General features: G+C 36.3%; 1 long non-coding RNA gene across 2 annotated transcripts; it reads right to left on the reverse strand.

The window, feature by feature from the left end:
• Positions 1-18,924: 18,924 nt before the first annotated feature.
• LOC143689664 (uncharacterized) lies at positions 18,925-60,200 on the reverse strand. 2 transcript variants are annotated; one of them, XR_013178871.1, is made up of 5 exons: positions 59,847-60,200; positions 51,703-51,738; positions 48,095-48,253; positions 46,165-46,319; positions 18,925-19,272 (listed from the first exon to the last, which is right to left on the reverse strand). It is a non-coding gene; the product is annotated as an uncharacterized LOC143689664 (long non-coding RNA). The 2 variants fall into 2 exon arrangements; XR_013178870.1 differs by lacking the exon at positions 18,925-19,272 and having other exon boundaries at positions 45,821-46,319.
• Between the last annotated feature and the right edge of the window lie 9,845 nt (positions 60,201-70,045).

Below are 70,045 nucleotides of genomic sequence, written 5' to 3' on the forward strand. Positions count from 1 at the left end.
TCCTGGGCACTAAGATGCAGATGTATGAGTGTGTAGGGACGGAGCACAGGTAATGGGGTTTGTAGGATGTGGGTCCTGGGTAGGTGATACTGAGTGCTCAGGTGTGGAAGAAGGGGTTGGGGCAGGGTTGCATACATGTGGAAGGTGGGGGCTATGTAGCACTGATGTGTACATGAATGCCTGATGGGTGTGGGACTAGGGTGCTTGATCCAGGGATGAGCAAGTGTGTGTATGTGGGTTGGGTAGGGGGTTGGTGTTCAGGAGTCAAGAGTTCAGAGCACAGATGCGTGAGCATGGGGTTGGGAGGATATGGCTGTGCCTGTGTGTGGGTCTGGGGGGGTGGAGCCCTTGTGCATTCAGGTTTGAGGGCAGGGCTTTAGTGTGCACAAATGCACCACTTAGGGGCAGCAGACTGCGGTGGTGCCTGCATGGGCTTGGGGTAGGTGTGGGCCAGATATGCATGCCAGTGTTTGCCCAGAGCTGGGGAGCATGGAGGGGCTGTGGGCTTGCACTGATCTTGGGTTTCCCTGAATGCTGATGTACATGTGCTCAGAACTCAGGAGTGCCTGGCAGGGTTATGCGACTGTACAGACTTGTGCGGGTGTGGTCCGAGCATGAAAGTGAACACCCACAGCCCTGATGCACATGCGTCAGCCTGCAGGGGTCAAAGAGGGTGAGATGAGGGTTGAGGGGCTGGGCATGGGTGCACAGGTCTTCAGAGGGGCAGGGCAATACTGTGCGATTGGGTGGGAGAGGTGAGTCGGGCTGGGGTAGATGTGTGTTCAGGTCCATGGGGTGGGGGTGTGGGACAGGGACTTGAGGTGTTGGGGATAGTGGTTGGTCAAGGTGGGGCACTTGAGTACAGTGGTGGGGAAGGGTGATCGAGTTCAGGTGCATGGAGTGTGGGGGGAGTCACGGGGTAGGGGGTGGTGCAAGTGAAGGTAGCACATTCGGGGAACCTGGGTTGGCTTACTTCCTTGTCCTCTCCTTGTCTGTGCATTCTTTCTTTTTTGTCTGTGTGTTCTTGACTCCAGACTTCTGTTTTGAAAGGGGATGTTAGGCTGTTTGTGCAAGCTGAATCCAGTACTCTGCATCTGAATTCTTCAGCTTTTGCAACCAAGTCTTCCCCATGTGGTGAAGGAGGCCCTCCCATGTCTCTTACACCCTGGAATCACTGTTCCAGTTGCCTTCCTGTCACTTGTCTTAGCTGTTCTTAGGAGCAGGGGTGAACTCCACCTATCCTAGTCCCCCATCTTCCTAGACTATGTCTAGGTGGTTTTGTGTGTGTGTGTGTGTGTGTGTGTGCTGTATGTCTGGGGTCACAGTCCATTCTTTTTCTATGTGAATATCCCATTGTTGCAGCATCATTTGTTATATTTTTTATGTGTTTGCTTGTTTGTATTAATTTTATAACAGAGTTTTGTGCATGTCTGTTCACGTCCACAGTCACTTATCCTCCACCAAATTATACTGTCAAAACTCCCCATGGTGTTCCTGTGAGTGTTTAAGGAATTATGCAACCACTAGTACACACTTACTGGAGAAAAGTTTGTCAAAATATGTCAAAATTGAAAAAAGCAATTATGACTTTATCTTGCAATTCTGTAGTTAGAAATGTGAACTGTCTCCATTAATGTATAAAGATATTAATTGCAACAACACTGTTAAAAGTAGCATAACAATTCTAAACAGTAAATTCCTTATTATATAAATCATGATATAAACTACAGTGGAATTGTATTACATTAATGGTCCACTGTATTTCTCTTAAAATGAAAGAGGTACATATATCTGACATGAAAATACCTCATATATATATATATAGATAGATGCATGTTTTTATTCGCATACTATTCTCTATCTTCCTATACTTTATATGTGTATGTTTGTGTGCAGAGGAGGACATGAGATGGGGAAAGAGGCTCTCACTTTTTTGTTTTCACTTTTGTTTTCCTAACTTTCTATTAGGTTTGCATTTTCTAATCTCATACACAAATTGCACGCACATAAACATGTATTTAATGACAACAAGGCTTATCTGGACAGTAATGCAATGCAGTATTTTTCTGTTACTCCTTTCTGAAAACTCATAACTGCTGTTTCTAAAAATTTATGTCAATTACAAGTTTACAATATCCACAAAGATTGTATTCCACAGTTGATTTAAAGTTGTTTGGAAGCCAGATCTCAACATTTTCCACATAAAAATGTTACAGTGCTAAGTTCCCAGCATATGGAAAAACATACTTTTACCACAATTAGTTGAATTAGTGCACTGCTTCCCTTCTGAGATGACCATTCATAAGTAATATATGTTATAGCCACATGAGAGCTGTCTCTTGTGTTTCTTCCAGTTCCCTCCATTTTTCTTGTTAAATAGGTGATTTTAAGGGTTTTGTAGAGCAAGTTGCTACACTATGCATTGTAGGAAAACAGACTCAGACACAACAGAAACTGTCAGCAAGTCATTACTCACATGGCACAAAGGGTCCAATGAACAGGAGAAGAGACACCACTGAGGTAATTCTCAGGGGAGGCCAAACTGCCCAGGTCAGGGTCAATGGATGGCCAACTGACAGGCCCAAATAGTGCCTGAGGGCTGAGTATTTATACAACCCCAAGGGGCAAGAGTCCTTGCCACTGACAATACCGGCCCTCATAAATTTGTTTCTGGTTTCAGGTTTAAGGTATGCTCAGGTCATTCTGTTAGACCTAAGGTCTCCCCTCTGGCTCAGAATGGAAACACATTGAAACAGCTGCACACAGTAGAAAAGAGAAGGGGGATGCAGAGGGTAGGGGTTGGTGCAAAGGCAAAAACTGGGAGATGGTCCCGCTAAACATGTCCTCGACTTCCCCAGGAAGCTTGTCTGGAAATTTTAATGTTTTAATCCTGGCAACTTTCATAATGAGGCACTATGGAATCTGAGCAATCCATACTGATGGGGAAAGTGCTAGAAACTAAATGTGGGAAGGGAAGTCAAGACCAGGCAGTTAGTCTATGGGGAAAATGAAGTTAGTGGAGAAGCCACCTAAATGCACTTCATGCAAAGGCACTAGTACGATAAATGAGATGTGAGCTAGCATATTATTTAAGAAGCTCAGTAAAGTGAGAGATTTGATGGCAGGAGTTTGGAAAGGAGACCATTTTCAAATCAATGTGGTCTCAGCATTGTGGAGAGCAGACAAGGTTCTGTGAATATATTTAATCTGGGCTTGCTGAGCAAAGATTATTGACAACTTTGGTTAAAGGGTAATTGATTAACATGGTAACTTGAAAGTTAGAGTTAGTGAATTGTTCCAGAAGGATGTAAAGGCTAATCTCTTCTAGTAAAATCCTAGACGTCTCCCTTCAGAAGGGAGAAAGGCAGCTGTGCCAGGGCCCTAGATACATTCTGAGGCTCCTCCTCATTCTTGTCCTGTGGCGCAGGGTCATCTAACCCTTATTGTGTCATCCCGTGGGGAATTGGAGTGTGGGAAACCAGTGTTGCTAAAATGCTCTGAAATTATACAAAAGATTTTTCCTCTGATCCAAAGATCTGGCGTTTCTTGTTAGAATAAATACGTAAATAAATGCAAAACTCAGAATTATAAAGACAATAAATATCAATTTCTCAGATGCCATCAAAATTGGCAATACACATCAAAGTTTTTTTCTGAGATTATTTTGTTGTCAAATGATCCTACCCTGACAATATCATGAGGCAAAGCATCAGAATGTCTTAAAATTTCAGACTTAGTCAAATTACATCTGCCAGAACCTCTTTTCCTCGAATAAAGACCCCAAAGTCCTAGTAAGAATGACAAGAAGCAAGTTAGGGTTCAGAGGAGGCTTAAGATCTGGTGAGAGATTTGAGTTCCAAGCAGATGAGCTAAGGCTCCAGCCCAGTGAAATGGTATGGGCTGGAGGAGTAAAGAGAGTTTGAAAGGCTGCAAAGTGGAAGTGACATTCAGTACACTATAGACCGGGGCTCACCGCATGCTCACAAAACTGACTTCAAGATCAGTTAACTGGAGAAGGTTAAACAGTTAGCTCATCTTTCACAGGTTAGGATTGACTTGGACACTTCAAAAGGGGAAACTACAGCTGGATGAAATCATGGCTTCCACTTGGGAACAGCTGATAAAATCAAACACTCTATTTCATTATGTTATATTATTTTAATTCATTTCATTTTTTGTGCATGCTACAAATCATATCCTTTAGCACAGAGTGAAAAAACAGTGAAAAAAAGGATATGAAAAATCATATCCTTTGCGCTCCTGTATGCTTAGCCCTGGCAATAATTATCTGAGTTTAGAAAAAATTAACTGAATAGGCTTAACAGCAACTCAGGGTAATAAAAAAAAAAACCTAGAAAACTTAAGCATGCAAGAAAAAATGTCTGAAAATGAAAAGCATACCAGTAAATTGTGGTACAACATTAAAGTATTCTAAAATGAAAGCAATGGATACTCTAGAGAAAGGTATGAGGTGATTTCCATAGATAACTTTATTTGAAGAAATATAAGGTAAACATTTTCCAAATTAATTTTTTAAAAAGCATAGAAACTCACATATAATATTTCAATAAACCCTGAGAAAAATAAATGCAAAGAAAATGGCACATAGGCTCTTCATAATCAAATTGCTGAAGTCAAGAATAGCATATAATGGAATACAAGAGAACAATGATAAAAGTTACTTACATCGCCTCATCAGAAATAATGTAAGTAAAGTGACAGTGGATTGGCATCTATAAAATGCTACAAGAAAAAGAAATTTCTTCGTCTAGAAGATGATTTTGTAAATTAAGACAAAATAAAAACATTTTAAATAAAACCAAAGTGTAGAGAAGTAATGTCTAGTAGATTTCACTAACAGAAATAACAAAGGAAATTTCTCATGCTGACCAAATGTAAAACCAGAATGCTAATTGTTTTTACATGAAGGTCTAAAGAGGTCTAGAAATAATAAATATTAAAAACTTGTTCTCATTTATTAATATCTTTAAATGATAATTGGCTATTCAAAACAAAAACAATAGCAATAAACCATGGAGTGTATAATATATATGAAACTAAAATTTATGGCAGCAGTAACAAAAAAAGACAAAGGAAACAAGTGAAAGTATACTTTCTACTGTCTAAGTTTCTCAAATTATACTGCAATGGTATAATATTTGAAAATGGAGTGTGACAAGTCAAGGATTCATATAATATACCCTGGAGCAAACAATGAAAAATAGAAGACTAGAGGAAAAAAGCCAAAAAGGAAATAAAATGGATATACCAATAAATACCCAGAAAGGTATTTTTTCCTCTTCAAGAAGAATGGAAAAAGAAAGAAAACAATTGGAAAAGTAGAAAAAGAATAATAAAATGGCAAATTAAAATACTTCATTAATGATAATATTAAATGGAAATAAACTAAGGTTCCAATTAAAAGGAAGAGTTTGTCATATTGACTAAACAAGCAAGACTCAACTCTGATGTTTACAAGAGTTGTGCTTTATATGTAATGATGTAGATATGTTACCGGTTTAATAATAGAGAAAGAGATATCATATAAGCCATAAAAAGGAACTGAAGTGCTTCTGTCATTATCTGAAACAACTAAGAGATATGAAGTATCACTATAAAAGAGATATTTAATAATGATAGAAGAGCATATCCATCAAGAAGTCACAACAATGCTAAATTTGTATGCACTTAATCACAGACCTTTAAAATACATGAAGGAAAATTTGACAGAATGAAAGCGTGACATAATATTTCAGGAAAGTTTTCTTTATTGAGCTATAGTTTAAATATTTGTTCTATTCCATTGGAGGGAGAGGTAGTGGTAGATTGAATTATATACCCCAATGAAATACATGTTCTGAATCTTAATCTGTGTTCCTGTGAATGTAGACCCCTTACTAAATAGGACCCTTTGAAGATGTGCTATCAGTTAAGGTGTAGACTTATTGTGAAAAGGATCTTCTAAGATCCTATTTAGGTTTGGCCTAAATGAACTGGGATGGGCCTTAATCCTTGTTCCTGGAGACCTTATGAAGAGGAATCAGAAGCTGAAAGTCATCAGATAACTGGATGAGAAAGACACAGGAGAAGATCAAGAACATTGCCATGTGTTGGAGGCAGAGATGCAAGCCTGACCCCAAGGACCGTGGCAAGCCACCACCAGAATGCTTTCAAGGAGAAAGTATGGACTGTCGAGAACTTGATTTTGGACATCTCATCTCTGAAACAACGAAGCAAAAAATTGCTATTAAATCAATCCGCCATGTGGTATTTACCCTAGTAGCTCTGAAAAACCAAGATGGGTTTTTATAATTTCGCTTTGGGTGTTTGTTTACCAGATCAGTTCTTTTTCAGTCCTTTCTTTTCATTTCTTTTATTTTGTTCTTTTCCTTTACTTTCTGTACAAACCCATGTGTCCATTCTACTCTGTGATCTATATCAGGTTTGCCTATTGTTTAAGTCACTTTACTATTTCTAGATCTCCTTTCTTTCTTCCTCCTGTTTTTAATCATCTCTTCCTTTTGTTCTTTATGTACATATTTGATTGCATTATTAAACTTTTTCTTTGATTTCATTTGAAATTTGGGGTCGCAATTTACATCTGTTTTGGGTCTACAAATTGAGGGGGGTGTGAATTTTACTTTATGTATGGAAACTTTGCATCTCAGGTTCACTTTTTTTCTTTTAGCATAAACTTTAATTGCTCTGTGATTATTCCTGTTTTCTTGCTCATTTCCAAATGAGTACAATTTTCCAGAAAATTTATAGCAGATATTTCCTTTAGAGGAGGGAGAAAGGCCGGGATAATCTCTCTGGTGTCATAACTCAAGGACACCACACTTTCTTGCAACAACAAAATGCTTCCTCATAATATAGCTTCCTTTTTTCTGAATCATGCACACAATCTGATTCAGGAGAACTTCAATAGCTCTGCAGCTCTGTCTCTTTTGTAGAGGCTGCCACAAGGGAGACAATCCCTGCCTACCTCAATGACTTCCTTACTTTTAGAACGTTTATTTTCTGCTGCTACATTCGGAGAGATACCAACTCTAGGTCCCCCTAGGCACTTTCTGTGCCTCTTCTCTCCACCCAGTCTATTGATTTTGCCCTACGCCCTCCCCTTCAGGGACAATATTCATTATCAATTTCTGTGATTCTCATTGACTCACTATACCTCATTTTTTGTCCATCTGTATATGTCGGTAATAACAGCACCTCACAGTGTTGGTATGAGGTTTAAAAGAATTAATATTGGTATCACTAATATATACTTGGGACATAAGCATGAATTAAGTACTTGTTATGTTGAAACAGACAAACCAACAAGTCTGGCTCCTCCCTCACACTTCTTCCTAGCAGGTCCCACTTGGAGTTTCCTGGTCTCGGATGTTTTTGGCAGCACTTATATATTATTTAGAATTTGCAGTTTTCTTACTTTCAGTTTTGCGAAAAATGTGCTTTCTAGGTTTTTATTGTTCTTGTCCCCACCCTTATTTTTTTGTTTAGCTTTCTGCAGAGGGTAGGGGGGAGGGCAACAGTGTGGGAATTCTGAGCATGCTGCCACATTCCTACAGAAAAGTCATTGGTGATTTACCACTGTGGACTTATCATTTCCTTCATTTAGGACAGAACTGCCTCTAAATTTGTCTAATGTGGGAACAGAACCAACCCCTTTGGTGGTCTGCCTCATCTAAGCCATGCATGATGAGGCATACACTGAGGGACTGGCTAAATCGAGCTTGTATAATTATTAAAAGGGGTAAATTTGAGAAAGAACAAAACATATCGTCAAGATTTGAGTAAATAAATCTGTTCTCCTATGGAAATCTGCTCGTCACAGTCTTGGCATTTCCATCCTCATACCTTTACCCCATTTCCTATCCCCTGTAGCATCATTTGAATCACAGATTTGCTATTCCTGTGGGCGTATAGATGCTAACTCAGAGGTCTAAACTCAAATAATATAATGCAAGACATTGTATAGTTATTTATTTACTTTTTTGGTGAAATGTGCCTATTTCCCTACAAAAGAATAAAAAAAATAAAAATGTCACCCAATACTCAGGTGACTGTAATGACATTTTTTTTTTTTTATTTCAAGTTGATTTTCACAGCTTGGCAGGAACACAGCAGAAGACAGTGTGAAAATTAACAGACGCACATTAGGCTCATTTGCACACACCCACACACTGAAAGTGCAAAAATTATAAATTTGTAAAATTACAGGAGAAAAGAAAGGGTGAGACCACATTTTTAAAAATCAAAGCATTTGGAAAAGAAACAAAATAAATAACAGAACTTATTCCACAAAATCGAAATTTCTTAGGATCCTAACTGTGGCTCATAATTTTCAGGGTGCTTTGTTCTGTGAAGCAGGGAAGGATGACGTCTCCTTTTTCTCAGATGTCAGAAAATAGATATTCATCAAATAATCAGGGTAACCTGATGTCACTGCTTAGGAGGGTCTCAAATTTTTTCCGACATCTAAACAGAAGACTAGGTAGGTGGAAGTCAAATTTTAACACTACCTGATGATAAAGCTAAATTGAAAGACGTAGCTTGGAGTAGCCAGATGGGATTGAGAACTCATTATCTTCCAGCTAATGCTTTCTAAGACCTTGCATCAAGGAAACTTTGAGTTTGTAGAACAGATATATTTACCCTGGGCACCACCTCCTTGATTCAGTGTGTAGATAGAAGTCTCAAACCACCATACTTCAGCCTTTTGATAGATTAAGCTCATTTAAATAAGAAACTGGATCTAATCCCTATAGTTCACCAAACAAGTTTCTTTCTTCTCTACCACACTGTGGAGAAGAGAGAGGTCAAATGTGTAGGGAAGAATCCTTTCCTGCAAAAACCAGTGGCATTGCAGAGGTGCACTCCACCTAAAGGAAGTGATTTAAAAAGTAACTTAAAGGGTTTTTAATGGGAGGGGAATAAATGAAGACTACCCACCTGAAAACAAATAGAAGCTAATTATTCAGAACTTGCTGTAGCAAAGGAGTCAGTCACCAACACTTGTCACTTGCACTTGGCAGAAACTCAAAGGCAGGCAGGGGAGTGGGAAAGCATTCTAGTGGAGAAAAGGAAGGCTCCAGATATGCTCTAATCAGAGGTTGTTGGTATGGGAAGACTGGAGGTGGGCTGACTAGAAGCAAGGCAGTTTAGTGATTGTTTGGGGGAGCATATTTGGCTTTTTCCTTGTTTATCCTAATTTGGAAGCAAGGGTAAAAATTGGAAATTGGTAGTTGTTGACCAAGACTTGACTGTCCTGACTGATTTCAGCAGACATTGGATGTGATTTGGCTTCATGGACTTCTTATGCAGGTCAGAGTTCTCTCTTCCTCTGTGGCCTGGTTATTGTCCACTTGTACATTCAGTCTTTTGAATTGAAATATTTTGAACTCAGCTCAAGGAGTACTGAGAATGTAGTGCTTGCTTCTGTTTCATTCTAAAGAAAAGAATAGATAGTTGAGGCCCATCTCTATATACAGAAAATAAAATCAAAGTAGTTGAAATGTGACATTGACAACCCAAAGGAAAGCTTGTATAATGAATATGCTGACCTACAAAGTTCAAATATGTAGAGGTAAATAAATGATCTACATTTTCTCTAAAAGTAAAATCATACAGTGGCATCATAAGGATATTTTAGCACAGAAGTATCTAAAAGCAGCAGTGTCGAGAAATTGTTACCTCTGATCCAAATATCCTTATCTTTATATTCATATTAATTATATGTATATGATATTAATTAATATATTGGATCTTCTCTTAGATCTTTATGATATTCCATTTATAGTCTTATTCCAGTCTTAATAAAGATGAACTACTAATGATCAACAGATGCAGATGACTTTTTATTTCCAGAAATCTGTCTCTCCATCCTGCTAAAGTAATTATTTCTGTTTTTCCTAATTCTTCATAGAAAAGTATTTAAACTTTCTTCTTTCTATTTTAATCCTGGAAGCCATATGAATGCTATTTTCAATTTGTTATTTGCTCACATATTTTGTAATAAAGTATTTTTTATCATTTTGTTTGCATTTTAAGGCTGTATGCTTATTTTTTGATGGACAAAATTTCAATACCTTTTAAATTCACTAAATGAGGCTTCTAGACGCACCAAATACACTGCAATTAGTTTGGCAAAGCTTTTCAATAATTTGCTGTCTGCAAAATGCAGCATATATTTTCTTCTTGATTTATTTAATCTCTGTGCCATTGTTCACATCTTTTTTTTTAATTATGAAAGCTTAAGGTTTACAGAAAAACTATGCGGAAAATACAGGGTTCCCATACAAGCCCCCTCTCAGTTTTCCCTGCTAACAATTTTCATTAGTGTAGTACCTTGTTACAAGTCATAGGACAATGTTATTATAACTATACTATTAATTATAGTCCATAGTTTGCAATAGGGTTCACTGCTTGGGTTATATAGTCCTATTTTTAAAATATTTATTCTGGTAATCTGTATATGCCTTAAAATTTCCCCTATTAATGGCATTCAAATATTAATTTCTTTGGTGTTTTATTATGTTCACAATGTTGTGCTACTATCACTGCTATCCATTACCAAAACATTTCCATTACCTTGAACAGAAATGCTGTAATAATTAAGCATTAATTGCACATTTCTTACCACTACCCTGGCTCCTGGTAACCCTGACTCTATAAATTTGCTTATTCTAATTGCTTCATACTAGTGAGATCATACAATATTTGTCCTTTTGTATCTGGCTTATTTCACTCAAACTGATCTCTTCAAGTTGGTCCATGTTGTCTCATGTGTCAGAACTTCATTCGTTTTTGTGACTGACTACTATTCCTTGCGCTGCATGGACACTTGAGTTGCTTCCACTCTTTGGCAATTATGAATGCCACAATGAATGTTGGTATGCAATTACCTCTTTGAGTCACTGCTTTCAGTCCTTTTCAGTACATATGTAGAAGTTGAATTGTTGGATTGTATGGTAATTCTATATTTCACTTTCTGAGGCACTACCAAAGGGTATTCCATAGCCTACGCACCATTTTACATTACAACCACAATGTGAGATGCTTCCTATTTCTCTACACTCTCACCAACATCTGTTATTTCATTCTTTTAAAAGCAGCCCTTCTACTTGGTTGCACCATCATATGGTTACCTTTACCAGAAGACTTTATTTCTTTATGTGGTTTAAAACCATTAGCTAGCATTCTTCATTTCAGTCAGAAGAATTTCTTTTATCATTGCTTATAGGACAGAGCTAGTGATGATAAACTCCCTCAGCTTTTGATTATCTGGGAATGTCTTAATTTTCCTCATTTTTGAGATTAAGTCTCACTGAAGATTTATTCTTGGCTGGCAGTTGTTTTCTTTTAGCACTTTAATTATTTTAACCTACTATCTTGCCTCCATGGTTTCTAATAAGAAATACACATTTACTGTTACTGGAATTCCTTGTACATAACATGTTGATTTTCTTTTGCAGGTCTGATAATTCTCTCTTTGTCCTTGACATTCAACATTTTAAGCACTATGTCCTGAGCACGGTTCTCTTTGAACGTACCCTGTTTGGGGTTCGTTGGGATTCTTGAATATGCATACTCATATATTTTATTAAATTTGGGAAGTTTTCTGCCATTATTTCTTTGAATATTCCTTTTGCCCCTTTCTGTTTCTTCTCCTTTTGGGACGCCCGTCAAGTGTATGTTGGTATGCTTGATAGTGTCTCACAAGTCTCTCAGGCACCTTTCACTTTTTCTTTTTCTACTCCTAAGACTGAATCATTTCAATCTTTTTGTCTTTGAGTTCACTGACTCTTTCTTCTGCCAGCTCCAATCCTCTGCTGAAACCCTCCTGGGAATTTTTCATTTCTGTTACTGTGTTCTTCAATTCCAGTATCTGGCTGGTTCCTTTTAAAAATTTCTATCTTTTTATAGGGAATTTCTCATATTGTTCATTCGTTGTTTTCCTGATATCCTTTGGTTCTTTTTTTGTGTTCTCCTTTATTTTCTTGAGCATATTCAGATCATTTTTTAAAGGATTTGCCCATAAACCTAAAATTTCTTCTTCACTGATTTCTAGATTATCTTGTTTCTTTGCATGAGCCATCATTTTCTGTTTCTTTGTTGCATACTGTAAATTTTAATGTTTCTAAGTATCAGCTGTGGAATTTAGTCCCCTATATGTGTATACCACAAGTTTGTATCCAGCTAGTGATAAAACAGAGATTTTCTTTTTTTTTTAATTTTTAAAATTTTATTTTTATTTTTATTAATTAAAAAAAATTAACTAATACAACATTTAGAAATAATTCCATTCTACATATGCAATCAGTAATTCTTAATATCATCACATAGATGTATGATCATCATTTCTTAGTACATTTGCATCGATTTAGAAAAAGAAATAGCAAGACAACAGAAAAAGAAATAAAATGATAATATAGAGAAAAAAATAAAGATAAAAAATACAAAAAATATATATAAAAAAACCAAACAAACAAAAAAACCCTATAGCTCAGATGCAGCTTCATTCAGTGTTTTAACATAATTACCTTACAATTAGGTAGTATTGTGCTGTCCATTTTTGAGTTTTTGTATCCAGTCCTGTTGCACAGTCTGTATCCCTTCAGCTCCAATTACTCATTATCTTACCCTATTTCTAACTCCTGATGGTCTCTGTTACCAATGACATATTCCAAGTTTATTCTCTAATGTCAGTTCACATCAGTGGGACCATACAGTATTTGTCCTTTAGTTTTTGGCTAGTCTCACTCAGAATAATGTTCTCTAGGTCCATCCATGTTATTACATGCTTCATAAGTTTATTCTGTCTTAAAGCTGCATAATATTTCATCGTATGTATATACCACAGTTTGTTTAGCCACTCGTCTGTTGATGGACATTTTGGCTGTTTCCATCTCTTTGCAATTGTAAATAACGCTGCTATAAACATTGGTGTGCAAATGTCCATTTGTGTCTTTGCCCTTAAGTCCTTTGAGTAGATACCTAGCAATGGTATTGCTGGTTCGTATGGCAATTCTATATTCAGTTTTGAGGAACCGTCAAACTGCCTTCCACAGTGGTTGCACCATTTGACATTCCCACCAACAGTGGACAAGTGTGCCTCTTTCTCCGCATCCTCTCCAGCACTTGTCATTTTCTGTTTTGTTGATAATGGCCATTCTGGTGGGTGTGAGATGATATCTCATTGTGGTTTTGATTTGCATTTCTCTAATGGCCAGGGACATTGAGCATCTCTTCATGTGCCTTTTGGCCATTTGTATTTCCTCTTCTGGTAGGTGTCTGTTCAAGTCTTTTTCCCATTTTGTAATTAGGTTGGCTGTCTTTTTGTTGTTGAGTTGAACAATCTCTTTATAAATTCTGTATACTAGACCTTTATCTGATATTTCATTTCCAAATATTGTCTCCCATTGTGTAGGCTGTCTTTCTACTTTCTTGATGAAGTTCTTTGATGCACAAAAGTGTTTAATTTTGAGGAGCTTCCATTTATTTATTTATTTCTTCAGTGCTCTTGCTTTAGGTGTAAGGTCCATAAAACCGCCTCCAGTTGTAAGATCCATAAGATATCTTCCTACATTTTCCTCTAACTGTTTTATGGTCTTAGACCTAATGTTTAGATCTTTGATCCATTTTGAGTTAACTTTTGTATAGGGTGTGAGATACGGGTCCTCTTTCATTCTTTTGCATATGGATATCCAGTTCTCTAGGCACCATTTATTGAAGAGACTGTTCTGTCCCAGGTGAGTTGGCTTGACTGCCTTATCAAAGATCAAATGTCCATAGATGAGAGGGTCTATATCTGAGCACTCTATTCGATTCCATTGGTCGATATATCTATCTTTATGCCAATACCATGCTGTTTTGACCACTGTGGCTTCATAATATGCCTTAAAGTCCGGCAGCGTGAGACCTCCAGCTTCGTTTTTTTTCCTCAAGATACTTTTAGCAATTCGGGGCACCCTGCCCTTCCAGATAAATTTTCTTATTGGCTTTTCTATTTCCGAAAAATAAGTTGTTGGGATTTTGATTGGTATTGCATTGAATCTGTAAATCAATTTAGGTAGAATTGACATCTTAACTATATTTAGTCTTCCAATCCATGAACACGGTATGCCCTTCCATCTATTTAGGTCTTCTGTGATTTCTTTTAACAGTTTTTTGTAGTTTTCTTTGTATAGGTCTTTTGTCACTTTAGTTAAATTTATTCCTAAGTATTTTATTTTTTAGTTGCAATTGTAAATGGAATTTGTTTCTTGATTTCCCCCTCAGCTTGTTCATTGCTAGTGTATAGAAACACTACAGATTTTTGAATGTTGATCTTGTAACCTGCTACTTTGCCTTACTCATTTATTAGCTCTAGTAGTTTTGTTGTGGATTTTTCTGGGTTTTCGACGTATAGTATCATATCGTCTGCAAACAGTGATAGTTTTACTTCTTCCTTTCCAATTTTGATGCCTTGTATTTCTTTTTCTTGCCTAATTGCTCTGGCTAGAACTTCCAACACAATGTTGAATAATAGTGGTGATAGTGGACATCCTTGTCTTGTTCCTGATCTTAGGGGGAAAGTTTTCAATTTTTCCCCATTGAGGATGATATTAGCTGTGGGTTTTTCATATATTCCCTCTATCATTTTAAGGAAGTTTCCTTGTATTCCTATCCTTTGAAGTGTTTTCAACAGGAAAGGATGTTGAATCTTGTCAAATGCCTTCTCTGCATCAATTGAGATGATCATGTGATTTTTCTGCTTTGATTTGTTGATGTGGTGTATTACATTAATTGATTTTCTTATGTTGAACCATCCTTGCATACCTGGGATGAATCCTACTTGGTCATGATGTATAATTCTTTTAATGTGTTGCTGGATTCAATTTGCTAGAATTTTGTTGAGGATTTTTGCATCTATATTCATGAGAGAGATTGGTCTGTAGTTTTCTTTTTTTGTAATATCTTTGCCTGGTTTTGGTATGAGGGTGATGTTGGCTTCATAGAATGAATTAAGTAGCTTTCCCTCCACTTGGAGTTTTTTGAAGAGTTTGAGGAGAGTTGGTACTAATTCTTTCTGGAATGTTTGAACAGAGATTTTCTTGAGTGCCAGGGGCTAACAAAAACAAACAATCCAAAGCAAAATAATATCTTTCAAATCTTTGCAAGTTGGTTATGTATTGGATGGTGCTCTCTTATAGAGTTTAGCTATCCTATCAATATCAGCCCAAGATGAATGTGAAGTGCAGTGTCCTCTCTGTCTTTTCTGAGCCTGCATCCTGCCCTGAGATTGTGCTTCTTCACAGATTTAGGAATTCCTCCCATTTACAGGAATTTTAATTTCTAATTTTACTTTTACTCTCTATGAAATTGGCTTTCTCCCCCTCCCAAGTGCTTTATTGCATGACAAAAAATGCAATCCTTTGCCACAGCCTGCTTTGACTTAATTGTTTCTTGTTTTATTTTTTAATTTTAATTTTAATTTTATTTTTTACTTTCTCTGAGTTGCTTTTGCCTGCAGTGTAAGTTCTTGGAGGGGCAAACCAAAGATGAATTTCTTGGTTCAGTAGTTCAAGTGATACCATATAGATTGGCCCTTACATACAGGCGCCCCAATATGCACACTCTCTAGAGAGTGCAATTTGCCCCCACATTTTCAAGAAGGGGGTGCAAGAGGTGACAAGAGTAACCTGAGCTTTCCTTACCATGTATAAGATGTGCTTTTATTCGACTCTTGCCAACTATTGCAACCATTTAGCTATTTTCCAGAATTTTGAGTAGGATGGTTCTGCCAATTTTTCCTACTTGTTCAAAGATTTTATAGGAAGATAGAACACTGGAGTGTTTTATGCTGACATCTTGGTCGACACTTGCATTTTTCTGGGTGGAATTAATACCATCCTTCAGTTCTGTGTATGAGATTTATACTAACCTATTCTAGTCTAGGGATATGAACTTTGTAGCAAGAGGGTTAGGCTTAGTGATTAGAATTCTACTGAAATAATTTAGGTTTGGTTTATTTACTGTTCACCCCCAAAGAGCCAGAAACTGGAAAATGACTCTAGTGGATAGGAAGAAAACAAAATTTAATCTAATAATAAGGGAGAAAATATATGTGGAAGAAAATGACGGATGTGGCGAATTATTAGATCCAACATATTTGTGAAGCTTTTTGTGCCTTCTCCTTTCTATTCCCTTACTTTCTCGAGCTTTCTTTCTTATAGTCTCCCTTCTTTTCCTTTTTCTTCCCTGCTCTACATCTCCCTGTTTTCCCCTCCTCACTCATCTGAATCTAATTCCCCTTAGGTTTTCTAAGGAAAACTGGATTCTGTCTTAGAACACATAATTATTTTAATTTTGTTAAAGTTCATATGTGCCCATGTATAGCTGAGAGAAAAACCTGTAGTTTGGCTTCTCTATGCTTGCTTCTGGCCAAGACTGGAGACTTAATAAGTAATGAAGAAACCGCAGAAGAATGTACACTTCTCAGAAAGACTTGATTAATAGGTCTGATTTTTTTTATTACAGTGAAAAAAATCACACAGATTTCTTTTATTATAGTGTTCATATATGTTCAACATTTACATTTGAGGTTGCCCTGGACTAAATCTAAAATCACTAGATGGATTCGGGGGCATGATGTACAAGCATGCAGAAAAGTTAATGCTAGTCAAATAAAAGTCATGATAGCTTACCAAAGCTATCATAGTCTTTTTGTCCACTTTTTTTTTTTTACTTTGATGTCTTTTAACTCATGAGAATGTTCAGCTAATGTACTTGGATGACAGCAGCTGTTTTCTAGAGGTTTTCAATGTACTTTGCATCACTCTCTTCAAATATGAAAGAGATTATCAAATCTCATTCCCGTCAAGAAAAATTTAAGCACTGAACTAATACTACTTTCTTCCTTTAGTGTACAGTTGAAAATGGTCTCCCTGGTTGATGGATATATTTTTCTTTTAAGAGAAGAAACCATCCTGAACGTCATGTCAATACTTCTAATAAAACAATTCTCACCAACACTTATGCAAATTTATGGAGAAATACTCCTTGGAAAAATTAAATCTAAATATCAAAACACATTTATTTTATTTCCTCTCTTCATTCATTTCATGCCATCTATCTTTGTTACTCTATGTTAATTGTGTCAAAGCTAAACTCAGTTTTTTATCTAAGGACATATAATAGGTATATTGGCCTTAGGGAAAGTTTTTCCTTAAGATCACTAGAATTTCTAGATAAAAAGTTTTAAAACAAATTTAAGATGCATATATCTTACTGAGCATTTAATAGGCTCTATAAAAATTGTATACTCATCTTTAACCTTTCCCTTTATCATTTCTCCTCAAAATATATAAACTATAAGAGAAACTAATGGAAATAAGTCATAAATACTCCTTTCCCTATCTCAAAAACTTTCTAGGATGTTTCTGGCAGTGTTTCAGTCCACATTTTGATTCTTTTCTAGTTCTACCCACCTACATAAATTGGAAATCTCCTCATTTTCACATCTGCTGCTGCCTTTTGAACTTACAACCTGGTTTAGATTTATCCAGCTTCAACTCTAATATCTTTTCCCACAGGGACTACACTGCAGCTCCCCCTCCCCAGACCTTCTTTGATCCAGCCCTAGACCAACAACTCCCCCCCCCCACCCTTTGGGACTCCATCAGAGCAAGTGACTCAAATACTCAGAAGGTAAATTTTTGGGAAAAGACCAACTTTAACATATGAAGGGAAATGTGACCATATAAATTGAGGGCTTTTCTGCCCAAATCATTGGTCTTCAAATTCTTCAATCATAGTTGTTCTTAAAAAGTTAATTCTCTAGAATAAGGGCACTAACCCATTTTCCCCACCTGCTGTGATTCAGCTTAATGAACTTTGTCTTAAAAACTACTTTAGGAAATAAATGGTCTAACAAATGTGGAAGAAGAGAAGGGAGCATCTCTGGGCAGGCAAACCTCTTTAGATTATGATGCAGTTGCCTTCTATAAGTGACCTGTATAAACCTAAAGGAGAGGTTGCTGAGGTGCCATACACAAAAGGAAATTTTCCCAGGAATTACTAAGAAATAAAATAGGAGTAAAACCTCCTTAATCAAGGTATTCTGAAAACAAAACAGAAACGAACTCTGGAGCCAGTTTTCCCACTACAGTTACTAATTATGTGTTAACTAGTTAGCTTCTTTTCAATTCTGTTTTTTATCTATAAAATGGGTTTAGGGGTGGGTGCACAGGTGGTTCAGTGGTTAGAATGCCTGCCTTTCATGCAGGAGACCCAAGTTCTATTTCTGGACCAACATGCACCCCCGAAAAAAAAATGGGTTTAGGGGCCCCAACTTTTCATTTTTGTGCAATGAAATACCATGCAAAACATCTAACATTGTGAGATAATATGAAATAGTGATATATACATATATACTAGAAAAATATATATTATACTGTGGTGTATATATATTATAATATATATATATATATATACACCTGATAAAAACTTTTCCATTTAATTTCTAGCTAAGACTAAAACAGTTAGAAATTTTTAATTCTATAAATGTGATAAGAAAAGAAGAAGAGCTAGAAGTATATTTTGTGGGACTTGACTTTCAGAAATTTTCTTTTCCTAATCCCTGCTTGGTGGATAATATATGTCATATTAAGGACAAAAAAGAAAAATAGGGTAAACCCAAGATACCCTCAAATTACCTGGACTTCAGTCTTTCATTAGACACATTAACCAAATAACTCCTAAGCATATAGCCATACTGTAGTATAAAAAGCCCTCGATTTGGAATCAGAACCCTTGGCTTTAAATAATGGCTATATTCCTATAAAGTTCTTCTATTTATTGCATTGATATAGCCACTAATCCTATTTCAAGCTCGGTTTTCTCATCGACAAAAGGTGAATATCAAAGAATGACCCATTAGTGTTTTATTATATCAAATGACAGAAGCATGTTTAAAAGCACAGAAAAATTAAGCACAAAGAGATGTCAAGGGGAACGTCTCATTTCCATGGTCTGTTGATAACTGACAACTCTTTTCAGTAATTTTAGCTCTAAAACTGATTTTCGTGGCAGACTTCATACACATATGACCCAGAAAGCTAAGGTCATGCAGCCCTTGGTTTTCTTCTGGTTGTGTGGGCCACAGGAGTCCTGAGCTGCTTGTGGTAAGAGTTTCTTACCAAAGTTCATCCTCAAATGGACCTCAGTAGCAGCTGCTCCTCACCTCCATGTGTGGAAGGTCTGAACAGTCTCAGAAGAGGGGAGCTGGAGAGAGGGAGGAAGAAGTCAGTATGCTCCCTTGGAATCCAACCCCAGTTAGACCCAAGCCCATGTCTTAGGGCTTACTGACAGCTATGCTGGAGCATGGGCCAGTTCCCCACCTGTTTAGATAGACTTTATTACAGGAGTGCTAAGCCTACTGATAATATATTTCCTGCAGTGATCAGGCTCCCACAAAGTACCTATCATTTCATTTGCTAAGTGCACCTCCACCCCCTACCAAGTAAAGAGGAAATAAAGAAAAGTCTTTTCCTTCCCCAATTTTCTCACACCTTAGAATCTCATTTTTTTAAAAATTCTTTCTCTGCACATGTACCAGTGAACAGGAGCTCTCTTTACTGAATCATGTCTCAATTGAGTTGCTACAAATAAAGCACCTCTCATGATTCAGAATAATTGCATTTTATTGAAAAGCAAAAGAGCAAAGTCCGTGGGATTTTTCCCTTGGCCTTGCATTCAACTCACGTGAAGATTCATTGTTAGTAATATAATTGTTGAATATTTATAATTATCATTGTCTCCTGGCGATTAAGGGATCCATTTTACCATGAGAAAGACTTTCAAAAGTTTTGAGAGGAGAATATCCCTACAGTAGCAATTATGTCAGATTATTTTGGTTCTGATATTTCATATTTTATATATTTCAATACTGTTCTCCTTATTTATTCACCACTTCCTATTTTTATATTTACTTTCTGCTGTTCCAATTCATATTTTATTTTTGAGTGTTCTACCCTCCCCTCTGCTTGTAAAATTTAATGTCATGAAAATGATACATGAATAAAGTGGCAAAAGCTCTTAATATACAAAGCCTTGATAATTTTATTGCCTGAAATTGAAGCGATCTCTTTAAAATTCCAGGCTATGATAATGCTGATTTCTTTATAGCATTTAGAAAAAGAGAGAGAGACTACAGCCATCAACATTCAGTATAAAGAAGCATCAGTGATTCTTTGAATTTTTTCTTCATGGCAGCAAAATGCATTGGTCCATCTTAATATTTGTGTAATTTTTATATTGTCTTTCTAACCAACCAACAAGCCAAGACCTATATTGTGGAAGAAAGTTCTGGTATAAGAACTTGAAGATTCAGATGTTTGTATTGATTCTAGCCCTGATATGGACCGTGAAACATTCATCAAGTATCCACTAGGCATGAGCGCTTCTCTGTGTGATTGTGGACATGTAAATGTCAATAGGGCCAGACTCCTGTCGTAGATATCTTCCCATCTAGCAGAGGAGAGGAGGTATGCATAAAATCCTGTAAAGCAAAGTAAAATGCATTAAATGTTGTCAAAACTTACAAATGGAGTGCAGTGTAAACTCAGATGAAAGAAGATATTTCCTTCTAGGGAATATCCAGGAAGATTTCATAGGGAAAAGGAGATTTTAAGTGGGTTGATCTTAAAGGTAGGAGTCACCTGCTGATAGAGCAATGAGAACTTTCTGAAAGAGAAACAGTATGAGCAAATTCGTGGAGGCGGAGGCGGCAGAATGCGGTCTAAGAAATCTGTCAAGACTTGGCAGAGAAGAGGATATGTGAGGGGGAATTAATTAAAGACAATGTTGGAGAAGTGGATCCTAAATTTAGGCTACATTCATTCTGGAATGGGATGTGGCTCTAAAGTACATTATAGCTTAACACATCAATTATTATGTTAGCTTTTAAAAGCTCAAATACATTATTTCTAATCAATTTAAATGTAAAGTTTCTACTTTCTCCTCTCATTATTTTTTTTCCTTATTGCTGTGGTAAAACATGCATTTGAATCCAATTTTGTGACAGGCAAGTATGCTGTTAATACAACTCTTAAATGTGACTTCTAAAAAATGCTAACAATTTCCTTTTATAATGCAACAGTTTCCTTGTTGACCTGCTGATGGAGGTCTCTTTCAGGGCGCAGTTGATTCATCTTAACAGGATAAAGACATTTTGAACTTTGGTATATGTTATTCTTCTCCTTCTGATTCCATTTCCTGAACTCCAAGGCATTTCTTTCCCCAGAGTATGTTTGTTTATTTTTTAAGAGAACTGCTTGGTTACTGGTATTTTGCCCCTAAGATCTATTATAGGAAGAAATATCTAAAATTCACAATTGGAACAATAGATTCTTTTCTTCTTTTTTTCTTTTTTTGATATTAATAGTGAAGGACCCACATTACAAAGTCATTCTTGAAGTATAGTATAAAGTGTGATAAAAATTGCCCACCCACATCACTGATATTTACAGGAAATATCATTATAGATATATTATAGTCTACAGAGTGTCTATGGCATTGTAAGACTTTTGCAGTCTAAACAATTACTGAGACTTCCCTGTGATTTTCTATAAAAGGTTTCTAGGTTGAGCAAAGTTATCCATTAACATGCTTGCATTATGAAACAAAATTTTCTTTTTGCATCCCAGGAAGATATTTAGCTATTTGACATTCTCCTGAGTCATATGCTAAAGACAAGAAACCAGTAGGTAGAGTACAGTCGCTTGATTTAACAAAACGTTCCCAACAAATTTATTTTCCTATTATCTTCCTTCTGTCGCTCTGCACTTTTTTTAACTTTATTCATCTTCCATACAATTACTTTGTTAAATTCTGAATATCTTATTTATTTAGAGACCTTATTTTTCTTGAATACTAGTTTGCTTTATTCTAATATATGTCTAAATTTCTCACTTTATGTTGCATCTTCATGAAGAAGGCATTGCATTCCAAACTGTCAATCCTTTGATCATCTTGATTTTTAAAAATCAGATTCCTTCTCTCCAAAGCGCAAATCCTCAGGACTATCTTCTTCTTCAGCTCACCACAAAAATAATATCCTCTATCTCAAAACCTAAGTAACTCTGCAAGCCACATTCGAAATAAGAGCTAATAAGTAATGCAATTGCTTCTTTTGATTCTTTATCAGTCTGAATCAAGGCTTTCCATGAATTTCTTTGCCTTCAAAAAACTAACAATGCCCATTGATGTTAAAGGCTTCTTTACTTAAGCTAATGATTGTCTCACCTGAGTCACCAGAAGTATAGATGTGTCACTGAATTTGGTTTGTCTTCTGTCAGTGTAAGATTTTTATATATGTGCACATTAAATTGTCTTTTCCGTTTTTTGACACAGTCAGCAAAAAATATCCTCAGACTAAGAAACTAGAAATATCTATTGTCCTAAGGGATGCACTTCTTCCAAAATCACTTGTCTGAAGCAAAGAATGTCATTTCAGCATCCCTACAGTCTGATCATTATATTTTATTCACATGCTTTCTTCACCTTTTTTACAGCACACCCCAGAGATGAATGATGGAAGATAGATTACTATAATTTCACAAGATGTGAAATATAAGGAAAAGAGTTAAAGGTTGAGTCTCCTTTGACCAAATAAGTAACTTTATGTAAAAATGTTTTAATTTGAATCTAATTTGCATAACTGTTGGATGCATCATTTCGTTTTTCATTCCTTTCTACTTTCAAAAAAACTGAGCAATCATTAGGAAAAAAAGTGAGCAACATAATCATCAGAGCTGCAGTTAAAATAGGTTTACAAAAGCAATATCTTGAGCATTTTTAAAGAAATGGTAATAAATATATGTATTTATATCTATAAATTTAGATTTGTTTATATCTGAAAACAGTTCTATTTATATCTACAGATGTAGACATTACACAAAGTAAGAACAGAAAAATCCATTTTCAGTGAGCCTAAAAAACGAATATAATCTACAAATTCTAAATTATGTGTGAGAGTGGCCAAAAGCAAAACAGAATCTGGTAAGAAATAATGGAGGGAAACAGCCATAGAGTGTCAGAGAAAAACAAGAATTGCCGAAATGTCCTGCCGAGGAGTGATCTCTTATTGTCACCAAATTTTCTTCTATGTACAGGCATAGAAATAAAGAGATAAAAGAGAAAGGGTAGGAAGGGTGGGGTGGAAGGTGGAAGGAGGGCCAGTGAGTATGTCGTAGATCTCAAAAAAGGATCAGATTTGAAAACCTTCAAAGTGATTTGATTGCATGTGTCCCTCAGAGGCAGTGGTTTGGGTAGAAACTGGCAGAACACATGGCTGACAGAAGATATATTTCAGGAACAGAATAGAATCTAAGAAGTAGAGAGGAGGGGACTGCATAGAGGGCCCCTACATTAACAAAACAAGGGAAAGAGCATTGAGCTGAGCATGGAAAGCTAAACTGGCTCACCTCCACAAGAACTCCTGAAAGACATGCCCAGGAAAACTGCATTCACTCAAACATAAACAGACCTTTTCATAGTGCTCCTTCTTATGTTCCTGGGGAGATAATCCTCCTGCTTTGTGTCTCTGCTAATTGTACCTTATGATACAGCATTTACTCATGCTGCATATAATAATCATCCCTGATTGAATCCTCAGTGTGTTTTTCCCTCTGTATGAGCCTCATTTACCTTGTAGAATGTCCCCAAAGAACAATTTGACTTTTGCTAGTGTTCTGCAAGGGATTATTTAGTATGGAACCAGTCTCCACATTAATTTCTCAATTTAAGAATTCCACACAACTCAGTACAAATCTGGGAAACTGCCTTGGTTTTCCAGACTGCTATAACAAATCCTACACAATGGGTTTACTTAAATGATGGGAATTTACTGGCTAGGACAACTACACAATCAGGCACTAGTCAAGAGATACTTTTTCCTGTAGGCTATAACATTCTAGTGCTGCTCTGCTGGTGACGTTTGAGGTTTCTTGCTTTTCACGTGTGTTGGGTCATGTCTCCCACAAAAAGGCATGCCTTGTCCCAACCCCTGGCCCTGCAGGTATAAACCCATTTGTAAACCGGGCCTTTGGAATGTTATTAGCTAAAGTATGCCTAAACTGAATGAGGATGGGCCTTAATCCAATATGGTCAAAGTCTTTATTAGTAAAGGAAATTGGGCATGGGCAGAAAAAGCCATGGAGAGGAATAACTAGTGGAAGTTGATGGAAAAGAAAAGAGAAAGGAGAAGATCTAACATATACATTGTCTTATGATGGAAAAGCCAAAGAAGGATCCAAGGATCATCAACAGCCAGGCAGAACTAACATCAGTATCCAAGGAGAAAGCATCACCTTGCTGCACCTCAATTTTGGACTTCCAGCTTCAGAACTGTGAGCCCATAAAATCCTGTTGTATAAGTCAACTCACTGTATGGTTTTGCTTTGGCAGCTAGGAAAGGAATGTGCCATCATATGTGATTCCTCTCTTTTCCCTTCCAGGTTTCATTAACTTGAGTTTCCAGTTCCTCTTGGTAGCGTTCTATGATTATTTCTGAAGGACCCCAGTAATCAGCTTAAGACTTGCCCTCACTCAGTTGGGACACACCTTAACTAAATTAATATCTTCAAGAAAGCCTATGAACAACGACTTCACACACACAAGAATGTGGATCAAGGTCAAGAACATGTCTAAATTCAGGTACTTTGTTCAATGAATCATAACACCATACTTGAGTTTAGCCCTCCCTTTGGTTTTTCTAATGGTACATTAGCTTTTTTTTTTTTTCCATTTAGAGCCCTCAGCAGAGAAAACCTTCCTTACCCCTATGCTGGACAACTGAGCATCTCTTTCCATAGAAGGGAAGTACATTCAAAGCCCAAACTCTATACACTGGTCTCAATTCTATTTTACAGCCTCATTGTAGCTGAAGGCCAAACTCATGCCCTTATGCAGTATTAACATCTCTTTCTTGCAAAGACTAAGATTGATGTCTTAGTCTGAGAAAACCATCACAGCTTTCACCCATAGACTTAAAGTCAAAACGTAAATTTTCTCTTTAATTCTGACATTTAAAGTCCCCAACCAACTTTACTTCATCTGATTAATCTCAGCTATATTTAATAATGTCTCCTGTCCACATTTTTATGTTGTATACCCATATTTGAACAGTTCAGTGTATTCAAATAAACTATCAAATGTTAGAGTCAGAAAAACTAAACCATTCTATAGACACTTTAAAAATGTGCCACTTCCTCAGAGTGGATTTGGTGGGAGGAGGGAGACAGTTTTCATTCTATAATGAACGTACATTTTTAAAGTTTTGTAATGTTATTACTATAATAAAGTGAATATGTTTTGATGTCACAAGTGGCTACAAAATATATTCAAATCCCACGGCAAGCTGTGCTGGATACTATTTGTTGGTTTCTCCAGATCCAGTCTCCACTCTTCCCCACTTTGCTGCATGTCCAAGAATGTGCTTCCCTGGCTTCTGGCTGCTAGTTGGGTTCAACCAATGGGGAGAAAATTGGTTGAACTTGTAGGAAATAAGACCAGGAGAAGAGTGACTTTTGCATATTTTTCCCCATCTAATGCCAAACTGGTTTGCATGAGGTGGCTGTAGCTCCCTTAACAAAAGCCATGTCTTCTCTCTCTTTCTAGGTGTCCTAGGAGTGTAGTTGCTTAAGGTTGGAGGATCTATTCTAGATTAGTATCTCTAAATCTAGCCCACAAATATGAAAAGAGTTTCTTTATTAAACTTTTCAGTTAAAAGTCACTATGCCCACAGGTAAATGTTTAGGATCCAGAACATATTCTTCAACTCAACAACAAAAAGACAAACAACTCAATTTAAAAATGAGCAAAATACATGAGTAGACACTTTTCAGAAGAGAAAATACAAATGGCTAAAAGGCATATGAAAAGATGCTCAATTTCACTGGCTATTAGGGAAATGCAAATCAAAACCATGATGAGATATCATCTCACACCCACTACAATGGCCATTATAAAAAAAGAACAGAAAATGACAAGTGGTGGAGAGGATGTGGAGAAAGAGGCACACTTATCCACTGTTAGTGGGAATATAAAATGGTACAAGCAGTTTGGAAGGCAGTTTGGTAGTTCTTCAGGAAGCGAAGTGTAGAATTGCTATATGATCCAGCAATCCAATTACTAGGTATACACTCAGAGGAATAAAGACAAGGACATAAACAGACATTTGCACACCAATGTTTATAGTAGCATTATTTATGATTGCCAAGAGTTGGTAACAACCCAAATGTCTATCAATGGATGAATGGCTAAACAAGTTGTGGTACATACATTCATGGAATACTATGCAGTTGTAAAACAGAATAAAATCATAAAGCATTTAACAACATGAATGAAACTTGAAGACATTATGCTGAGTGAAATTAGTCAAAAATAAAATGACAAATACTGTATGGTCTCACTAATATTAACTAATGTTATTGAGTGAACTTTGAGAGTTGAAGTTAAGAGCACAGGTTATCAAGAGATAGAAAGAAGGTCAAGACTGGACATTTGATGCTGAAGAATACAGATTGTGCAACAGAATGATTATAAAAATTCAGAAATGATTGCACAATAATACCTGTTGGTAGCACAATAATGTTTTTACATTATTGTAAGTACACTGAATGGAGCTGAATGTGAATACATTTAAGGGAGAAGGGTTGGGGGTATGTATGAAACAGAAGGAAAGATAGAGGATAAAGATTGAGATGATATAATTTAGGAATGTCTAGAGTGGACAATGATGGGGATTAAATGTACAAATAGAAAAACATTTTTACATGGGGAGAACAAATGAATGTCAACATTGCAAGAGGTTGAAAATGGATGGTATACAGGAAAAAGTACAATCAATGCACACTAGGGTCTATAGTCAACAGTAACATTGCAATATGCCTCCACCAAATGTAGCAAAGCCATTATGCCAAATGTCAACACAGGGAGGCATTAGAGAAGGGTCTGGATTCTATGCAGAAGAAAAGATAATGTCTTCATATAGTTTATTGTGTCAGAGATATGTCTATATACTTAGGTTGGATTATATGATATGTGGATAAAATTGGTTAAAAATGAAGAGAGAAACAACTGTTAGAGAAAATGTGGAGAAAGAAATGTACCTAGTCACCACTCATAGGGAAGCTGAGAGGTGTGTCCCCTCTGAAGGACAGTGTGGTGGTTCCACAAGAGGCTAGGGGTGAGATTGCCATATGATCCTGCAACCCTATGGCTAGATAAATACCTGGAAAAATGTATGTGGGAATTGGGGTGAACATTTGCACACTGGTGTTTATGGTGGCAGTGTTCCTGATTCACAATGGGTGGAGGTGGCCTAAGAATATAATGACTGGGGAATTAAAGAAGGAACTGTGGTGTTTACATACAAGGGACTACAAAGTGGCTGCAAGAAGGAATAAGGTCATGAAGCATCCAACTAGGTGAATGAAACTTAAGAACAGTATCTCGAATAAAATGACAGAATCAAAAAACAAATATTATCATGCCTCACTCATATGGACTAACTAGAATATACAAACTCAGAGAATTGAAGTCAAGAGCATGGGTTATTAGGTTGGAGCCTATATAAATGATCCTAGCTTGTAAAGCTCTTACAGCAGTAACATATACTCAGGAGTTGTAACTGATATTTCTAAATTATGAGATACTGAGCAGTTTGCATATAACTTGGTCATTCTCTGAAATTTTAAGTATTTGTGTGACATCTAAGACTCAGAGTTAGAGCACTGAAGCTATTAAAGCCAACATTACCTCATTCAGCAACTGTTACGAAAGGTGAAAAAGTGATCAGACTTTGTCTAGAGATATGGGTGAAGCTGATTTGGATAGGACTAAAGTGAGTCTGAATACTGGGTAAATGATGACATGGCCCATATTTTCGAACTTCAACCTCTGTGTGAGATCAAAGGGAGAGATCTTAATTTGGTGCAAAATTTATAATTTGGAAAGTGCATTACCTAGTTTAACTTTTATGCTTAGTTTACTTGAACACCATAAGTGCATGGGCTCTTGAATAGGACATAGATCTTGTTGGCTTGTACAGGCTAGTGTGATGCCCTGATATATCTCAGAGTAATTTAGGCAGAGAATAAAAAGTATTTGCAAAGTCCCCTTAGGGTACTGGGGAGAAAGAAGAAATATTAAACTTCCTCATCTGGGGAATTCTTGATATTCTGGCAAGAAATTCAATTGACTGAGCCCTTGATCTTGGGGCTCTTCCCTATGAAATTTATTCTTGCAAAGGAGACGCTAAGCCTCCTAATAATTCTGCCTAAGAGACACCACTTAGAGAACCACTTTTGTTGCTCAGCTGTGGCCTTTCTCTAAGCCTCCTAATAATTCTGCCTAAGAGACACCTCTTAGAGAACCACTTTTGTTGCTCAGCTGTGGCCTTTCTCTAAGCCAACTTGGCAAATGAACTCACTGCCTTCCCCACTATGTGGGTCATGACTCCGAAAGGTGTTAATCTCACTGGCAATGGGGGACCTGACACCTGGGGATGAGCCAGGACCCAATATTATCAGAATGAGAAAGCTTTCTTGACCAAAAGGAGGAAGAGAGAAATGAGGCAAAATAAACTCTCAGTGACTGAGATATTTCAAACAGAGTCAGGAGGATACCCTGGAGGTTACTGTTATGCATTATGTAGATATGGTGTACTGGAGTGGCTGGAGGGAAGACCTGAAACTGCTCCAGTAGCCTTGATTCTTGAAGAAGACGTATAACTATATACCTTTTACAATGTGACTGTGTGATTGTGAAAACCTTGTGATTGATGCTCCTTTTATCCAGGGTATGGACAGATGAGTAAAAGAAGAAAATAAGAATAAAAAATAAATATTAAGGTGAGGGTAATTAAAGGGCAAAAATTGGGTAGTTTGAAATACTGTGGATCAATGAGAGGAAGGGGTAAGTGGTATGGGATGTATAATTTCTTTTTATCTATTTCTCTGGAGTGATGAAAGTGTTCTAAAAATGGTGGTGGTGAAGAATACACAACTATGTGATGATATTGTGAGTCATTGATTGTATAATATGGTTGTACTGTTTGTGTGTGAATATTTCTTAATAAAAACATATTTAAAAAAAGAGTCACAGTACCCAAAGTTTTCACTGGAGAAAAAATGTGGAACTGTTAAACTTCTCCACTGGGGAATTCTCCATTCTGGGGAATTCCTGATATTCTATTTACTTCCAATTTATTAAGCCAAGTCCTGAATTTTAAGGCTTAACCTTATGAAACATTTCTGCAAAGGTAAAGCTAGGTCTGAATGTAATTATGTCTAAGAGTCACCTCAGTGAGCCTCTTTTGTTGCTCAGAGGTGGCCAGGGGTGAGCCTGGCCCTGGCATCATGAGTTTGATGATGGTTCTTGATCAAAAGGGAGAAAAGAAATAGAACAAAATAAAATTTCAGTCACTAAGAGATTTCAAATAGAGTTGAGAAGTCATTCTGGAGATTACTCTTATACAAGCTTTAGCTAAATATTGGTAACTACTATGCTATGCTGAGCCCCAACCAATGGTATCCCTGAAATCCCTAGGGAGTGCCCTGAGCTCTCTTTAAACTTTTATAAATTTTTTCTTAGGAAGTTATTTTTTCAGAAACTTAAGGTATCCAGATTGATCTGATAACAGATAAGCCCTTAACTCAGAGGTCCCTGACTCTTAAAGAACATCAACCAGTTTCATTCCGCTGCCTCATAAATTTAACACCCCTTTCCAGCATGAAGAAGTTAAAATAGTCATTTCCCAGATATCCCTGAAGATTGAGAAAAAGAGCAAATGAGAGAGAGGAGATTAACAGAGAAATTAGGATTTAACAATTTTCTGTGACTACTGACTCATTATGTAGATATTTCTTTTTAGTATCTAGTGCTTTAGAACAGACAGAAGGATATACCTTAAGTTGTTGAACATAATTCGGTAGCCTTTGTCTTTGATAATGATTGTATAGCTACACTGAAAAAATAAGGTCTATTGCCTGTGTTTGTATGGATCTATTTTTGGATGTTTTGTTCTATACCATTAATTGGGTAGAGTGCAATTCTAGTGGTCAGTAAGTGGGAGGGGTAAGGAGTAGGGGATATTTGGAGTTTTCTTTTTTCCTTTTTATTTCTTTCTCTGGAGTAATGCAAATGTTCTAAAAATGATCATGGTGATGAATGTACAACTATGTGATGATACTGTGAACTGTTGATTGTACACTTTGGATGCATTGTATGATGTGTGAATATATCATAATAAAATTACATTTAAAGATAGCATGAGGGACGGGCAATGGTGGCTTGGTGGCAGAGTTCTTGCCTGCCGTGCCAGAGACCTGGGTTCATTTCCTGGTGCCTGCCCATGCAAAAAAATAATAATAACATGAGGAGAGATATACAGATAAATGGAATTGAATTGAGAGCTCAGAATAAACCCTCACATTTATGGCCAACTGATATTTGACAAGTGTGCCAAGTCCACTCAATTGGGAAAGAACAGTGCTGATAAAATTGGATGTCCATATGCAAAAAAAAAAAAAGGTGGATTCTACCTCTCCCCATACCAAAAATCTGAAGAAGGTTTAATATCCAGAATATATAAAGAAATCTTACAACTCAACAACAAAAAAGGCAAATTGTCCAATTAAAAAATGGGCAAAAGACTTGAATAGGCATTTCTTCAAAGAGGATATACAAAAGGCCAAAAAGTACATGAAAGGATGCTTAACATCACTAGCCATTAGGGAAATGCACATCAAAACCACAATGAGAAACCATTTCACACCCATTAGAATGGCTACTATTAGGAAAAAAGGGAAATACGTGTTGGAGAGGATGCAGAGCAATAAGAACACTCATTCGTTCTTGGAGGGGATATAAAATATGTAGTCGCTGAGGAGGATACATAGGCAGTTCCTCAGAAACTTCAGTATAGAACTACCACATGATTTAGCAATCCCACTTCTAGATATATATCTCAAAGAAATTAAAGCAGTGTCTTGAGCAGACACTTACATGATGATGCTCATAGCAACATTATTCATAATTTCCAAAAGATGGAAGGAACCCAAGTGTCCATCAACTTATGAATAAATAAACAAAATATTGTATACACACACATAAGCTATTATGCAAATGTAAAAAGGAATGAAGTCCTGATACATGAGGCAATGTGGATAAATCTTGAAGACATCATGTTGAGTAAAATAAGTCAAACACAAAAGGATGAATTGTGTATGATCTCATTGATATGAAACAATTAGAATAAACAAATGCATAAAATCAGAATCTAGACTACAGCTTATCAGGGGATGGGGTGGAGATAGAGAATAGAGGGTGAAGGCTTAAAAGGTACAGAGTTTTTATTTGGGATTATGGGAGTTTTGTTAAAGGCTGTATATGTGACGGTAGTACAAACATCATAACATCATGAACATAATTAACAGCACGAAATTATATATTTGAATGTGGTTAACAGAAGGAAATTTTACGTTGTATATACACATTACCAGAATAATATTTTTTGAAAGTCCATGGAATCTCACAGCACAAATAGAGACCCCTAATGTAAACCATGAACAATTAATAGTGCAATTATAAAACTATGCTTTCATCAATTGTAACAAATACACTACTCTAATACAAGGTACTAATAATAGGAGAGTATATGAGAACTCTATTTTATGCACGATTGCTCTGTAAGCCTACAAGTTCTCTAATAAAAAAAATTATGTGCTCTCTCTTGCCTGTTGGACTATAGGACTATGACTTGTACAATAATTGTTTCCAGACATTGCTTTAGGATAGCTTCTCACCAAGTGAGTTTCTGGAACTGTGTGAGTCACATATTTGATGAAAGCACAGATAACATTCTTGGGGTCAGATTGTAACCTGAACATGTGGTGACTACACAATTGCTCTCATCACTGACACTGGTGACAACAGAATGAGCATAGCGAAGGTCAAGATGTCTAGAGAGCAAACAACTCTGGCATTAATTGCTATGGTGACAAGAGTGATTATAAAGCTTGTGGGATCAGCTGGCAGCTCAGAAGGCCTTAGAGAGTATATGCAGGGAAATTGATAATTGAAGTCCATGGACATACAATTATGAAAACAAATGGAAAACTAAAGACGTCCATAGCATCTTTGAATTTACAAGGTAGATATGGGTGATGGCAACCCCAGACTTGACAGTAAGTACTGCAGATTGGCAGCTCCAATCCTCAACCTTCTAGTGTCTGATGCTAAATGAAGGGCTTATGTAAGGAAGGAGTGAGTCCCTTAGTTAAGGAATGGAAATGTTACAGCAGACAGAGAAGAGAATGAAAACTTTGTATTTCTGACTATCCCTTACCAACAGAAGCCATTGTTCTCTTACTCTCACATTTCCAACTGAGAGAACAAAGCTTCTTCTTATAAAAACATGTCAATGTCTGTTACTGAGACACTTGATGATTTTCCTCAAGAACAATGCCAGTCAAACACCATTGTCTTCAGGCCCAGAAAGGTTTAGATCTCCACAGAGACAAGTCTCCCTTCCCCCAAACAAGGAAAACAATGACTTTTCTGGTAGAAGAGAGAACATTAAACAAGTTGTAGGACCTTGTCATTTTCTTTTGGCAGTAAATTGAGGAAAAGTAGTCAGGAAGAACTATGCTCAGGAAGTGCTAGAGCAAGGATGGTAGAATATGGGATTTGGATTGGGGCAAATTTACTGAATTATTTGGGCAACCCTAGCATTTCATCTTTATCAAATACTTGGAAATGGCCACAGTTGTCTCCTAGATCAGTTAATTAAAATTTAAACCTAGCAATGGTCTAGAACGAACACAGTGAAATTCTAGAATGTCCTTAGCATGCCTTAATGGAAAGAGTCTGAAGACCCAGAGATTTGGGGATGAGGAAAAGAATCTATTATATGCAATCTGCTCAGCCACCATCTAAACATTTCCATTGGAGGGAAGTACTGAAGTCCTTCCTTTCAACGGGCATTGAGAAATAACTTGGTGCGAGGGCACCAGCATCCTTGCTGATCTCTGTGGTGGATTTCCTTTGTAAACCAGAGATGATGGTGGGAGACTTAATATTGGAATCAAGTCCATCACCTCATGAAATAATGAGGACTCAGAGTGGTTGAGGCCAGCTGGTGGTGCTTAGACAAAAGAGACAATGAGACAATTTCCAAATAAAAGCCACACTGATGCAGCAGTATTTAGAGTGTTTTGACCTGCAGGAATTTGAAGCTATTGTAAATTCATCACAGAGTCCCAGAGATGAAATATATGGACAGTCTATTGAAATGCTGTTATATGTGCGTTTGTGTGTGCATATGTGTATAGTTGTTATTGTTGTAAGGTAATATTGCCCGTATTACCTTATGCTCCCATGTTGAGATTCTTGGTCACCTATTCAGTTTCCAGACCTAAGCCAAGTAACAAAATGAAAATTCTTCTTTGATAGAAGGAACAGGTCCTTTGGCAGAAAAGTCTTCAATGTTGTCACATATATATATTGTAAAGCTATCCCCAAGCCACCCACTGAGTGAATTGTAGCCCTTCACTAGGGTAACTGTATATGAGGAAAGGGAAATATCCAGATAATATGTAGGGTATAAGTAGAGAGATCTGTTGGAACTGTAGTTTAAGCTCAGAAGACAAAAGATCATAAAATGCAGTCATGCTGGGATAGTCCTGATTATGCCTACTGTCACAGCATTTTGTCTATTTAATTGCTACTTCACTCCAAAATGTGCCCTGGTTTTGTTATAAATGATATGGTCATTTTAGTTATCATACAGCATTTCCAAATTTAGACTTATGACTCTAGACTTAAAATAACACTGTGGGGCTTTTGGGGGTTGATGATAAATGGAGTCTTGGTTGGGCCCATGTCTAATAGGTGAACCACAGACCCATCTAATGTTATATCCCCTGTCCCCAAATGCACTGGTAGAATAAATGTAATTAATAGCTGGCAGAATCCTCACATTACTGTCTTGACCCATAGAATATGGTGATAGAAAAAGTCAAATGGAAGCACCTACAATTGCCCACGACTGCTCCTTAAGATACTAAGCTATAACAATAGTTTGATTCATCCCACTATCAAATAATTGAGAAAAACACTGCCTACAATTTATACCATACTCCATTTTATTAATCTGTTCAATGGAAAGTTCATCTGGGTTTTGGGGAATGATCATAAACAATCTTAACAAATGATCTTTCCCGATGCACCTCTGATTTTACTTGTGGAATCTTTATTGGAGTAATTCAGTGTAGGCCATGGGAGATGATATACAGCTATTTCCTTGTAAATGCCTCCCCCATAGCTGTTAACCAAGGTTTTCAGAAGCAGTTGGCTTTGTAGGAACAGGGATAATAGTATTTCCTTTATTGTCTTGCCTCAACATTTTGTCAAATGTCTTACTCTGCATCACAAATTAATAAGGAGAAGCTTTGATAGTCTTGACGTCCTGCAGAAATCTTTCTGGCACACTACAGTGATGACATTATGCTAATTGGATCTCTTGGGAGGACTATAGTGACCATGGGACACAATGACTATATAACTCAAACTGCCCAACATTACCTGGATGATATTGCAGACTGGAAATGTATTCACAACAGTGGCCTCAAACTGATACAGAAGGTACACTACATTACACAAACAGGTGGCTCAGATTGTCCAGGTACCTACTCTTACCACATTGACAATGCTCTTTCAACAGACCCATTGCTTCATGGTCGGGGGTGGGGGGGACGGTTCTATGACTTGATAGCAGAGCTTTGCATTTGGTTCTACACAGTAGACAGGCACCAACCAAAAAGATAGTATTATTTAGAGTGGCCCTGAAAGCAGTGTGGAGGAAAATCCTCCAGTATGCCTAAATGCAATATATATGGAATTCCATTTCATGTGAAATAAGAGGTGGACTGAACTATGTATCTATATTGATACTTGAATGGTAGCTAATAGATTGGGAATCAAGCCAGAAAAAAATGGAAAAAAATCAAAATTGAAATATGGTAATAAGGGGAACTGTAGAAGTTTCTGGATGGACCCCTTGAACTAAGCCCAGAAGACATTCACTTTGAGAAGGCTATTGTTCTAGTTTGCAAGCTGCCAGAATGCAATATCCAGAAATAGAATGACATTTTTTTTTTAACATGGGCAGACACAGGGAATCAAACCCGGGTCTCTGACAAGGCAAGCAAGAATTCTGCCACCATTGCATCACCCCAGAATGGCTTTAAAAAAGGGACTTTATTTAGTTGCAAGTTAACAGTTCTAAGGCCGTGAAAATGTCCAAATTAAAACAAGGCTATAAAAACGTCCAATCTAAGGCATCCGGGGAAAGATAACTTGTATCAAGAAGGTCGATGATGTTCAGGTTTTCTCTCTCAGTTGGAAAAGCATATAGTGAGATCTGCTAGCTTTCTTTTCAACAGCTTCCCCAGGACTCTGTCTGTTCTGTTGGCTCTGTTGGTTCTGGTGGCTCTTGCGAATCTAGTGGCTCTAAAGCTTTTTCCAAAATGGCTCCCTAATAAAGGGCTCCAGTAAGTTACCCAACCTTGAATGGGTGGAGACCCAACCCATTGCTTCTTCATAGAAACAATAAAAAAGATACCACCCAGCAATACTCAATAAGGATTAAAGACATGGCTTTTCTGTGGTACACAATAGATTCAAACTGGCACAGCCATCAAGAGTAAGGTCGACAGAACGATCCACCCTATGGCTCAGCCTCTTGTCTCAGTCATTGCTGTGCTTGTCCTTAAATGAAATGGCCATGGTGGTAAGGTTGGAACACTGTAAGGCAAGTTCATGGAGGGTAGTATGTGGGTAACAAATTATATAACAAATTATATAACAAAGGAGAAAGCAAATTTCCACAACATTCTTATTGACAATGTTCAAAATATAATATCTGCGTACATTTATTTTTGGTAATATAGGTCTACCAATGTAAGGAATGGAATGCTTTTTTGGAGGTGATAACATTTCATTAATCAGTGCTCACAGTTAGTGTTCTCTATCATAAAATATGTTGGAAATGTTCATTTTTTAATGCTGATTTTTATGAGATATTACATGTTTGTGTTTGAAAGTGTCTTTTCATGCAGATAGTCACTGCCAAATATAGATTTCAATCAATGAGCACATGATTTTTAAATTATTATTTTTATTAGAAAATTTATAGAACAGGCATGTTAAAAAGATGCAGCTTTCCCATATACCCCCTATTGTTGACAATTTGCCTTAGTACAATACCTTTGTTATAAGTGATGAAGGAATATTGAAATGGTCCAGTAGGTCCATGCTTTTCTTATGTACCACCCAATTATTAACACCTTGTATTAGTTTAATACGTTTGTTTTAATTCATGACAGAACGTTCTTGCACTTCTACTATTAACCCCAGTCCATCATCTACAACAGGGTTCCCTGCATAAGCACATATTGATTGATGGCTTTGAAATATAAGTACAAGATTTTCTCTTGATATTGGTGTTTTGACATATCATTATATTGTATATTAATCCCTTCCAACTGACAGTTAGGTGAGCAATTCCCAATTTGTATTTGAGTTAATTGTGAATTACGGAAATTGCCTTTGTGTTTGCATTTCATTTCAAAAAATGTTGCTGGAACTGTAGTTTGAGCTCAGAAAACAAGTTTATATTTAGTGGCTCTCACTTCTTGTTCTAACTTTTAGCAGCACAGAAAATATATAAAGTAGTCTGGCATTATTTGTGATTCAAATGTCTATTGTCAAAATGCCTTTACCACAGTATCAGTTTCATATATAAACACCATACTGTCTTTTAATTTTAGGTTGAATCTAGAAGGTTTATCAAATTTGCAGCAGAAGCTACTTTCCAAAGGCTGTCAGTATTCAAAAATATGGTTGAGGGCAGTTGTTGTTCAGTTAAATTTTAATATTGGCCTTGAGCCCAGAAAAAAAAAATCACAATAAGACAACTTGTGGTCTGCTAAGCCATCAGACCATTGACATAGGTGTTAAGCAAGTCAGGGTATACAACTATTTCTGACAAAAATTCACTGAATTGATAATGAATGGTTAATTCCATGCAAATTACGGAATTTCAATGTTGACACTTCTAAGTTGACATTTAACTATTTTCTGCAAAGTATCTGCTGATGAATACCACAATGAATAACCACACATTTAAAGCACCTTAAACATTTTTCACAAGCTTGGAAAATTTGTCCAGCTAAGCCTTTTTTTCTGCTCCACACATATTTTTACCACCATCAATGATAACGCATCTTAGCAGATTTCACTTTAGGTTGAACAGAATTTATGTCTTTCAAATTCTTTGAAAATGTTCTTGCCTCTAGTTGTTCCATGCAGACTGTTCATAAAGGCTAATTCTTCAGTCATTTCAAATTCAGCACAGACTCCCTGAATAAATAACAACTGAGAGCATCGGTAACATCTGTCAATTCATCAAGAGTCAAGGCAAATCACTCTAAATCATTTGCCTTGTTTTTTTTAAATTGGTGATTGACGTTGCAACCAATCTTTTCAACTTTTTGAACAACTGTTATAGGAGGAAGGCTAGCAGTCTTATATATTTTCTTTATAGCTGGACAAATTTTTCATCTGCTGCAATCAAACAAACTCACCACAGACAAAGCAATTTCCTTGCATGGCTAACAAATGAGGTCCTTCATAACTCGCTTCCCTGAGCCCCACAAAGGATCAACTGAAGACTCTGCTGCAACATATCCTGTGACAACTTTGCCCTCTGATCTCACTTTCATTTTTGTGTATGTGGAGAATTTCTTCTGTGTGGAGATATCCTGTATACATTTCTACCATTTCTAAATGGTTGAAATCCTTCATTGTAAGGATGGTCTAACCCTTCAGTCCCAAAGCTCTGACTTTGATGGTCTCATCTATGTAGGTTTGCTTCATAAACTACTGAAGTAGGAAATGTAGTTACTAAGTTTTAGCTAATATTTTTTCATTCTTCCTTTTTACAACTGCTGCTTTACTAAAAGAAGACTCATGGTAGCTAACGTTTTTTGGTTCCAAGTAATAATATGACCACATTGATACTGGGTACAGTCTTCCTGGTGGGTTTAGTAATTGATGGCAGAAGAATGAAGATGGGAATTTATTCTATTGGCTTCCTTCCTCTATTTCCTACTGGCCGGAGAAATTTATGAGGAGATCTCTCCACACATTGCTTTCTTTGGGTTGTGGCAACTCTCTCTCTCCCTTCTTCCTTTAAGCTTAGAAACAGGATCCCTCTGCTGTTGCTAACACCAGAGCACTATATTTAGTTTTGTGGTTTCTTTAAACTTTGGACATACCTTTAGTGAACTCTCTTCAATTACTAAATATTTCAGTTTATATTTATTGTATGACAGATCATCCCAAATATGAAACAGCCACTACTTTACTGTTCATGATTGTGTGAGTCAGGAATTTGGGCTAGAATCAATGAGGACAACTCATCCCTTCTCTACACGGTGTTAGCTGTGGTTGAATTGTGGCTAAAGGACCCAAGAAGACCTAACTTATCTGACCGTGGCCTCAGCAGATAGCTGAAGAAGCTGGGATTTGGCTGGAAGGGTTGGGTCCTTCTCTTCTCACGGTGTCATCTGAGTTTAATCATGTGACTTAGGTTTGGTTCTATGCTCAGCCTCTCTTTCCATCAGCGGATCTGATATTCTTTACATGAAGACTGTTTGTCCTCTCTGAGTGACAGCAGAAGCTGCAAACCTCTTAAGTCCTGGTTAGGAAACCTAAGTACATTGCTGTGCTGATTTGAAAGGATGTATGTAACCTAAAAAAGCCATGTTTTAGTCAAAATCCCATTTTATAAAGGCAAAATAATCCCTATTCAATACTGTATGTTTGAATCTGTAATTAGATCATCTCCCTGGAGATGTAACCCAATCAAGAGTGGTTGTTAAACTGAATTAGATGATGACATGTCTCCACCTGTTTGGGTGGGTCTTGATTAGTTTCTGAGGTCCTATAAAAGAGGAAACATTTTGGAGAATGAAAGAGATTCAGAGAGAGCAGAGAATGCTGCAGCACCATGAAGCAGAGAGTCCATGAGCCAGCGATCTTTGGAAATGCAGAAGGAAAATGCCTCCCGGGGAGCTTTATGAGACCCAAGCCAGGAGAGAAAGCTAACAGATGATGCCATGTTCACCATGTGCCCTTCCAACTGAGAGAGAAGCCCTGACTCTGTTTGCAATGTGCCTTCTCACTTGAGACAGAAACCCTGAACTTCATCAGCCTTCTTGAACCAAGGTATCTTTCCCTGGATGGATGCCTTTGTTTGGACATTTCTATAGATTTATTTTAATTGGGAAATTTTCTTGGTCTTAGAACTGTAAACTAGCAACTTATTAAATTCCCCTTTTTAAAAGCCATTTTCTTTCTGGTATATTGCATTCCGGCAGCTAGCAAACCAGAACAATTGCTACCACCATGTGCTGTTTGTCAAAGGAAGTTTCAAGTTCTTCCTAGATCTAAGGGATGGGGAAACATACGATATCTCTTCATGGGCAAAGAAAAGAATACATTTCACAAAAGAGACTGTATAAAGGAAGATGTTGATTTCTTGGGATCCTTTTAAAAATTCCACTTCACCAAATGCAAATGTGCCTCTCACCAGGACCTTAACTGACATACTGTCTGGTCTCATCCTGCTCATTTTCTCCCCTAATGCCCTGTCTTCAATCCACATTGGATTATCTCTATTGCATGAACACATATTCATTTCTTTATTCATGCTAATCTTTCATATTGAAATGTTACTTATATCTTTTCTTTATCTGGAATAAACATACTCATGTCATCACTCCTTGGCTGAGTCTATAGCAGAGCCCTGTCATCCATCCCTGCTGTGCAGTAACAAGGCAGCACCCTAACTGATAGAGTCTATGGACAGAATCATGATTTCCATCAACATTGTACAATAAAGGCACCTTCCTTCTCAGTCAAGCCTGAGGGCTGGGGTTCATCTCCTTTCTCACCTTACAGTACCAATATGGCACCCTTTACCAGCAGACTATCTCCATCCCTTCCCAACAGTAATCAAGTTGCACACTTTCCAAGCAAAGACTGTGCACAGAGTTCTGTCTTCCATCACCATTTTTCAATAGGAGGACAACCTCCTAAAAGAAGATTAATAAGAATCATTCTCATAATATAATACTTGAAACATTCAGCATAGATTTTGAGGGCCTGGCAAAGCTCTACTTAAATGGACAATCAAAAGACACCAATAGTAACAGGACAAAGATGTTGGAATGATCTTAGAAGAATGTTTAAGCAGTCATCATAAAAAAAATCCAACTAGCGTGGATGAACATTCTTGAGAAGCAAATGATAAGGACTCTGAAAAGAAATTGAAGCTAGAAAGAAGAACCAGATGGCAATTTTGGAACTGAAAGTATAATAAACTCTTAAAACAGAAATACTGAAGGGGGCCAATAACAGAATGGTGATTACAGAGGAAAGATCAGTGACTTTGAAAATAAATCAATTGAAATTATACAATCTGAAAAACAGAAAGACATTAGATTAAACATAAATAAATAAATAAACTAAGCTTCAGGAACCTGAGGCAACAATAAAAATCTAATCTTCTTGTCACCAGAATCCCAAAAGGAGAAGGTATAGAAGGGACACCAGGAAACTTTCAGAGGGGAGAGTGACTTGAAATGTTTTAAATATTTATCTGGGAGATGTCTACATGAATGTGTATATAGGTGAAATTCATCAAGCTATATCCTGGAAATGTATGTACTTTACCCATTTCACTGTTTAAACTACATGTGCAGTCCAATAAGGATTTAAAAGAGCATAGCATTTAAAATATATTTGAAGAAATAGGGTTGAATTTTATAAAATAAGATATGACATAAATCTACATACTTAAGGAAATAAATGAAATCCAAACAGTATAAAACCAAAGACATGCATGCCAATATAGATCATATGATCGAACCATTGAAAATAAGCAACAACAAAACCAAAAACCACAAAGAAAACTCTAGGCCTAAATGGCTTCATTGATGAATATATATCCAGAAAATAGAAAATGAAGGAAAACATCCTACTTCACTTTATGGGGCCAACAGTATACAGATTCCAAATTCAGACAAAGACATACATAAATAACAAACTGAAGACCAATGTCCTTGTGCTGGTTTGAAAGGATGCATGTCCCCTAGAAAAGCCATGTTTTAATCTAAATCCCATTTCATAAAGGCAAAATAATCCCTATTCAATACTGTATGTTTGAAACTGTAATCAGATCATCTCCCTGGAGATGTGATTTAATTGAGTGGTTGTTAAACTGGATTAGGTGACAACATATCTCCACCCATTTGGGTAGGTCTTGATAAGTTTCTAGAGTCCTATAAAAAAGGAGACATTTTGGAGAATGAAGGAGATTCAGAAAGAGCAGAGAATGCTGCAGCACCACGAAGCAGAGAGTCCACAGCCAGCGACTTTGGAGATGAAAAAGGAAAATGCCACCTAGGGAGCTTCATGAAACAGGAAGTCAGGAGAAGAAGCTAGCAGATGACACCGTGTTCGCCATGTGCCCTTCCAGATAAGAACAAAACCATAAACTTCATCGATGAACTTCATCAGCCTCCTTGAACCAAGGTATCTTTTCCTGGATGCCTTAGATCAGACGTTTCTATAGACTTGCTTTAATTGGGACATTTTCTCGGCCTTAGTACTGTGAACTTGTAACTTATTAAATTCTCCTTTTTAAAAGGCATTCCATTTCTGGTATATTGCATTCTGGCAGCTAGCAAACTAGAACAGTCCTTCATGATCTTAGATAAAAATATCATCGGAAAATACTATCAAGTCATTTCATGCAATGTATACATCATTACTAAGAAATATTTATCCCAAGAATGCAAGATAGGTTCAACAATTGAAATTCACTTAATATAAATCATTATATCAACAGCCAATGAGGAAAAACTATGATTTCAATATATACAGAAAATAAGCTGACAAATTCAGCATACATTAAAGACACGCTTTTTATTAAAAACTCTCAGAAAACTAGCATTGAAGTGAATTTCCTCGACATGATAAAGGGCATCTCTAAATCGCCTACAATAAACTTCATACTTAATGATGAAAACCCAATATTTTATCTAAGATCACTAAAGCACTGTTTCTTTCTTCCTACTCCTATTTGACATCATTTGGAGGACCCAAACAGTGATATAAGGCAAGAAAAAGAAATAAAGTGTATACAGATTGAAAAAATAAGAAATAAAACTGCCTATGTTCTCAGATATCACCATTGTCTATGGAATTTACCAAAAAAAACTGCTATTCTTTGCAAGTGAGTTTAGTAAGGTCACAGGACAGAAGAACAGTACAAAAATCAGTCATATTTTATATGCTATCAATAAACAAATAGAAATTGAAATAAGTAAAATCAAACCAATTAAAATAGCATAAAATAGAAAATATTTAGGGATCAATCTAAACAAATATGTGCAAGGTTGGTTTGCTGACAACTACTCCACACTGAAAATTAAATCGAAGGAGACTTAAATAAATGTGTGTGTGTGGAGAGAGAGAGAAAGGGGAAGAAAGAGGAGGGAGGGGGGGGGAGAGAGAGAGAGGGAGCAAGAGAGAGAGAGAAAGAGAGTTAGAGTTCCATGAATTTAAAGACACGATGTTAATTAGATACCAATTTTCCCCAAACTTATGTATAGATTTAACAAAATCCCACCCAAAGCCAGAATAGGAATTTTGGCAGAAATAGACAATAAATTTTGTAGGAATAGGCCATTTGATAGAAATAGGCTAAATTATATGCTGAAACAAAGGAAATAGAATAGTCAAAACAATTTTGTCAAAGAACAAATTAGAAGAGTCACAGTATACTACCTGATTTCAAGACTTAGATAATCAGCACCTGTGTCTGCATTAAGATATAGCCAATAGTTTTTGGTTAATAATTGTGATAATATAATTAGTAGCATCTACATTTGATAATAAATGCAGCAGTAACTAAGTGATAAACAGGTAAATAAATGGAACACAGTAGAAATAGACACACAATTATGGGCAATTGGCTTTTTAATAAGGTACAAAGGCAGCTTATTAAATGGAAAAAAAGCTTTCCAATGGAAAAATATGTCTTTCAACAAATGAACAATTAGATATATATACGCAATAAAAAATGAACCTTTATACATACCTTGCAACAATAAAAGGGTCCTGTTGTTAATGTAAATTCTAAGACTATAAAACTGCTAGAAAATATCTTCTTTAATATCTCTATGAGCTTGGATTTGGCAAAGTTTCTTATAACTGACACCAAAAGCACAATCCATAAAATAATATTGACATTGGCTTCATCCAAATTTAGAACATTTGCCCTGTGAAAGACATTTTTGTGAGAATGAAACCACAAGCCCTAAATATGGAAGAACACGCTTAGATGTTCTTATCTGAGAAAGAGAATAGCAGTCACAGGTACACTCATATACTTGAATGAAACTCCTACTTAAATCTAACCAGAATATGAGACTGAATAGAAGCTATATTATGAATAGCTGTCAATTTTCTTGAATCTTCATTTAAAATTACAAAGCGATGTTCTTTTTGCCCTTAAAGTTGTTCATGTACATTTCCTAAATTGAATGTGTTCCCCGGTCATATCTGGGTCATCTCTATGTTGACAATTTATTATTGTAGGAGTTTTTGTCCTGTCATTTACTATCAATGGAAAATCTTAGATAAAAGCTATGTTTAACCATATAAGTGATCTTATTTTGTAAAATATAATAAGGAATGATTTTTGTGGCCTTGGATATAGGCTGAATGAATATAGCTCATCTCATTGCTTACATTAGTAAAATGAAGTTTCTCTGTTTTTAATTTTTAATTTTTATTCTAGTAACATATATAACCTAAAATGTCCCCCTTTTATCACGTTCACATATATAACTCAGTGCTTGTAAATTGCACTCAGAATGTATGCACTTTTGTTTAGTTTGTTCATTTATGCATTTTTAGCTATTATTTCAAGTTGAATGGACATATTCTCATCAAATTTGAAAAACGTAGTTGAGCTTATCTAACTTAAACTATTGGTAATGTAGGTTATATGAAATTCATATGGGAGAGTGACTTGCAACAGAATTTGCTGGAGCTAGAGTGTAATAAAAGCCCTGTATAGCTGCTACCTGTTCATTTGGTGTTCTTGTATAAACCCTGGGTAGAGACAAAAATCGTTTTAAATATGAGGCCAAATTAATGGTGAAAATTACACATTATTTCAAGACCTATTTCAATCATTTCCTCATTAAAGCCTTTGCTGAACTTCAAAACCAGGAGTTACACTTTTCTCCATTGAAATTCTGCAGCATTTAATTCATTTCATTTCTCAGAAAGCATAATATTCCTTATTGGGACATTATATTTATTTTTATAGCACTGATAATGCCTATAATGGTATAAAGTAAATGTGTAATTAACTGCATCTTTGGTCTGTCTGTGCCTCCATCATCATATTCTTTTTTGTGTTTTTCATTAAGTGTGGCACATAAAGGACCTAGCAAAAAATAATATTAATACAGCCTTATGAATTTTTATAAACTGCATATAATCATGTGATTTGCACCCAGATAAAGATACACAGAACAGCTAGTAACCCAGCACTTCCCCTCTTACCCCATACAGTCCTGTTACTTGCTCACACCAAGGGTAATCACTATCTTGACGTCTAATATCATAGATCAATTTTGGTCACTTTTGAACTTTATACGAATGGAGTTGTGCCAAACGTGCTCTTTTGTGTCTGGCTTTTTTCACTCAACCATATGTTTCTGAGTTTCATCCAAACGGCTGCATGTAAACTTTGTTCATCCACTCTTATGATGGTGTATTGTGATTCTATTCAAAGTGTGGTCTCTGGACCAGCAGCAGCAGCAGCAGCACCTGGGATCTGGTTAGAGGTGAAAATTCTCAGGTCCCACCCCAGACCAGAATCTCTTGGGAAAGGCCCAGCATCTATGTTCCATAAAGATCTCCCCATGACTGTTACGGCTACTAGAGTTTCAAAACCAAGTCTGCATAGTTTCAATTGTGAAAATACTACAATCTATTTGTCTGGTTTACTGTTGATGGTTCCTACATAATTTTTATCTCTTCTACATGAAAATCATATGATAGAGAGGAATAAAACTATGTGATGTTCTCCTCCAAATATCCCATATTATTTCTTGCCTCCAACCTTTTGCTCATGGTGTCTTATTTGTTTGCTATACACTAACTCCTTTTCTAATCTATTCTAGGGCAAATTCTTCTTTTTGATCCAATGTGCCCAGTGCTTATCTCTTATCTCTGCCACAATGTATTACCTAGTTAAATATTTGCCTCTCTCCCACTAGATTGTGGGCCCTTTGAGGATAGAAATTGGTTGAGATTTTAATTTTTTTCATCCCTGTCATAGAATACAAAGTTTGACACAAAGTGCATACTCAAGAATAGATTGTACATTAGAAAATGAATGAAATGAAGATGCAGAAATACCTACAGAAAGGCATCACACATTCTAATGAAATCAAATAGCCAACATTTCTTTGTGACACTATAAAATGACAAAATTGTCCTCAGAGTCTCTGAAAAATATTTTTGAAAACTAATTTTAAAGCGGGAAATGTGATAGGTGTTTTCAAAAATGCAAATTTGAATAGATATTGAAGATTGCTTTCACTGTATTCTACTCTGGTAAGATTTATTGTGTTATCAGGATCACACACACCAAACTAGGCAAGTCCATTTGTTTTGCACTACTAAATCTTTTCTGCCACTAAAAAAAATCAGGCAAACAAGAAGGTAAGAGATGGAGGAGAGAAGGGAGAAGGTGGGAGAGAGGGAGAGAGAAAGAAAGGAAGGAAGGAAGAAAAGAGAGAGAATGAGAGAGCGGGAGGAGGAGGAAGTGGAGGAGAAGGAATAAGACATAGGAGGAAGAGGAGAAAGTTCTCCCTAGGAGTAGTTTGTCTCTGCTTGTTACTTCCCTAGAGCCAGGTTAGTGTGCAGTGTCTGGGCATACAGAGAAGAATCATCTACCTCTGGAAGTTTCCCTTTCAAATTCTGGTGGCAAGATCTGTTGCCATAAGTAGTATATTATTTTGTCTTGTGTTTTCTTTCATCCTCTTCAGGTACCAATATTCCTATTGCAATAATTTAATCCTCTTAAAGGATTTTCACTATGGCAAACATTTCTGAAAAATGGAGCAAGAAAAGCAAAGGGTTAGTGGACATTTCAGAGGAACTGAGTAAGTGTCAACCAAACAAAGAGGAGAAACCTTCTGTAAATGATTACTTGATTTGTATACTTTACCATTTAGCTTTTTGTTCCTTAGAATATAGTTTTGAACTCATTAGTGACCATCCTACAATTCCTACCAAAGTTGGCGCTTCATCTGCAAGAATAAATATAAATATTGACCACTGCTAATTTAATGGCTCTCCACAAGACCACTGTGGATAAGTATGGAGAAAGGAAAGCATGATCAAAACTTACAAGAGAAAAACGTCTGGTACATTTTAGTCCTTTTCAAAACATATGGAAATATACTTAAAAACACCTTCCTCATCTAAAATAACTAAATGCAAATGATATACCCCAAATGTTTGCATGTATTTGATCACATTTACTTAATAATTGTTGAGGCAGATGAATACAGTTTGCTAATGTAGATACAGCTGATTCACTGTGGGGAAATTACACGAAATATGCATCATCATTAGATAAGCAAGTTTCCAAATCAAAAGTATAGGTAAAATTGTCTCCATCTATCTCTGGAAATGATCATATCACATATGCATTTGATGATGTGTAAATGCTATGTTCATTTACTATGTATGCTATAATAATCTAAGCTTATATACACATATAGCAGCAGCATCTCCAAAGTAACAGTGCACATCCTTGTTAGGCAAGGGATGTAAATGTTCTGTAGTATTTGGAATATTACTTATTTATACTACCAATACACATTTAACGTGAAGTATTGAAAGATACCCTCAATGGTTCACACTTTTAAAAACAAAGGCATAACATATAAAGAATACAATATATTTTCTCTTTGATTATCAGGGACACTCCCAAGACAGTCCTAACAAATTTGACCATGGTTTTAAGTGCTCAACCCAAGATAACTACCCTCATTGTCTGTGGATGACTGTATGTCCTGCTTTTCTGAGAAATGTAAAAGCATTCCATTGGAACTGCATTGCCACCCTCTCTTATTTATCTCTACATTACTACATCTTTCAATTCCTTTCCAGTTTAAATGGGGCTTATTTCTCTCATTCTTTCCAAGGCAAACCATGTGTGCTCCCCAAACTGCCTCTTCTATTTCTTCCCAATCTTCAATGACTTTCTACTCCCATGTTGAATTTAAGGCCTTGTCGGGCAACATCGCTATGTTCCTTCCACTTTCATGACTCCCTAACACACTCTTGGCTTTAGATTAACAAGAACTTCTTCCAAATCCTTAAACATACCAAAATATTTTGTATCTTAGATTTTCATTCATGTCTTTGTTCTCAGCCCAAATGCTCTTTCTTCCACTTTTTATATGGCTACTTCCTTCTTTTAATATCACATTCAGCTTAAGTATAATATCTCAGAAAGAGCTTTGATGATGCATCCTAAGTGAATATCAGGCTCTTGCTTCCAAATACTAAGATTTTTACAGCATGTATCAGAATTAATCATTTTAGAGTGTCTCTCTTCGATAGGCCCTGAGCTACACAAGCACAGGGTCTATACCTAACTTATTCGATATTGTCTGATACATAGAAGGTGCTCACTAAGTTCTTGAAGAATGATGAAATGAAAATAGGTACATGCTCACAACCAGAATGTAAAAATCAAACTTCAGTTAGCAGCAGTAGATCTATGCATCATTCAGGAATTTATGGGTTATAAGTTACAAGGGATCATATAAAAGTAACTTAACAAAAAAGAAAAAAATGTTGATTCTTATACCTGGAAAATCCAGGTACCTATCTGACCATAGGCATTGCTAAATCCAAAGGATCACATGCTGTCATTCTGGCTTTGGCTCACTTTTCTTTTTTATTCTTCAGTCAAGCTCTCTTCACATGTTGTCCATGAAAGGGCTGTCTTCACCCCTCATTCTCTCACCTGAGAAACATTTCAAAAAGGATCACTCTTTTTAAACAGCTATATATTTTATTTATTTACACTAAATTTTAAATTTCTAGAGGGCAGATTTTTTTTATTCTGTATATCCTTTGTTCATAATACAGTGCATTATCCATAACAAATGTAAAGCAAATGGAGCTTTCCAAGACATGTGGAGGCTAGGAGTATTCAATTTCAGAAGCTTATGTAAGAAATTAACTTGGGTGCTTTTTGGTACCCAATTTCTGAATTGAGACAGAAGAGCTAAATGAATCTGAGTTTTATTTTCCACTAACAAAGCGGCCCTCCAGATTCTTCTCATCAAACTCAGGAGTTGAATATAAGGAATTGAAAGGAATTGAAATACCAATTAAAATTTTCCACAAAAGCATTTAGACCATATGTTCTTACCTCTATGGATGCTACTTTTAAATAAGGTCTAAGCTAAGACTAGTTAGTAGAAGGTAGGCAGTGAATGCTTCATATTATTTAGTTTTCTGAATCTTAGCAAATTTCAAAGGTAATTTTTAAAGGTTTTAATCCTGATTGTGTTAAACAGAACACTTTAAATATTGCTTGTTTTGTTATATCATAATTTTTTATTAATATATGAAACCTGTATTATTTATATCACATTTCTACTATTTTTAAAAATATTTATTTGCAACATTTATCTCTCCTTTGATGTATAGTATACTTTATAATGAAATATGTACTATAATACTACTGACATCTGGTGAGATGTTTTTTAAATGTAAACTTTATTTCTATATATATCATCAAATAACCACTGGTGGTGATTATTTATCTATTAGAATAAAGCATGTTTAAAAATTCTGGGTTATCAAAATACCTTACCCCATGACATCCACTGTCTCAGAAAGTCATGACCTTTTCCACCTTAGGAGATACAATGCACTTGTTGCTAGCTTTGAATAGATATGAAATAACAGTAAAGTTATTGACTAGGATGTGGACAGTTTTTAAGACCATTGTACTAAAAATGTTTGAGACAAAGCAAGAAGACTTAGAATACAAAATATCAAGACTGAGTTTGATGAGAAGAATATGGAGAGGGGCTTTATTAGTGGAAAATGAAAGTCAGATTCATTCAGCTCTTCTGTCTCAATTTAGAAATTGGGCACCAAAAGGTACCCAAGTTGATTTCTTATGTAAGCTTTCTGAAATTGAGTACTCCTAACCTCCACATGTCTTGGGGAGCTCAAAAACCCCCCAACAAATGTACATAGAAGCACAGGTTGACAGTGCATTCCACTGACTAAACTTCTCATCAGATTATTGTGAATATAAAAGAAGCTTTCATACCAAATATTAAGGGGAAAGGAAGAACAGATGAGTGCCCAAGTAGTCTTCTAAATAGTAATATTTTCTTTGCTGTAGAGATATGACAAGTATTTAAATCCTTCTACTGAATCCAGATAAGGTGAATTCTGGTGTATATATATATATATATTTTGGGGGGTGGTGGTGTATGGTTCAGAAATCAAACTCAGGTCTCCCACATGGAAGGCGAGCATTCTAACCACGGAACTGCCTGTGCACCCTGTAATATATTTTAACTACACAAGAGCTACTTCTAATGTATATTTTTCCTTCTCACTTTGAGTTCGAGCAGTTTCTTCATCACTGCTCAATAAACAGAAGATTGCACAAAACTCATAAGTGAAGGGAACACCAATCCAGATCATTAGTAATTCCCTACTGAAAATCTGGTTTAGTTGTTTCTTATCTAAGAAATGAGATCTCTTGTGTCTTTGAATTAAAGTATTTTCCCCTGAATGATAAAATTATAAAGGTATATATTGTTTTGTCCATCTCAGAATCATTGGGAAAATCACATACTTCAGAAAGGTACACCTAGAGATTACAGGTTTTTAGCTTACACGATTCTTTCCCTAACTCTTAAAAAAATATTTGGGATACCAAGACCAATGGCAAAAGGTTGCAGAATAAATTGACCTGAAATCCTAAGCACATTTTTTTTTTTGGCTATACTACTTGTGATTCCCTTTGCAACTAACTTTCCTTCATTAAATAAAATAAAGCAGAAAATTTGCCTCTTCAAAGCATATAGAATCAAGCCCAAGAATATTTTTCACTTCTGGCTTTAAAGCTAACCTAAAAAATTTATATATGTCTTCTGTTTAATTCTACTGTGTTAGTCTTTTTTTTATGTGAGAAATGTTTGATAACAATAGCCACCATTTTTAAAGATCTTACCGTTGACCATCTATTGCTCTTAATGTTCAATATAGTTGTATATTTTTATATAAATATAGATATAGAGACAGACACATAGATTAATAAATATCACATATACATATAGTGATAAATATATATTACTTATATATGTGGCTCAAAGACCACAGTATGAAATCTGACTTCTCATATTTATTTAAATATTTCTAGTTCCCAGCACATAATAGACTCTTAAGAATGTTTGTGAAGGGGTGGAGGAATGGAAGGCAGCACTGCAAAGGCAGAAGGGATTTTAGAAATGAGAATTTGAATCATGGTTCTGGACTACAAATCTTAAATCACCATAAAAGCTTTTACAGGGAAGTATAAACCATTAACTTCTACTGGTTTTCAACAGTGAGATAAACTTAAATTAACAATCTCTCTGTTATTAATGTAGTTACTCGAAATGAGGGTTTATTTGGTGATACACATAGTAGGAGCCAAATTAAAAGTATCTTTGAAACCCTAGATTTGTGACAATAGGGGTAATGAAGAACCTTCAAAAGGGGAATAAACAACAAGTTGGAAGCTAGATTTCCTCGTTTTTCTTTAAAAGTTGATGCGTCAACTAGAACATGATGATCCAATGAAGAATAATCTCCTGAAAATCCCCTTTTGGTGATATCCAAGAAAGGGTTCAGACATAATTTTCTGATATATAGAAGATATGCACAGAGCACCACTTTAAGATCCTGCCTAGCATATTTTTAAGTCAATTTTTTCCAATAACAATTAATCCAGATGGAATCCTCCAAGATATATTTGTATAGCAGACAATTATGCCTGTTCTTTCTCTTAATCTTGAAACTCGATATTTTGGTTCCTAAGAAAACATGAGAACATAACTAAGGCTGAAACAGGGTTCAGCAGCTGGGGTTGCAATGCTAATTTATTTACATGTAGCGAAACGTGACTTTTCTGGAAAATAAGTGTCGAACTTCAAATAGTGGGAAGCAGCTGAGATCTGCTGAATGACCATGTTTATCAAAGATGGCGAGATTTTGGATCAAATTCCATGTTAGGATCTACTCTACTGAGAAGTTGTATATGACACATATTTATATGGTGTCCTAGAAAAAACACTGTAGATATGGCACTGACTAGATCAACCTGAAGCTTTACTGTATTGTTCCTATAAAAAGCAATGGCAGGGCGGGCCATGGTGGCTCAGCAGGCAGAGTTCTTACCTGTCATGTTGGAGACCCGGGTTAGATTCCTGGTGCCTGCCCATGCAAAAAAATTAAAAAAAAAAAAAAAAGCAATGGCAAATTATTTTTGTGATGCATTTGACAGTTTTGAAAAAATTCATTTTCTTCAGACCATGAAGAAATTAGGATAGGTCTAAAAGAATAAAATATAGTCTATACTTTTTCTAGTAGCTGCCACCCACCATTTTTTAATTAAAGAAAATCACAAACCAAGTAATTACATTATTTTTAATAATTTCTGCCATCGTGGAAGAATAGTAATTGAGTAGATATAATTTTAGTCACCAGCTGGTATTTTCACGTGCATGTTGACAGATACCTGTTTTGAATGAATTGGCAAATTACTAAAATGTTGTTTTTTGGTTGTCTGTTAATTTGACTTTAAAAATAAATGTAAATTCAGTTCCTGGCACCTACTCATGAAAAAAAAATAGATGTAAAATCGAATGATAAAGGGTATTTAGAAATACTGAAAATAAATCTTCTCTACTAACAAAAAGGATGATTCATAATTAATCCTTTATTGTAATCAATTTTCAGATAGGACTGATGCCTTTTAAAGTACATGGACCCTTTCTTATTTTTCTTGTCTTAATGACATTTAACATATGTCCCGTAGGTACTAAGTAGCCTATTGAATTAAACAGGTGCCAGCGCAGCCACAAAACTTGGATCATTGATGAAGTTTGATGGATATATTCAGATATAGAGATTCTGATGACCTCAAGTCTTTCATGACTATTGGACTCTGTGCAGATTGGAAAGTTCATGTCAGTAGAGATATTCATTTCCACTGTTTGGCAAGGCATCTGTATTTTTATATGTAGCAGTGCAGTATTCCTTCAATTCTTCCTTTAATCATTGCCTTTTGAGTCTCCAAATGATATTTACTAATGCTTAAAATCTCTTTAACTTGAAACCAAAATATCAGCACAATTATCAAATTCTTAAGCAAATGAGAGTGATGTTCATAATATTTTTCAAACCTAATTTGATAGAACATAGTACTCTCTCTTGCTTATGTGCCAGTCTGAAGCTATTACGTACCCCCAGGAAAGCCATATCCTTTAATCTCCATTCAATATTGCTGGGTGGGACCTTTCTGATTATTTCTATACAGATGTGAAACACTGAATTGTGGCTGGTAACTTTTGATTAGATGATTTCCATGGAGGTGTGTCTTCAAAAAGTGGGGTTGCTTACTGGAGCCCTTTAAGAGGGAACCGTTTTTTAAAACTTTCAGTCACCAGAATGGATGGAGCCCCATTGAAGAAGTCTGGAGAGAAAGCTAGCAGACGTCACCATGTGCCCTGAGAGACCCCAAACACATCAGCCATTATGCTGGTTTGAAATGATGCATATACCCTAGAAAAGCCATGTTTTAATCTTAATCCCATTTTGTAAAGGCAGCCATTTCTTCTAATCCCTATTCAGCATTGTATGCTTGAAACTGTAATTAGATCATTTCCCTGGAGATGTGATATAATCAAGAGAGGTTGTTAAAATGGATTAGATGATGACATGTCTCCACCCATTTGGGTGGGTCTTGATTAGTTTCTGAAGTCTTATAAAAGAAGAAACATTTTGGAACAAGAGATTTGGAGAAAGCAGAGAATGCTGCAGCATCACAAAGCAGAGAGTCCACCAACCAGCAGCCTTTGGAGATGAAGAAGGAAGACACCTCCCGGGGAGTTTCATGAAACAGGAAGCCAGGAGAGAAAGCTAGCAGATGACGCTGTGTTGCCATGTGCCCTTCCAGCTGAGAGAGAAGCCCTGACTGTGTTTGCCATGTGCCTTCTCACTTGAGAGAGAAACCCTGACTACATCGGCCTTCTTGAACCAAGGTATCTTTCCCTGGACACCTTAGATTGGACATTTCTAGAGACTTAATTGGGACATTTTCTTGGCCTTAGAATTGTAAACTAGCAACATTAAATTCCCCTTTTAAAAGCCATTCCATTTCCGGTGTGTTGCATTCTGTCAGCTAGCAAAACTAGAACAGTCTTCTTGAACAAAGGTATCTTTCCCGGATACCTTAATTTGGACATTTTTATAGTCTTGCTATAATTGGACATTTTCACAGCCTTAGAATTATAAACTTGCAACCTATCAAATTCCCCTTTATAAAAGCCACTCCAGTTCTGGTCTATAGCATTCTATCAGCTTACCGACTAAAACACTTACCTAATACATTTCCATTTTATGTCAAAGATTTTCAGTCACAATTTTATTATTATACTCTTTCATTGCAGATGTTGATCCTGGCCGTACCTGGCCAGGAGTCCTGGTCCTTGACTCACAGAGACAAAGAATTGAAATGAGTGGAGGTTGGATAGAGCAAGATGATTTATTGAAAGCAGTGAGAAAAAAGAGGGAGAAAACCTGGCCAGGAGTCGAAGTTGGGAGAGCAAGGTGATTTGTTAAAAGCAGCAAGTAAAGAGAAGAAATACATCCTACCCAAGGATGGGCTTAGTTGGTGACGAACCAGACTGGCCCTGTATACAGTTTAGTTCAGGGTTATATAGGGCCAGCTGATGTAGTACAAACACACATTACTAGGGGGCTTTCTTGGGGGTTTCCCTTGTTTCTTGCTTTTACAGGGTGTTCTGACACACTTAGCTCAATTTAACTATTTATCCATCCCTTAAAGGCATAATGTTATGACTGCAATTTGCTCAATTTAATCATCCATTAAAGGTGATTTGAGTCTTCTGGGGGCAGCCTTGAGGTGGTCCCTTTTTCCCATATGGTGGGCTCGTGACTTTCCAACTACCTAACACAGATAAATTTTCCCTGACTCCTAAAGATAAATACATCTCCTTCAGATTTTACTTATAGCCCACTTGATACTGACATTTCTGAAGTGAGAGGAAAGGGTAGGACACCTGAAAAATGACTAAGGAAACGTGGCAACTTTACCTAAGATGTATACAACATTTACAAATGAAAATTTTGCTTTGTGCCTATGCTGTACCCATGAATTAGTACTTAGCTCTGAGAAGTCACTCAGTGATCTCACAATCCAGAAAGACGCAGATAAATCAACATCAGATTCTGAGTAACATTGTTTGAGCAAATGCTGTGTGCCAAGTTCAGTTCCAAGTGCTGTCCATGAATTATCTCATTTAATTTTCCTTGCATACTTATGAGATAAATACTAGCACTATCCATGCTTTGCAGATGAGGAAACAGAGGTATGGAGAGTTTAAATATTCTGCCAAAGGCCACACAACTATGAAGTAGAGAAGCCAGAATGCCAAAACCTGCAGGCTGAAACACCGGATTAAACTGACTCAAGAAGGAGTCATTCTGTCTGGTAGCAAAGTTCCGTGTTTCTCAACTTGTGCCTGAAATACTCCATCTGCAACCCAAGAACAGCTGATACCTGGCCCTTCCTTCACCTTCGAATACAATTTATGTTTTCCTTGTAAAACTTAGGAAATATTTCATTTGGTCCTTAATCATCAGCAATTATCAGAGTTTTGTTCAAAACATTTCTGTGAATGAATGTCACATAATCCCAGAATGTTCAACACCCACCCGAGAATGCACCTGCCAAACTCATTTAGAAAAATGTAGCTCCAATCTTAAGTTTCACAGTCTCTTGTGAAAATTAGGAGAATTAAAACTCTTGGAATGCTTTTGAAAACTGTTACCCACAACTTCTGTGGTTTCGCCGATAATCCAAAAATGTAGGTAAAATGTTTAGCATCAGTAAATGATTCTCTAACTAAAGGACTTTTCAGGGTCCTAAGGACCACACTCCATATCACATTACATGTTATTCAGGTGGACATTTTCCTTCTAGATGTAATTAATTAAAAAATATTATCAAGTGCTTAATTTGGCTAATGTAATATTTTTTTAAAAATAACTTCATTTAGATTTAATTCACATACCACAACATTCATTCTTTACAGTATTCAATTTAGTGGTTTTAGTATACTCACAGAGTTGTGCAATCATGGCCACTATCTAATTTTAGAAAAGTTTCATTTCCCCCAAAAGAAACTCTGTACCTATTAGCAGTAACTCCCTGTTTCCCCTTCTCTGAGGATGGGCAAAAACTAATTTTTCTGTCTCTATGAATTGACCATTATGGCCATTTCATACAAAAGGTATCAGCAAATATGTAGCTATTTGTGACTTTTTTCACTTAGCATAAATTTTCAAGGTTCATCCATGCTGTCACATGTAACAGTACTTCATTCTATTATAATGCTGATTAATATACCATTGTATGAATATGCTCATTTTATTTTTCCATTCATCAATTAATGAATTTGGGGATTGTTCTTTCGCTTTGGGGCTATTATGAATAACCTGCTATGACCATATGAGTCATAGAACAGCAGATTTGGCCAGGTGGAAGGAAGAAGCAGCAGACTAGAAGACAGGACAATCAAAATAATGAAGTCAGAAGAGGTAGAACAAAGAATAGAAAGAAAGTATGCAGTGTCTCAGGGATTTTGTGACAGAATGAAGCATCACAAAGATATGCATCATGGGTGTCCCAGAGAATAGAAGGAAAAGGGGACAGAAAGAATATTTGAGGAAATAGCTGCCAAAAAATTCCCAACTTTTACGAAAGTCTTAAATATGCATGTCCAAGAAGTATAATACATTCCAAAAACTCCTACTATACCTATTCCAAAACAAATACTGATCAGAATGTTAAATGACAGTGATAACGAGAAAGTTCTGAAAGCAGCAAAAGAAAAGCAATTCATCACATACAAGCAATCCTCAGTAAAAATAGTTGTTGATTTCTCATCAGAAACCATGGAGGCAAGAAGGCAGTAGTATGATATATTTAAGGTATTGAATGACATAAGCTGCCAGTCAAAATTCTTTATGTGGCAAAACTTTCCTTCAAAAATGAGGAAGAGAGTGAAATATTCACAGATAAACAGTTCATAACAAGAAACCTGCCCTATAAGAATTACTAAACGGAACTCTGCAGGTTGAAAGGAAAAGACAGGAAAGAGTGGCTTAGAGTAGTGTGAAGGAATGAAGATAATCAATAAGGGTAGCAGAAAGGGTAAATGCAGTTTGCTTTCTTGGGAACAAAACTTCGCCACAGTTCACATTATACATTAATTTACAATACCGTATTGTGGTAAAAACAATATTCATAGTCCATATGATTTATCACATCCAAAAATATTCAAACAAACCAGTTTTTTGTATACACAGCGTAGGAGTATGCAATCTCTGTTTTTTTTTTTTCAAGTAATGCTGATGTAATTTATACCTAAGGAAACTGTATTACAGTAGATATTTTCTAAATGCATATTTCAAAATAAAGAAATTTTAAAGCAAAAAAAATAAAGACAAAGAAGAGCATTATATATTAATAGAAAGGGCACTCCACCAAGAAGTAATAACAACCATAAATATTTATTGATCTAACAAGGGTGTCCCAAAATGCATAAGGCAAACACTGGAAAAACTGAAGGAAAAAATAGACTTCTCTACAATAATAGTTGGAGACTTCAATATATCACTTTCATCTGACCCTTAAATAATCCGTGGTTTAAAGAAGAAATGCAGGGGAAATCAGTAAGTATCTTGTGATGGATGAAAATGAGACAGAACATATCAAAACTTACGGAATGCAGTGAATGCAGTACTAAAGGGAAATTTATAGCCTTAAATGCTTACATTAAAAAGAAGAAAGAGTGAAAATCAAAGACCAACTGCATGCTTGGAGGAACCAGAAAAAAAAAAAAAAAAGATCAAATTAAGCCGGAAGCAAATAGAAGGAATGAAATAACAAAGATCAGGGTACAACTATAAGAAATTGAGAAGAAAAAAAAAAAAAAAGCAATAGAGAGCATTAACAGAGCCAAAGTTTGGTTATTTGAAAAATAACACTGGCCAGTTGCTTTTTTCCACTCAGTTGGAAAAATAATAGTTTCTTCAACAAATGATGGTGGGTGAATTGGAGATCCATATAAAAAGAAATGAAAGAGGACCCATAACTCACACCCTCCACAGAAATTAAGAAAATGTATCAAAAAAACAAAATAGAGGAAGCAAGACCATAAAATTCCTAGAAGAAAATGTAGGAAGCATCTCCAGGATCTTTTGTTAGGAGATGGTTTCTTAAATGTTATACTCAAAGCACAAGCAACAAAAATATAGATAAATAGGACCTCCTCAAAATTAAAAACTTTTCACATCTAGAGATTTTGTCAAGACAGTGAAAAGACCACTCTTCAATGGGAGAAAATATTTGGAAATCACATATTCAATAAGGGTTTAATATCCAGAATATATAAAGAAATGCTACAACTCAAAAACTAAAAGACAAACAACCCAATTTAAATGGGCAAAAGACTTGGATAGACATTTCTCCCAAAAGGATATATAAATGAATAGACATTTCCTCCCAAAGGATACATAAATGACTAAAAGGCATATGACAAGATGCTCAACATCATTAGCTATTAGGGAAATGCAAATTCAAACTAGTGTTTTTGTGACTTCATACCAAAGTGGATTTTCAGAGGTCGTTATTCTGATATTCTGGAAATAGTTGCTGTTAATATTTTGTTTCAAGGGTATTTAATCAGCATACATTCCCCAGAAGGATTTGTTCCTACTTTGGGGACAATTTTATTAAATAACACCTCCCACAAAGAATTATTTACCTTACAACTTAGCCTGAATAAGTTTCTAAGAGGCAGTAAGTTTTCAAACTATTAGGAATGTGTTTGACCCTTTCTTGACAATAAATTTTTATTCATTGTAATACTACACGTGATGTGGAATCAACAAGAAAAGGAAAAGAAGAAGCCAATAGTCCTGAGGACAAATTTTTGACTATCCTATTCGATCATATAGTTTAGCCTTGGAAAATATATATTTATAGGGCAATAGGAGTTGCCAGAATGTGCATTTCAAAGCATATTAAGTCCATCTTTTAATATAGAATATAAAGAAGTTTCTCTCAGGGTTTCTTGAATCTTTGTACCCTTAAAATATTTTTAACATTCAAATTGTGTATTCAAATATAAAAATGGTGTGACTTCAAATGTCCTTTAGTGTGACAGGTGGTGTAATGTCAAAGTAGCAGCCATTTGAGAGACATTATGAAGAACAAAACTCTGAAAAGAAGTGTTCACGCAGCCAGCTTTCTGAGTCAGGGTACTTTTGGAGGATTATAACAGCACTGAACACTTTTTTCTGTTTGGGAGGGTTACTGCAGTGTTGAAGAATGAAAAATAGTCCCATGTGGTCATCACTATTTCAGTTTTTTATTTGCTTGTTTTATGTAAAATTTCTATTTAAACCTTTAAGAACAAAAACCATCTAATGGTATGCTCAACCTAGACAGTAAGTATTAAAACCACAGCTCACCTTCCACAATAACAAAATTTTGCAGGTTTCCTATCTTCATTAGATAATTTCTTTTTTTTCAGTAACCACTTGCCCAGGAAAATGGCTTGATTTTTCATCATAGGAATTCCAGAGAACCCATCAAATTTTCCATGAATTCAATTCATCAAGAACTGAATTCATCAAGAATTGAATTCCCTAGATTCTTCCTTGCTATAATTGTTCTTTCCACCAAGCCCAGACTCTTACATCACAAGCCTTTCTCAAACTTAAGTCTCCACATTGAAAGATCTGTCTTAAACCAAGCCTCCAATTCTTGTTCAATTTGTACCTTGCCTTCCTGTGCCAAAACACCATCAAAGCTCTACAGAGATGGCATTCTGCCTTGCCAACATAAGCACTGAACCCAGCTTTGTCTTATCAATGGAACATATTGGTGATATTTGGGGAGTCAGCATTCAATGTGTCTTTTAGGAAAGGCAGTCCAAAATTCTATGACTCTTCCACATTTCCACTAAGTCAAAACTGAGCCTCTGAATTTAGCTACAGAAGAGATAAACAGTGCATGTGGGGTTTGAGGGGCTGTGTATTATTAAGTTCAAATATCAAACTGCAAAATTCCTTATGAGATAAACAATGTAGTAGAGGCTGGAATTACCTCATCCATATCCCCTTGGCTCTTACCGAAGGAATTATTTCATTCAACAAATGTCTACAAAACTTATATTATAAACTAGGTTCTATATCAAGAGCACTAAAATATAAATCAGGTACTGTACCTTTTGTCAAGGGACCACAGCACAATTGGGAAGAAAGAAGCACATGAGTCCATGAGTCCAATAAATAGTAAAAGAGTTCACAAAGTACTGGGATTTCATCAGGCAGAGAGGATAACAGTAGGTGAGTGTGCCAGTGAACAGAATAAACTTCAACAGAGGACAGATACTTAAACTGCATCATGAAAATGCAATATGGTTCTTTTCCAAATAGAAAACATTATTTAAAAGTTAGTCCTTAATTATATAGATCTTTTTCTCTACTTCCCACCTTCTCTCCACCTATTTATATCCAAAAATCTTGAATGAATCATCTGTTTTCCTTACAAGTGGCCTCTGCCTTTAAATATAATAAAGTCTATATGGAAGCCAAGGATTCTAAAGGTCATAAAGAAGGCAAAGATGATACATTCTTGATTCAAGCTTGACATAAAAGTCAGAGTCTCTCTATTAATCTATCCTCTCCCCACCTCCAGCTCTCATTTCTGGATGAAACAGCTAAATACCAAACTCAATGTTTGAGTCAGAAGTTTACTCAATTACATGCGGTAAATTCATAGGCTCACCGTGTCTCTTATGTGATAAGTAGAGATGACTTTTAAATAATCCTCCTTTGAGAGCTGGTAATAATGGGAGACATTCCCTTCCATGAGCTCTTCTGAGAGAAAATTCTTTCAACAGGAAGTCTGTTTTACTCATACCCAGGTTTATAGATGAGTCAGATCTCAGAAAACCTCAAGGAAGGTAATTACAAATTAAAACAATGGAGAAGAATAACCAAGTACAATTCTTGTATAAAATTTTGTTAGGGAAAATCTGTAAATATTACACTTGGGAATGAGTTTTGAGATTTCCAGAAGAAAGGAGGGAAGAACATAATTTTAAATAAAATTGAACTTATTGATAAGGATTATTCTAATAGAGATTCTTGTTTCAAGACAGCCTCCTGAGCTGCTCCAAATAGTTCTAAATATTTAGTTGGCTAGTTGACTGCACACTAACAGTGACCCAGTTATGACCCAGAGAAAAAGATTTCAAGACTCAAGAAATTTTTTGATAAAATGACTAGAAGGAATTTAAGAAAAAATAAGTTGGGCTAAGGAAATGTTATAGTGGGTTTATTCTGCATGTTTGTTCAACCAAGACTTTTCTATGTCTCCTGAAAGGAGCCAGAAGATACTCCCTTCTTTATAGAAATATAAAGGTGATAATAGCATCACAAGCCTCTTTGAAAAGTTCTGAGCGCTTGAGATCTGTCAACTTGGTATGCTACTGAGAGACACTGCAATTGGAAAAGGCTCTCTGAGACAAAGGATACAAGGAACGAAGATGCAAAGGAGATGTACGTGCCAAAGGCAAATTATAGATCATTGCTGCAATAGGTTGCAGGGCCCAGATCCCCCATTCATGTCTTCTCTAAGAAACAAAAGACTAAAACTGCTGGGGAAGGACACGAAGCTTTGTCACCTTAACCACACTGCATGGGTGAAAATCCATTGCTGCTAGTGGAAAGCTCAGTTCTCCCACTCCACTCCTGGTGAAGGGACAACAGCCCTAAGTCAGCAGCATGTCCCCAGAGTAATGAAATATGTTGTCTCAATAATTTCACCGAAGTTTTAATGAGGGGAGAAGCCTGAAAGTGGGTGTATATTCCCCTTATCTAGGTCACCCAAAGGTGCTCTAGATTTTCTTGCTAGTGCACACTTGGGTTTAATCAGTTCCTTAAAAACTTTAGCTAAATTCTTCTTATCAGTGTTTTGTAGCATTTCTTTATAGGTGCTTAATTTTCCTTAAATTTTATATCAGTTTATTGCCTCGTGTTTTTAAAAACATGTTCTAAAATTTGCAGAATGTCTTACATTTTTTTGTTTTTTGTTATGTGTGTGAAGTTTTTCTAGTTTTCTATACCCTAAGCAGAAGATGGAAGATGTCAATTGATGCTTTTTATAATCGTGTATTGATAATTCAATGGGAGAAAGAATAGCCTTTTCTAAAAATGGTGCAGAAACTACTAAACATCAATATGTAAAGTAAATGAATTTTGATCCCTAGCATATAAATATTAATGAAAAATGGGTCTTAGATAAGATTGTTATACAAGATGCCCAGTTAAATTTGAATTTCAGATCATTGTTTTGTGTAAGTATAACCCGTACTTATTTAAACAATTTGTTATTCATCGAAAATTCAAATTTAACTAGGCATTCTGTATTTTTATTTCCTAAATCTGGCAACTTTAACTGTAGAACTGTGCGTAAGAGCTAAAACCATGAAACTTCTAGAAGAAAATGAGAAAAAATGTTTGCAAAATTGGGTTACCCACAGTTCTTTTAAGTATGACATAAAAAAACTACTACCAAGAAAAAGAAGTAATTGGCTTACCTCAATATTAAAAATTTGTTTTCTTTGAATGTCACTCCAAAAACTGAAAAATCAACCCACTAGCTTAGAAGAATAAATTTTCACAACACCTATTTGACAAAGGACTTGTATTAAGACTATTTCAACTTCTTTTAAAAGACAAATGATCCAATAGAAAAAAATGGGCAAGAGAATTGAACAGGCATTTCACCAAATAAGATACATAGATGACAAATTGACTCATAAAAAGATTAGTCTTTTGTGGTAGTTAGATTCAGTTATCAACTTGGCCAGGTGAAGACACCTAGTTCTGTTGCTGTGGACATGAGCCAATGGTACGTGAGTCTCATCTGTTGCTGATTTACATCTGCAGTCAGCTAGGAGGCGTGCCTGCTGCAATGAATGATGTTTGACTTAATTGGCTGGTGCCTAAATGAGAGAGCTCAACATAGCACAGCCCAAGTAGCTCAGTATACCTCATCTCAGCACTCGCAGCTCAGCCCAGACCTTTGGAGGTGCAGAAAGAAGTCACCCTGGGGAAAGTTGTTGGAACCCAGGGGCCTGGAGAGAAGGCCAGCAGAGACCATCATGTTCCTTTACATGTAAGAAAGAGCCTCAGTGGAAAGTTAGCTGCCTTTCCTTTTGAAGAACTAACAAAATAAATCCCCTTTTATTAAAAGCCAATCCGTCTCTGGTGTGTTGCATTCTGGCAGCTAGCAAACTAGAATATCTTTTAATGACCATTAGTCATTAGATGCTCCTTCACATGCAGTAGTATGGCTAGAATTAATGACTGCTGGAAAGTTTGGATAATGTGGAAATCTCGTACACTGCTGGTGGGGATACAAAATGGTACGACTGACTTCCAGCTTCAGCTCTGACTTGTAAAGGGCTTGGGAGTTGTCACTTCCATACTTCCAAAAAGATAAAAGCTGAACAAACTCTAAAATCAATGATATTTATTGTAACCATCATAGAATTAAGGTTGCAGGGCAATGTGTCATCTGGAAATCTGGAGAAACAGGTGAATACAGAGAAACTATAGGTTTACCTAGAGCAGAAGTTACTAAAGCTGCAAACTGGTAAGTATATTTATTTGGTAATTTTGATGAATTACTTGAGGCTGAGTCTGGGCTGCCACTTAGCTCCTGTTCTAGTTTGCTAGCTGCCAGGATGTGGTATACCAGAAACAGAATGGCTTTTAAAAAGGGGAATTTAATAAGTTGGTAGTTTACAGTTCTAGGCTGAGAAAATGTCCCAATTAAAAAAGTCTATAGAAATGTCCAATCTAAACCATCCAGGGAAAGACACCTTGGTTCAAGAAGGCCGATGACATTCAATGTTTCTCTCTCAGCTGGAAGGGCACATGGCAAACATGGCCACATCTGCTGGCTTTCTCGTGGCTCTACAAAAGGGACTCATTCCAAAATGTTTCCTCTTTTAAAGGATTCCAGAAAACAACTCCACGTTCAATGGGTGGAGACACACCTCCATGGAAATCATCTAATCAAAAGTTACCACCCACAGTTGGGTGGGTCAAATCTCCATGGGAACAATCAAAATGCTCCCACCCAGCAATATTGAATGAGGATTAAAGGACATGGCCTTTCTGGGGTCCACCACAGATTCAAACTAGCACATTCCACCCTTTGGACCCCAAAAAGACATGTGCTTTCAAATGAAAAATACATTCATTCCATAACAATGTCAGAAAGCCTTAAACCATTTCAATAACAATACAAAGTTAGAAGCAGTATAATATTTCATCAAGTCAGTTACAGGCATGGTCTGTCCTGAGGCAGAATTCTCCTCTGGTTCTGGACCTGTAAAACTCAGAACATGTTATTTACTGCCAACATATAAAAAATGAACATTCATAGGATACATACACCCATTTCTATAGGGAGGAAGGAACACAGGGGTCACCAGACCCATACAGTTTCGAAAAGCTGCAGGGCAAAGTCCATTAGATTTCAAGGTTTAAGAGTCTTTCATCTCTGGGGCTTTAGAAAGCAGCAGTCCCACTCCTTCCAAGGGCCTATGCAGTGTCTTGCCTCTCCGAATGCAACCTTGGGGGACATTGGGGAGACCACTTTTTCTTGGCTCCACCCTCTCCAAGGATCCAGGCTGCACACAGGTTCTCTGTCATCTCTGGGGCACATGCTCAACCCCTCCATGTGGTGACAGCCAGACTCTCCCCAAATCCCAAGGAATGTGCTTCACCCTCTCCAAGGCCTGAGATGGCATGACTCTTCTGATGCAATTAAGTAGAAGGCCAATCTTCTGCCTTTGGGGCAAACTCACCCTCTCCACATGCTTGCATGGGTCTGTTCTTCTAGCCCAAGGCTTCTTGACTCCAGACCCCAGCCTCAATGGCTTTGCCTCTGAAGTTATTTTTCCTCCAGTGTGTCCCTTCTCTGTTCCTTTCAGTCCCAACTGGCAGTGGTTCTCTTTATGCAGATCCCACAACACTCTCATTGGCTTTCTATGCAGTATCCTTGGATTATGCCCATCAGACATAAAGAGTTTCCACAAATCCTTCCTGGATAACTCCATGTCTGAGTCTGGCTTTCTGTCAAATGGCTGGCTTGTTCCACATTTGGTTAAATTCTCATGTTGGACACTTTTCTCTGAGGTCTCACTTTCTGGAGGCCCAGAATTTTCCAGAACTTCAATTTCTGGTTTCTTTATATCCAAGAATTCAGTTCTCAGCTTATCTCTTTCCTGTCTCATCACTATAAGCTGCAAGGAGAAACCAGGCTACACTTTCCACATTTAATTTGGAAATCTCTTCTGCTAAATATCCAACTTCATGGCTTTTAAAATCTGCCTTCCAGCCGAAGCCACAAGTCAACGTTGCCAGATTATCTGCCATTTTAAAACAAGGATCACCTTCCTTCCAGTTTTTAATGACACACATCTCATTTCTGTCTATAACCTGGTCAGAGGTATCTTTAGAGTCCACATTTCTACCAACAGTCTCTTCAAAGCATTCTAAGCCTTCTCTATCAGGCTCCTCACAACTTCTCCAAAATCTTTCCCTTATCTGTTTAAAAAGCCATTCCAACATGTTTGGTATTTGCAAACGGCAGCATCACCCCACTCCTCTGGTACCAAAATCTGTTCTAGTTTGCTAGCTGCCAGAATGCAATATACCAGAAACAGAGTGGTTTTTAGAAAGGGGAATTTAATAAGTTGCTAGTTTACAGTTCTAAGGCCGAGAAAACGTCCCAATTAAAACAAGTCTATAGAAATGTCCAATTTAAGGCATCCAGGGAAAGATACCTTGGTTTATGAAGGCCAATGACTTTCAACATTTCTCTCTCAGTTGGAAGGGCACATGGCAAACATGCTGCATCTGCTGGCTTTCTGTTGGTTCTACAAAAGGGACTCTCTCCAAAATGTTTCCTCTTTTAAAGAATTCCAGTAAACAACTCCACCTTCAATGGGTGGAGACATACCTCCATGGAAATCATCTAATCAAAAGTTATCACCCACAACTGGGTGGGTCACATCTCCATGGGAACAATCGAAATGCTCCCACCCAGCAATATTGAATGAGGATTAAAGGGCATGGCCTTTCTGGGGTCCACCACAGATTCAAACCAGCACAGCTCCCCACCCCCATATTTCCCTGATAATTATATCTATGTTCCCTACCAAGTTCTCACCCTGAAGACACAAGAAATATCACCTTTGCCAGGGAAGATGGAAATGTAGCTATTTTGAAATATGCCTAATCTATTGTCCAAAGTAAAGACCTATCCTCAAGGGAAAAACTGTATGAGTCTTATCTAACATAGTTAGAAGGACAATTACCCAATTCTGTCACCCTTAGCCCTCCTGCCTCACCTAACATGGGGAGAGAAAAAGTGAGAAACACCTAATAAAGTCACAGTCCAGAGACACAGGTCAATGCAAGGTATGCTATTTAATTATAAAATTATAGAAGGCTTCCCATCCCACTCTTTACCACCACTGAAATGACAGTGGATTATAGGTGAAGGAACTGCAAGGCTCAGATTCTATTTAAGAAGGAGACTTTAGGTAAACCCAAATCCAGAAGTATAGACAGAAGCAAGAGACCAAAGCACTAGAGAAATTGGAAGCTTTTTCTACCTCAGGTACAGCAAACATTAAAAACAATGCAACTTTTACCGAGATAAACATAAAACCTCACATTAAAATCTTATTTATCTCAGATTCTACTACAAATGCAGAATATTAGGCTTTCAGGAAAAAAAATTACAAGGCATTCTAAGGTAGGAAAAATACTGTCTGAAGATATATAATGATCATAAGAACCAAATTCAGATATGACAGTATTTTGGAATTAAAAGACAGGTAAATTAAAATAACTATGATGAATATATTAACATTACTAAAAGAAAAATATGGACAACATGCAAGAACAGATTGGTAATGTAATCAGAGAGATGGAAATTCTAAGAGAAAACATTTCTTAAATGCTAGAAATCAAAAAATAATTGTGATAGAAATGAAGAATTTTTTGTAGGCTCATCAATAGAGGAATACACAGCAGAGAAATAGTACACAACAGAGGAGAGACACAGAGAGCTAGAAGATAAATCAATAAAAACTTCACATTTTAAAACAGAGAAGAAAAAATTAAAAGGTAGAACAGAATATCCAAAACCATTGGGAAATGTTAAAAGTGTAACATATGTATAATTAGATAGCATAAGTACAAGAAAGAGAAAGAAGTAGAAGAATTAAAGTAATAATGGCCAATAACTTTTAAAAAGTAATGGCTTACACCAAATCACATATCAAGGAAACTCAAAAATTCAGGATAAATATCAAAAATACACACATAAGTACACCATCTTCAAACTGCAAAAACCACAAAAGACTAAGAAAAAATCTTGAAAGAAAACAAGGAGGATGAGGAAAATCCTTTATATAATTGAAGAAACAGAATGAGAATTACATTGGCCTTTGCCTCAGAAACTAGTAATCATGAAAAGTGTTAAATGAATTATTTTAAATATTGAAAGAAAATCCCACCAATCTGGAAAAATACTTCAATGAACAACAATGCTACATACATTTTTCTCAAGCTCACATGTAACATTTATCAAGGTAGTCCATATTCTGCACAATAAAACACATGTTAATATTCTATATAATAAAACATACATTATTAAATTGGAAGTAATAGAAATGATAAAAAAGTAAGTACCCAGATATTTTAGTCTCCTAGCTGCCAAAACATATATCATGCAATAGGTTGCCTTGAACAGTGGGAATTTATTGGCTCATGGTTTTGAGACTAGGAGAAGTTCAGATCTGAGGTATCATCAAGGCGATGTTTTCTCCCAGAAGACAGTTGGGTTCTGGACCTGGTTTTCAGTGATTTTTGATCCTTGACTTTTCCATCACATGGCAAAGCGCATAGTGACCTCTCCTGGCTTCTCAGTTCCATTAGCATTCAGTTTTTGGCTGCTCCCACTAGCTTTCTCTTTGTAACTTTCCCTATAAGGCTTTTAATAGGATTAAGACCCATCCTGACTCAGCTAGGCTAAACCTTAACTGAAATAATCTCATCAAAAAGTCCTATCTACAAATGATCATGGTGGTGAACATACAACTATGTGACGGTATTGTGAGCCATTGACTGTACACCATGTATGAAATGTTTGTAAGTTAAGAATGTTTGTATGTTTGTATGTTGTTTTACCAATAAAAACATTTTTTTAAAAACCCACCACAAATACCTTATAATTCACAAGGAATTTATGGTTCAGAAATTCAGATCCATACAGAAAGAACAGTTTGTCTCTGTTCCATACCATCTGGGGCCCCCAACTTAGATGACCCAAATGACTGAGGGTGACTCAAATGACAGGAAGCTGAACGAACTAAAACTGGGGCATCCATTTTTGAGGTGGTTCCTTCACTTGGATGCCTGGTGACTTGGCAGGACAGCCTCAGCTAGGAATGCAACCAGAGTACCTGCATGTGGCCTCCCATCCAAAGCAGCTTTAGTCAGGGTAGTCAACATTTTATATGGTGGCTCAGGGCTTCACTAGCAAATATTCCTATCAAATGAGGCAGAAGCAACAGAGCCTTTTATGATGCAGTCTCAGAAGTCACATAGTGTCATTTGCACTATGCTTATTGGTTGACGCCATCACAAGCTCACACATTAAAAAGGATGGTCCACAGAACCCATGGACCTATGGAAAGAGCATCGAATATTTGTTTCCACATTTCAAAACAACCTCAAAGGACCTCAAATATGAATAGGATTTCAAGAAATTTTATGCACTGGAGCTTTGTCTAAAATATTTTTTGTGATTTTGCATGTAATTAAAGGTTCATTTTTTAAAAGAAAAGTGAAGCATGGAAAAGTATAAAGAAGCACATTCATTATTTCACCAGGCAGGCTATGTACCTGGACCTGAGCTTCAAGTCTCAAGAGAAAGTAAAAATTTTTGAACTAAGTAAATTTAAGAATTAAAAATATAAGAAAGTTTTCTGATGCAGAAAAAACAGTTCTTATAAAGAACTTTATAGCATTAAATATATATATTAGAAAACAAGAATAATCTAAAGCCAATAATCTGTTCCTATTGTATAAGACTAAAGAAAAAGAGCAATTTAATGCTTAAACAAGGAGAAGGAAAGAAATAACAAAAATTATATAAGAAATCAATTAAATGGAAAACAGGAAAAATAGAGAAAGTCTATGAAACCCAATAGCTGTTTCTTTGCAAAGATCAATGAAATTGATACCTCTTGCCAGAATAAACAAGAGAAAATCGAGAAGACACAAATTACTGATAACAATAATGAAAGAAGGGACCTCATAAACAACACTATGTGCAAAAATTTGATAATTTTGATGAAGTGGACCAATATTTTGAAATATAAACTACCAAAACCCATACAAGGAGAAATAAATAATAAGAGTAGTTCCATATCTAATTAAAGAATTGAAGTAATAATTAACCTTCCAAGAAGGAAAGCACCAGGCCATGAGAGTTTCACTGGTGAATTCTAACAATTACAAGGAATAAATTATGAAAATTCTCTATAATCTCCTAAAGAAGTAGAAGCACAGAGAATTTCCTACTTCATCGTATATGTCCAATTCTATGCTATTAAAATCATATAATGCCATTTCAAGAAAGAAAACCACAGACCACTGTGTCTTATGAATATAGTGAACATAGATTCAAAAACCCTCAATGAAATATCAGTAAATTAAATCTAACAAAGAATTTTTTAAAAAATCTACACTATGAGCAAGTGAAATTTATTTCAAATACATAAAACTGGTTCAAAATTAAAATCAAGCCAGGCAATCCAACATATTAACAGGTTAAAGAAGAAAAATCATAGGCTGGAAGAAAAAAAAAAGCATTCAACAAAATCCAAAACGCATTCATCATAAAAGCTGTCAGCAAATAAGTTTTAAAAGGAAATATTTTCAACTTAATAAAGGACATCAACAAAATCATATAGTTAACATCATACTTAATGAATATTTATAGTGAGAAAATAGACACTTTCTCCCTACATCAGGAATAAGGCAGAAGGCTTCTCTCTAGTCTATTCAAATTGTGATGGAAGACCTACCTAATGCAATAAACCAAGAAAATGAAATAAAATGTGTACTTGGGAGAAAGAAATTGAATTAAATTTGTTTGCAGAAGACATAATTGTCTGTGCAGTAATCAAGAAAAAATCAACAGTAAAAATCCTTCTAGAACCAATAAGCAATTATAGCAGGATTGCAGAATAACTTTTTGATATGCAATAGACAGGGGTTGGTAGTAGAATTCTCACCTGCCATGTGGGAGACTCAGGTTCGA

Source organism: Tamandua tetradactyla, chromosome 7, assembly GCF_023851605.1.
Source record: "Tamandua tetradactyla isolate mTamTet1 chromosome 7, mTamTet1.pri, whole genome shotgun sequence".
Taxonomy (NCBI): Eukaryota; Metazoa; Chordata; class Mammalia; order Pilosa; family Myrmecophagidae; genus Tamandua; species Tamandua tetradactyla.